We start from the raw sequence: 72089 nt of genomic DNA, 5'->3' as shown, positions 1-72089 counted from the left end.
GTTCTGATTGTCAGTGCCGTGGTACAGTGGTGTGGATAAAGTCCTTATGTAGGAGTCTCCACTGTTTAACCCCAACGCGTTTCCCCCGGTGCTCGCCGGGCTTTTTCAAGGGGATACTTTCAAAACAAAACAAATGTTCTGTCGGATTGTCCGGACTGCAGACTTTTATACCCGTATGTACAAAAACAACTCCGCCCTTTTGTGTGGTTTCTCCAGGGGCCCGGTGACGCTGTCCCCCATGGGAGGGTATGTGGGCACCCACCACGACTCCTCAGGCAGCCTGAACGAGAACTCTGATGGGACTGGAGTTAGGATTATACTAAAAATGTTTAAAAACTAATAGAGGAGTTTTTGAAAAGATTGTTATATTGTGTCAGAAGACTTGTCGTGGCTGAATAACAGACATCCAATCAATGAGAGCTTAAGAACTGGGACCCTGGAGAAACCACCCAAAAGGGCGGAGTTGTTTTGTACATACGGGTATAAAAGTCTGCAGTCCGGACAATCTGACAGCACATTTGTTTTGTTTTGAAAGTATTCCCTTGATAAAGCACAGCGAGAACCGGGGGCAACGCGTTGGGGTCAAACAGTAAAGACTCCTACATAAGGACTTTATCCACACCACTGTACCACGGCACTGACAATTAGAACTGAACAGCTGAGGGCGGGGAGTCCGGAATACCCGCCGCAGGTTGCATCCTGTCATTGTTTGAACTCCAGCTGCCAGTTTTATGTGATTTGGCATTTGTGGACACAGATTTGCTTTTAAAATTTTGAGTGTATAATAAAGGCTTAATTTACTTATAAATCTGGTGAGTACATATTTATATAGCGCATTATACTGTTTTGAAAAAACTACACTTGAATCCTTTCTTTTGCGCTTCATTTTTTTCTGTATGCCAAACTTTGCTTGCCTGACTATGCTTCTGGTTAACCCTTACCTGCCTTAAATCACGTTGCCTAACTCTGCTTGCCAAACTAAGCTACTGGTTTACCCTTTTATTGCCTGAACTCTAGTTGCCAAATATTGCCTGTCTGACTACGCTTCTTCCTGACTCCACTTTCTCTGCTGTCAAGCTTCCTTGTACCCAAAACCTTGAAACCTGTGCGTAAACCTTCACTTCTGTTGATGTACTATATTTCCTCTGAAGCTGTCGTGGGGTCAGGTCCTGGTTTATACTCAGTGTGCTAGCGTGTTGTTTAAATTCATTCTAGCATTTGGGTCTGATTCTGGACTTAGCCTAACCTGACACACCAGTTATGAAGCAGCGGTCTAAAAGACCGCTGCTCCATGCCGCAATTCAACCCGATCGAGTACGATGGGGTTGATTGACACCCCCTGCTGGCGGACGATTGGCCGCGAATCTGCAGGGGGCGGCGTTGCACCAGCAGTTCACAAGAGCTGCTGGTACAATGCTGAATACGAACAGCGTATTGCTCTCTGCATTCAGCAAGGTCTGTCGGACCTGATCCGCACAAACGGATCGTGTCCGACAAACCTTTGTTAAAATAGGCCCCTATATCTCTTGAAGGACAAAGAGAATCAGTCCAGATATTTTCTGGATGATCCTAAAATGTAGAAAAAGTTTATACAAAGCTTATTATATTTGTACATGACAAACATATGATTTAGTACACATGTGCCTACTTAAGCATATGCACACATTTAGTCTGTTATGTGGTCTTATTGACAAGAGAAGCAGCACATAGACCAAAAGGCACACAGTAAATACTTGTAAATCCAGGTCCAGAATAAGCAGAGATTGCATATACTTACAAAGTCAATACAAAACTGACATTGTAAATGAAAATATTCACGATTAATGATCAGTGTCTGTAAGATACACATATGTGCATACACATAAATCAATCATACAATGGTATAAGAGATACCAATAGATCTCATCTCTAAAGGATCTCTACTGAAAGTGAAAAGAAATCATGATTGTTTAGTATTTGCATAAAAAGAACCTTTGTGCATAGATATAAATTGCACATAACATAGGTATGAAAGATACCAATAGATTTTCTCTCTTAAGGATCTCCACTGCTGTACTAAAATACAGATAAATCCTGCAGGACAGCATTTGGAATGAAACGTGCAGAGTACAATGTCTGAAGGTATATCCCTAGAGGGGCATATACTATAGAAAGGTGTACACTAATTGCATAGAACATATGTCTCACATATCTACAGAAAAAGAAGTTCTGCCTATGTAAAAATTATTTTGTGTGCTGCTGAAAATGCAATAAAACAGCTATTAGCAATTTGTATATCATAATAGAGTACAGAACCTGCAAATAATATTCCAAACAGCATACGTTGTACAACAGTATTTAAAATGCAGACTAACTAATCTATTGCCAGTGACATAAGTACCATGCTTCATTGACTTATAAATAAGTAATAAAAGCGCAGAAAATTATAAGAAATGATAATGGTTTCATATGTCATTATGTTCAGTATAATATATAATTACACATTATAGTAAATTGGGTAACATATGAATGTGCTGTGGTGTACAGTTGACTTGCAAAAAAACACCTGCCTAGAGGTGGTTATCAAATCTGAACTTTAGGTTATCAGCACAAGAATTATTTTGCACATTTACCTCGAGACTGAGTTTAATCCCCAGATTTACACTTACTTTGTTTGGGGACAGCCGCTAAACCAAATATTACTATGTTGTACTTGTTATTTTTAGCTTCAGGGCTAAAAACAGTTATTTCCCCTTGAGTGAAAAGTACAGGGCAAATTTCCCTCTGGAAAGTGGACGGCTGCAGCCAATATGTATGCAAAATCTACATACTGGCACATACTTGCAAAATATTATAAATATGTAGACAGAGGGATATCAGAGACTGACTCCTCTATAGAGATCTCGGTGGGGACATTTTGTTCCAGTTTTTACTTATAATAAAGTATGCAATGACAATGTATAGAAGGATTGGTAATAACTGGTAATTTGCCCTCTACACTATGAATACACTCCCTAAGACACCTAAATTAGCTCTCAGTGTAGAAACCACTAATTATATGTATATATATATATATATATATATATATATATATATATATATATATATATATATATATATATATATATATATATATATATATATACACACAAGCACACACACATACATATACTCCTGTATGGGTACTCATTCCCTTCCTGGGACTGGTAAGCACTGGAAATAAGTTCAGAATTCGTCTCAAAACGTTGTAAGAATCTAGTTGGTGAGGTTCTGGATTGAGATAGAAAAAGTTCATAATCACTGAGGGGGCGGAGCTGCCACCAGGAGAAAAGACAGTGTTCTCATAATGAAGTAAAAACACACTTCTGGTTCTCTTTCATTAAATAGTGTACAAACATAAAACCCCCTCAGAAATTTTAAAACATCGGTCCCCAGCCTAACCGGAGCCTTCTTTACAAAACCACATATTGCACTAAGCTAATGGAGGTTTTCTTAAAGAGCCATACACCTAAATACTCAAAGTGCCCCTAAAGTTGCCAGAGGGCTGCAAATGGTCAGAGGTTTCCCTGATAATGTTCCCAATGATGACAGAACCTTTAGGGACCTGATAGGTAGGGGGGAAAAAAAGTGTCATGAGGCAAGCAGGTTGTCACCTGGCTATGCACCTGTGTCAGGGTACCTACAAAAAAAAACATAATTTATGTAAGAACTTACCTGATAAATTCATTTCTTTCATATTAGCAAGAGTCCATGAGCTAGTGACGTATGGGATATACATTCCTACCAGGAGGGGCAAAGTTTCCCAAACCTTAAAATGCCTATAAATACACCCCTCACCACACCCACAATTCAGTTTAACGAATAGCCAAGAAGTGGGGTGATAAGAAAAAAGTGCGAAAGCATATAAAATAAGGAATTGGAATAATTGTGCTTTATACAAAAAAATCATAACCACCACAAAAAAGGGCGGGCCTCATGGACTCTTGCTAATATGAAAGAAATGAATTTATCAGGTAAGTTCTTACATAAATTATGTTTTCTTTCATGTAATTAGCAAGAGTCCATGAGCTAGTGACGTATGGGATAATGACTACCCAAGATGTGGATCTTTCCACACAAGAGTCACTAGAGAGGGAGGGATAAAATAAAGACAGCCAATTCCTGCTGAAAATAATCCACACCCAAAATAAAGTTTAATGAAAAACATAAGCAGAAGATTCAAACTGAAACCACTGCCTGAAGTACTTTTCTACCAAAAACTGCTTCAGAAGAAGAAAACACATCAAAATGGTAGAATTTAGAAAAAGTATGCAAAGAGGACCAAGTTGCTGCTTTGCAAATCTGATCAATCGAAGCTTCATTCCTAAACGCCCAGGAAGTAGAAACTGACCTAGTAGAATGAACTGTAATCCTTAGAGGCGGAGTTTTACCCGACTCGACATAAGCATGATGAAATAAAGATTTCAACCAAGATGCCAAAGAAATGGCAGAAGCTTTCTGGCCTTTTCTAGAACCAGAAAAGATGACAAATAATACAAAGCTCTAACAGCATCCAAAGAATGCAATGATTTCTCCTTAGAATTCATAGGATTAGGGCATAATGAAGGAACCACAATTTCTCTACTAAGGTTGTTAGAATTCACAACCTTAGGTAAAAAATTCAAAAGAAGTTCGCAGCACCGCCTCATCCTGATGAAAAATCAGAAAAGGAGACTCACAAGAAAGAGCAGATAATTCAGAGACTCTTCTGGCAGAAGAGATGACCAAAAGAAACAAAACTTTCCAAGAAAGTAATATAACGACCAAAGAATGCATGGGTTCAAAAGGAGGAGTTTGAAAAGCCCCAGAACCAAATTCAAACTCCAAGGAGGAGAAATTGACTTAATGACAGGTTTTATACGAACCAAAGCTTGTACAAAACAATGAAATATCAGGAAGATTAGCAATCCTTCTGTGAAAAAAGAACAGAAAGAGCAGAGATTTGTCCTTTCAAGGAACTTGCGGACAAACCTTTATCTAAACCATCCTGAAGAAACTGAAAAATTCTCGGTATTCAAAAAGAATGCCAAGAAAAAATGATGAGAAAGACACTAAGAAATATAAGTCTTCCAGACTCTATAATATATCTCACTAGATACAGATTTACGAGCCTGTCACATAGTATTAATCACAGAGTCAGAGAAACCTTCTTTAACCAAGAATCAAGCGTTCAAACTCCATACCTTAAAATTTAAGGATTTGAGATCCTGATGGAAAAAAGGACCTTGCGACAGAAAGTCTGGTCTTAACGGAAGAGTCCACAGCTGGCAAGAGGCCATCCGGACAAGATCCGCATACCAAAACCTGTGAGGCCATGCTGGAGCTACCAGCAGGACAAACAAGCATTCCTTAGAATCTTGGAGAATACTCTTGGAAGAAGAACTAGAGGCGGAAAGATATAGGCAGGATGATACTTCCAAGGAAGTGATAATGTATCCACTGCTTCCGCCCGAGGATCCCGGGATCTGGACAGATACCAGGGAAATTTCTTGTTTAGATGAGAAGCCATCAGATCTATTTCTGGGAGTTCCCACATTTGAACAATCTGAAGAAATACCTCTGGGTGAAGAGACCATTCGCCCGGATGCAACGTTTGGCGACTGAGATAATCCGCTTCCCAATTGTCTATACCTGGGATATGAACCGCAGAGATTAGACAGGAGCTGGATTCCGCCCAAACCAAAATTCGAGATACTTCTTTCATAGCCAGAGGACTGTGAGTCCCTCCTTGATGATTGATGTATGCCACAGCTGTGACATTGTCTATCTGAAAACAAATGAACAACTCTCTCTTCAGAAGAGGCCAAGACTGAAGAGCTCTGAAAATTGCACGGAGTTCAAAAATATTGATCAGTAATCTCACCTCCTGAGATTCCCAAACCCCTTGTGCCGTCAGAGACCCCCACACAGCTCCCCAACCTGTAAGACTTGCATCTGTTGAGATTATAGTCCAGGTCGGAAGAACAAAGAAGCTCCCTGAACTAAACGATGGTGAACTGTCCACCATGTCAGAGAGTGTCGTATAATCGGTTTAAAGATATTAATTGAGATATCTTTGTGTAATCCCTGCACCACTGGTTCAGCATACAGAGCTGAAGAGGTCGCATGTGAAAACGAGCAAAGGAGATCGCATCCGATGCGGCAGTCCTAAGACCTAAAATTTCCATGCATAAGGCTACCAAAGGGAATGATTGTGACTGAAGGTTTTGACAAGCTGATATCAATGTTAAACTTCTCTTATCTGACAAGGACAGAGTCATAGACACTGAATCTATCTGGAAACCTAAAAAGGTTACCATTGTCTGAGGAAACAATGAACTGATTAGTAAATTGATCCTCCAACCATGATCTTGAAGAAACAACACAAGTCGATTCGTATGAGATTCTGCGAAAAAGTAAAGACTGAGCAAGTACCAAGATATCGTTCAAAAAAAGGAAATACCAAAACCCTGTTCTCTGATTACAGACAGAAGGGCACCGAGAACCTTTGAAAAAAAATTCTTGGAGCTGACGCTAGGCCAAACGATAGAGCCACAAAACTGGTAATGCTTGTCTAAAAAGAGAATCTCAGAAACTAAAAGTGATCTGGATGAATCGGAATATGCAGATATGCATCCTGTAAATCTATTGTAGACATATAATGCCCTTGCTAAACAAAAGGCAGGATAGTCCTACAGTTACCATCTTGAATGTTGGTATCCTTACATAACGATTCAATATAGATAGATCCGGAACTGGTCTGAAGGAATTGACCTTCTTTGGTACAATGAAGAGATAGAATAAAACCCCAGCCCCTGTTCCAGGACTGGAACTGGCATAATTACTCCAGCCAACTCTAGATCTGAAACACATTTCAGAAATGCTGAGCCTTTGCTGTGTTTACTGGGACACGGGAAAGAAAAAAATCTCTTTGCAGGAGGCCTTAACTTGAAGCCAATTCTGTACCTTTCTGAAACAATGTTCTGAAACCAGAGATTGTGATCGGAATTGATCCAAATTTCCTTGAAGAAAACGTAAACTGCCCCATACCAGCTGAGCTGAAATGAGGGCCGCACCTTCATGAGTATTTAGGAGCTGGCTATAGGTTTCTATAAGGCTTGGATATATTCCAAACTGGAAATGGTTTCCAAACTGATACCGCTCCTGAGGATGAAAGATCAGGCTTTTGTTCCTTGTTGTGAGGAAAGGAACGAAAATGATTATTAGACCTAAATTTACCTTAGATTTTTTTATCCTTTGGTAAAAAAGTTCCCTTCCCTCCAGTAACAGTTGAGATAATAGAATCCAACTGAAAATCGAATAATTTATTACCCTGGAAAGAAAGGGAAAGCAAAGTTGACTTAGAAGACATATCAGCATTCCAAGTTTTAAGCCATAAAGCTTTTCTAGCTAAAATAGCTAGAGACATATACCTGACATCAACTCTAATGATATCAAAAGATGGTATCACAAATAAAATTATTAGCATGTTATAGAATAATAATACTGCTATAAAATTATGATCTGTTACTTGTTGCGCTAAAGCTTCTAACCAAAAAGTTGAAGCTGCAGCAACATCCGCTAAAAATATAGCAGGTCTAAGAAGATTACCTGAACATAAGTAAGCTTTTCTTAGAAAGGATTCAATTTTCCTATCTAAAGGATCCTTAAATGAAGTACTATCTGCCATAGGAATAGTAGTACGTTTAGCAGGAGTAGAGACAGCCCCATTAACCTTAGAGATTTTGTCCCAAAACTCTAATCTGTCAGATGGCACAGGATATAATTGCTTAAACGTTTAGAAGGAGTAAATGAATTACCCAAATTATTCCATTCCCTAGAAATTACTTCAGAAATAGCATCAGGGAGAGAAAACACTTCTGGAATAACTACAGGAGATTTAAAAACCTTATTTAAACGTTTAGATTTAGTATCAAGAGGACCAGAATCCTCTATTTCTAATGCAATTAATACTTCTTTAAGTAAAGAACGAATAAATTCCATCTTGAACAAATACAAAGATTTATCAGCATCAACCTCTGAGACAGAAACCTCTGAACCAGAAGAACCATTATCAGTATCAGAATGATGATGTTCATTTAAAAATTCATCTGAAAAAAGAGAAGTTTTAAAAGACTTTTATGTATACTAGAAGGAGAAATAACAGACATAGCCTTCTTAATGGATTTAAAAAATAAAATCTCTTATGTTATCAGGAACACTCTGAAAATTAGATGTTGACGGAACAGCAACAGGTAATGTAACAGTACTAAAGGAAATTTTATCTGCATTAATAAGTTTGTCATGACATGCAATACAAACAACAGCTGGAGAAACAGATACCAAAAGTTTATAGCAGATACACTTAGCTTGGTAGCTCCAGCACTGGGCAGCGATTTTCCTGAAGTATCTTCTGACTCAGTTGCAACGTGGAACATCTTGCAATATGTAAAAGAAAAAACAACATATAAAGCAAAATTGATCAAATTCCTTAAATGACAGTTTCAGGAATGGGAAAAAAATGCAAGTGAACAAGCTTCTAGCAACCAGAAGCAATAAATAATGAGACTTAAATAATGTGGAGACAAAAATGACGCCCACATTATTTGGCGCCTAAATGCTTTTGGCGCCAAAAATGACGCCACATCCGGAACGCCGACACTTTTGACGCAAAAAGACGTCAAAAAATGACGCAACTTCCGGCGACACGTATGACGCGGGAAACAGAAAAAAAATTTTGCGCCAAAAAGGTCCGCGCCAAGAATGACGCAATAAAATGAAGCATTTTCAGCCCCCGCGAGCCTAACAGCCCACAGGGAAAAAGTCAAATTTTTTAAGGTAAGAAAAAATGATTGAAACAAATGCATTTATCCCAAGTATGAAACTGACTGTCTGAAAATAAGGAATGTTGAACATCCTGAGTCAAGGCAAATAAATGTTTGAATACATATATTTAGAACTTTATAAAAAAGTGCCTAACCATAGCTTAGAGTGTCACAGAAAATAAGCTTACTTACTTACCCCAGGACACTCATCTACATGTTGTAGAAAGCCAAACCAGTACTGAAACGAAAATCAGCAGAGGTAATGGTATATATATATATATAAGAGTATATCGTCGATCTGAAAAGGGAGGTAAGAGATGAATCTCTACGACCGATAACAGAGAACCTATGAAATAGACCCCGTAGAAGGAGATCATTGCATTCAAATAGGCAATACTCTCCTCACATCCCTCTGACATCACTGCACGCTGAGAGGAAAACCGGGCTCCAACCTGCTGCGGAGCGCATATCAACGTAGAATCTAGCACAAACTTACTTCACCACCTCCATAGGAGGCAAAGTTTGTAAAACTGAATTGTGGGTGTGGTGAGGGGTGTATTTATAGGCATTTTAAGGTTTGGGAAACTTTGCCCCTCCTGGTAGGAATGTATATCCCATACGTCACTAGCTCATGGACTCTTGCTAATTACATGTCAAGTCACTTACTATACGCAGCACCCCTCCTTTGGCTTAACCAGGAATGTCAATCTATGTCAATGCAGTTGCAGCAGTATCCAATAGAGAGCCCATTCAGTGCAGGTATCAAGTACATCAGGTTATTGCAGTAGGAAATAATCAGGGGGAGAAACATAATTTATGCTTACCTGATAAATTTATTTCTCTTGTGGTGTATCCAATCCACGGATCATCCATTACTTGTGGGATATTCTCCTTCCCAACAGGAAGTTGCAAGAGGATCACCCACAGCAGAGCTGCTATATAGCTCCTCCCCTAACTGCCACATCCAGTCATTCGACCAAAACTAGCAGAGAAAGGAGAAACCATAGGGTGCAGTGGTGACTGTAGTTTAAAATTTAGACCTGCCTTAAAAGGACAGGGCGGGCCGTGGACTGGATACACCACAAGAGAAATAAATTTATCTGGTAAGCATAAATTATGTTTTCTCTTGTTAAGTGTATCCAGTCCACGGATCATCCATTACTTGTGGGATACCAATACCAAAGCTAAAGTACACGGATGAAGGGAGGGACAAGGCAGGTACTTAAACGGAAGGGACCACTGCCTGTAGAACCTTTCTCCCAAAAATAGCCTCCGAAGAAGCAAAAGTATCAAATTTGTAAAATTTTGAAAAGGTATGAAGCGAAGACCAGCAAATCTGTTCAACAGAAGCCTCATTTTTAAAGGCCCAGGTGGAAGCCACAGCTCTAGTAGAATGAGCTGTAATCCTTTCAGGGGGCTGCTGTCCAGCAGTCTCATAGGCTAAGCGTATTACGCTCCGAAGCCAAAAAGAAAGAGAGGTTGCCGAAGCCTTTTGACCTCTCCTCTGTCCAGAGTAAACAACAAACAGGGAAGATGTTTGACGAAAATCTTTAGTCGCTTGTAAGTAAAACTTTAAAGCACGGACTACGTCCAAAAGCTGATAACTCAGAGACTCTACGAGCCGAGGAAATAGCCATCAAAAACAGAACTTTCCAAGATAAAAGTTTGATATCAATGGAATGAAGGGGTTCAAACGGAACTCCTTGAAGAACCTTAAGAACCAAGTTTAAGCTCCATGGAGGAGCAACAGGTTTAAACACAGGCTTAATTCTAACCAAAGCCTGACAAAATGCCTGGACGTCTGGAACCTCTGCCAGACGCTTGTGCAAAAGGATATACAGAGCAGAAATCTGTCCCTTTAAAGAACTAGCTGATAATCCTTTATCCAAACCCTCTTGGAGAAAGGACAATATCCTAGGAATCCTAACATTACTCCATGAGTAATTCTTGGATTCACACTAATGAAGAGATTTGCGCCATATCTTATGGTAGATTTTCCTGGTTACAGGCTTTCGTGCCTGTATTAAGGTATCAATGACTGACTCGGAGAAGCCACGCCTTGATAAAATCAAGCGTTCAATCTCCAGGCAGTCAGTCTCAGAGAAATTAGATTTGGATGATTGAAAGGACCTTGTAGTAGAAGGTCTTGTCTCAGAGGCAGAGGCCAAGGTGGAAAGGATGACATGTCCACCAGGTCTGCATACCAGGTCCTGCGTGGCCACGCAGGCGCGATCAAGATCACTGATGCTCTCTCCTGTTTGATTTTGGCAATCAGTCGAGGGAGCAGAGGAAACGGTCGAAACACATAAGCCAGGTTGAAGAACCACGGTGCTGCTAGAGCATCTATCAGCGTCGCTTCTGGGTCCCTGGACCTGGATCTGTAATAAGGAAGCTTGGCGTTCTGGCGAGACGCCATGAGATCCAATTCTGGTGTGTCCCAACGATGAACCAATTGAGCAAAACACCTCCGGATGGAGTTCCCACTCCCCCGGATGAAAAGTCTGACGACTTAGAAAATCCGCCTCCCAGTTCTCTACACCTGGGATATGGATCGCTGATAGATGGCAAGAGTGAGTCTCTGCCCAGCGAATTATCTTGGAGACTTCTAACATCGCTAGGGAGCTCCTGGTCCCCCCTTGATGGTTGATGTAAGCCACAGTCGTGATGTTATCCGACTGAAATCTGATGAACCTCAGGGTTGCTAACTGAGGCCAAGCTAGAAGAGCATTGAATATTGCTCTTAATTCCAGAATATTTACTGGGAGGAGTTTCTCCTCCTGAGTCCACGATCCCTGAGCCTTCAGGGAATTCCAGACTGCACCCCAACCTAGAAGGCTGGCATCTGTTACAATTGTCCAATCTGGCCTGCGAAAGGTCATACCTTTGGACAGATGGAACCGAGATAGCCACCAGAGAAGAGAATCTCTGGTCTCTTGATCCAGATTTAGCAGAGGGGACAAATCTGGGTATTCCACATTCCACTGACTGAGCATGCATAATTGCAGTGGTCTGAGATGTAGGCGCGCAAATGGCACTATGTCCATCGCTGCTACCATTAAGCCGATCACTTCCATGCACTGAGCCACCGAAGGGCGCGGAATGTAGTGAAGAACACAGCAGGAATTTAGAAGCTTTGATAACCTGGACTCCGTCAGTTAAATTTTCAATTCTACAGAATCTATCAGAGTTCCTAGGAAGGAAACCCTTGTGAGGGGTGATAGAGAACTCTTTCCCTCGTTCACTTTCCTCCCATGCGACCTCAGAAATGCCAACACTATGTCCGTATGAGATTTGGCAATTTGGAAGTTTGACGCCTGTATCAGGATGTCGTCTAGATAAGGGGCCACTGCTATGTCCCGTGGTCTTAGGACCGCCAGAAGAGACCCCAGAACCTTTGTAAAAATTCTTGGGGCTGTAGCTAACCCGAAGGAAGAGCCACAAACTGGTAATGCCTGTCTAGAAAGGCAAACCTTAGGAACCGATGATGATCTTTGTGAATCGGTATGTGAAGGTAAGCATCCTTCAAATCCACTGTGGTCATGTACTGACCCTCCTGGATCATAGGTAGGATTGTCCAAATAGTTTCCATTTTGAACGATGGAACTCTGAGGAATTTGTTTAAGATCTTTAGATCCAAAATTGGTCTGAAGGTTCCCTCTTTTTTGGGAACCACAAACAGATTTGAATAAAATCCCTGTCCTTGTTCCATCTGTGGAACTGGATGGATCACTCCCATTATTAGGAGGTCTTGCACACAGTGTAAGAATGCCTCTTTCTTTATCTGGTTTACAGATATCTCGAAAGGTGAAATCTCCCTTGTGGGGGGGAAGGTTTGAAGTCCAGAAGATATCCCTGAGATATGATCTCCAACGCCCAGGGATCTTGAACATCTCTTGCCCACGCCTGGGCGAAGAGAGAAAGTCTGCCCCCTACTAGATCCGTTGCCGGATAGGGGGCCGTTCCTTCATGCTGTCTTAGAGGCAGCAGCAGGCTTTCTGGCCTGCTTGCCTTTGCTCCAGGCCTGGTTAATTTCCAGGCCGGCTTGGATTGCGCAAAAGTTCCCTCTTGTTTTGTAGCAGAGGAAGTTGATGCTGCACCTGCCTTGAAGTTTCGAAAGGCACAAAAATTAGACTGTTTGGCCCTTGATTTGGCCCTGTCCTGAGGAAGGGTATGACCCTTACCTCCAGTAATGTCAGCAATAATTTCCTTCAAACCAGGCCCGAATAGGGTCTGCCCCTTAAAGGGAATGTTAAGTAATTTAGACTTTGAAGTCACGTCAGCTGACCATGATTTAAGCCTGGATAGCGAATCCAGAATTCCTAGCCGTTAGTTTAGTCAAATGAACAATGGCATCAGAAACGAAAGAATTAGCTAGCTTAAGTGTTCTAAGCTTATCAAGTATTTCAGTCAATGGAGTAGCTGTCTGAAAGGCCTCTTCCAGAGACTCAAACCAGAACGCCGCAGCAGCAGTGACAGGAGCAATGCATGCAAGGGGCTGCAGGATAAAACCTTGTTGAATAAACATTTTCTTAAGGTAACCTAATTTTTTATCCATTGGATCTGAAAAAGCACAACTGTCCTCGACAGGGATAGTGGTACGCTTTGCTAAAGTAGAAACTGCTCCCTCCACCTTAAGGACCGTCTGCCATAAGTCCTGTGTGGTGGCGTCTATTGGAAACATTTTTCTAAAAATAGGAGGGGGGGGGGGGGGAAGGCACACCGGGTCTGTCCCACTCCTTAGTAATAATTTCTGTAAACCTTTTAGGTATTGGAAAAACGTCAGTACACACCGGCACCGAGTAGTATTTATCCAGTCTACACAATTTCTCTAGTACTGCAATTGTGTCATTCAGAGCAGCTAAAACCTCTCCAAGCAACACCCGGAGGTTCTCAAGCTTAACTTTAAAAGTAGACATATCAGGTTTCCCCGAGTTAGAGACGTCACCCACAGACTGAAGCTCTTCCTCAGCTTCTGCATATTGTGACGCAGTATCAGACATGGGCCTTAAAACATCTGCGCGCTCTGTATTACGTCTAACCCTAGAGCTATCGCGCTTTCCTCTGAATTCAGGCAGTCTGGCTAATACCGCTGACAGGGTATTATCCATGATTGCCGCCATGTCCTGCAAAGTAATTGCTATGGGAGTCTTTGATGTACTTGGCGCCATTTTAGCGTGAGTCCCTTGAGCGGGAGTCAAAGGGTCCGACACGTGGGGAGAGTTAGTCAGCATAACTTCCCCCTCGTCAGAATCCTCTGGTGATAATTCTTTTAAAAATAACAGCTGATCTTTATTGTTTTAAGTGAAATCAATACATTTAGTACACATTCTCCTATGGGGTTCCACCATGGCTTTTAAACATAATGAACAAGGAGTTTCCTCTATGTCAGACATGTTTATACAGACTAGCAATGAGACTAGCAAGCTTGGAAAACACTTTAAATCAAGTTAACAAGCAATATATAAAAAAAAAAACCGTTACTGTGCCTTTAAGAGAAACAAATTTTGCCAAAATTTGAAATAACAGTGAAAAAAGGCAGTTAAACTAACGAAATTTTTACAGTGTATCCAACAAGTTAGCAGAGCATTGCACCCACTTGCAAATGGATGATTAACCCCATAATACAAAAAACAGATTAACAAAACGAAAAATATGTTTTTTAAACAGTCATAACAACTGAGCTCCTACTTTTGAAACCTTTTGAGCCCTTCAGAGATGTCCTATAGCATGCAGGGGACTGCTGAGGGAAACTGAATGTCAGTTTGTAATTTTAACTGCACCAATTGTAACTTTTATACTATAACAGTGGAAAGCCTCAGGAAACTGTTTCTAGGCAAAAATAAAGCCAGCCATGTGGAAAAAACTAGGCCCCAATAAGTTTTATCACCAAAGCATATATAAAAACGATTAAACATACCAGTAAACGTTTTATATTGCACATTAATCAGAGTATATACCTCTGATAGCAAGCCTGATACTAGTCGCTATTAAATCACTGTATTTAGGCTTTAACTTACATTAATCCGGTATCAGCAGCATTTTCTAGCAAATTCCATCCCTAGAAAAACAAACTGCACATACCTTATTGCAGGATACCCTGCACGCCATTCTCCCTCTGAAGTTACCTCACTCCTCAGACATATGTGAGAACGGCAGTGGATCTTAGTTACTTCTGCTAAGATCATAGAAAAACGCAGGCAGATTCTTCTTCTAAATGCTGCCTGAGATAAAACAGTACACTCCGGTACCATTTAAAAACAAACTTTTGATTGAAGAAAAAACTAACTATATTTTACCACTTTCCTCTAACTACCTCCAGCTATGTTGAGAGCTTGCAAGAGAATGACTGGATGTGGCAGTTAGGGGAGGAGCTATATAGCAGCTCTGCTGTGGGTGATCCTCTTGCAACTTCCTGTTGGGAAGGAGAATATCCCACAAGTAATGGATGATCCGTGGACTGGATACACCTAACAAGAGAAATAGGGACGAGTCCCCATATCACCTGAGGGTAGTTATGGCAAAGTCCCATTAGGGAAATGCTGTGCACATAACAGGGTATTCATATGTGCCTGCTTCATTCAGTTGCTGTTAAGTCTTTTCCGTCTTTGTAAATATGTCCCAGGGACCCTGGGTATCACATAGGTCTGTGCTCCCAATGTGCTATCCATAAGCAAGTAGCTGGACCTCTATTCTTAACCAACTTCTACAAGGACAAGAACAAAACCGAGAGATGGGAGGTATTTTAAGCTCCGATTTGGGTTCTTGACTTCCTCCTAGTGCCCCGGAAAATATCTCATGTGTTATGGAGGAATGTAGACCATCATTTTACAAAAGAAATTAGGACTAGTGTGGGAAGGGTAACAGACATATTAGGATAATCAGGTGCTGGTGTGTTGTAAATGTGGCTGATAGAAGAGGCAACACAAAAGGCAAGAATGTGTGTGAAGGAAATGAGGAGATCCTTAAGTGTGCAAATAAGGATATGGTCCAGGGTGAGGAAAATAGCATTAAAAAAGGGAAAATTATTTCTCAGATCTGAAAAATGATGTCATGGGTTATGCCACTACCAGAGCCATTGACTATTTAGAAAAACATCATTTATGTAAGAATTTACCTGATAAATTAATTTTTCATATTGGCATGAGTCCATGAGCTAGTGACATATGGGATATACAATCCTACCAGAAAGGGCAGAGGTTTCCCAGACCTCAAAATGCCAATAAATACACCCCTCACCACACCCACAATTCAGTTTAACGAATAGCCAAGAAGTGGAGTGATAAAGAAAGGCGTAAAAAGCATCAAAGGAATTTGGAAATAATTGTGCTTTATACAAAAAAATCATAACCACCATAAAAAGGGCGGGCCTCATGGACTCTTGCCAATATGAAAGAAATGAATTTATCAGGTAAATTCTTACATAAATTATGTTTTCTTTCATGTAATTGGCAAGTGTCCATGAGCTAGTGACGTATGGGATATCAATACCCAAGATTTGGAACTCCACGCAAGAGTCACTAGAGAGAGGGAGGGATAAAAAAAAACAGCCATTTCTCGCTGAAAAAATAATCCACAACTCAAAATATAAGTTATTCTCATAATGAAAAACTTAAAACATCAGCAGAAGAATCAAACTTTAACAGCTGCCTGAAGAACGTTTCTACCAAAAGCTGCTTCTGAATAAGCAAATACATCAAAATGGTAGAATTTAGTAAATGTATGCAGAGGACCAAGTTGCTGATTTGCAAATCTGATCAACTGAAGCTTCATTCTTAAAAGCCCACAAAGTGGAGACTGATCTAGTAGAATGAGCTGTAATTCTGAGGCGGAGCCTGACCCGAGTCCAAATAAGAATCAAAAGCTTTAACCAACAAGCCAAGGAAATAGCAGAGGCCTTCTGACCTTTCCTAGGACTAGAAAATATAACAGACTAGAAGTCTTCCTGAAATCTTTAGTAGCTTCAACATAATATTTCAAAGCTCTCACCACATCCAAAGAATGTAAGGATCTTTCCAAAGAATTCTTAGGATTAGGACACAAGGAAGGGACAACAATTTCTCTAATGTTGTTAGAATTCACAACTTTAGGCAAAACCGCCTTACCCTGATGAAAAATCAGAAAAGGAGGAGATTCACAATCATTATCAGTAGAGGTAATGGTATATGAGAGTATATCGTCGATCTAAAAAGGGAGGTAGGAGATGAATCTCTACGACCGATAACAGAGAACCTATGAAATAGACCCTTTTTAGGAAAATCATTGTATTCAATAGGTGATACTCTCATCAGAACCCTCTGACATTCGCTGTACTCAGAGGAATCGGGCTTCAAAAAAAGCTGAGAAGCGCATGTCAATGTAGAAATCTTAGCACTAACTTACTTCACCACCTCCATAGGAGGCAAAGTTTGTAAAACTGAATTGTGGGGTGTATTTATAGGCATTTTGAGGTTTGGGAAACTTTGCCCTTCCTGGTAGGATTGTATATCCCATACGTCACTAGCTCATGGACTCTTGCCAATTACATGAAAGAAATATAATTTATCTGCGTAGAAAGATGTCATGGGGGTCAATGATTTAAAACACTGGTTTTCAAACCTGTCCCTCAGGCCTTCTCAACAGTCCAGGTTTTCAGGATTACCTTTGATGAGCAGGTAAAATAATTTGGTTTCCTAATCAGCTGATTATTTCACCTGTGCTCCAGTTCAGATATCCACAAAATGTGGCCTGAGGACAGGTTTGAAAACCAGTGATTTTAGAGAATATTTTTCTTATCTGTATGAGGTCATGGGCTGTGTCACTAGTAATTTCATCAGTCATGTGCAATTCAAACAGTGATGTCACCTAGGGAAGGGTTAGTTTAAGTTCATAATTTCCTTCCTTTTTAACGTTTGAGAACTTTAACTTTAGACTTTTTTTTTGCCAATTAACAGTAATCGAGATAGTTATTTACAGTGACAAATCTTGACATACAACCCAAATAGTTAATGTTAAATTAGTTGCAAGCTTTTTGAAAGGGTACATTTTGAATTTATCTTTTAAAATGGGGATGTGTGTTAATTGTATGAAAAGGACCTGATATAGGAGGTATGCAGTGTGATGGGATGGGGGGGGGGAGGGTGCATGAGGCATTGAATAGTTTTATATACACATACAAAACAAAAACACACAACTTCTGTTTATTTTAGTACAGTTTATTCCATTTGTACATATTAATATTTTTATATAATCAAAATTCTCCCAGTCTTCACAGTTGGAGTTATATATGTAATCAGTTAATCACTGCACTATAAAATAAAGTGATTATGAAAACTTGTTAGACATTTTTTTCACATAGATTTTATTTCCTTCAGGGTAATTCTTGGCACTGTTTCTAAAGCAGCTTGCGGGATCCCTAAAAGCATGCAAAAAGTTAAGGGAGAAGGAACAGCGGGGACAAATAACACTTTATAATCCAAACTCCTGCACACAGCCTCAGACCTTAACCTCTTCCCATCTATGGCTTCATGGGTAAAATGCTGGAAACGATGGATCCTTGTGTTAGTAAAATCCAAACAATAGAAATTGGCTGTCTGAGTGCAATTTGCTACATTACAACCCTTTCTGGCAGCCAAGGGGTTAAAGAAAGTGTTTTTTTTCCTCAAAAATGTCTTAAAGAGGTTGTTGCAGGGTCTTTTCTCTGTTGCAGGAGCATACGCAATGAGATGCTGCTCCTATGTAAAATAAACTTACCTAATTATCCATATAATACAGGTCTATAAAACATCTACAAATAGCTGCGGCCTGTAAACACTTTTTTTTTGCAAGGGGGGGGATTTAACTCGCACTTTTGTTATACGAGATATGCTTCTTGTTGCAATCCTGATCTTAACAGATGACCTTAAAATACAGAGGGTGCCAAAAGAGGGAGAAAAGATGGCGAGTAGGGAACATTAGCGGATATTTATCTAGTGCTTTTAACACAGGTTTACTTCCTTCATGAAACAGCAACTTAATAATTGGGTTAATATTGATCTCAAATGAAGACTTAGCAGAAACAGAAGGTCCTACAAGCAGCGCCTGGCTACTAATCTTGATCTAGCTCATATGCAGCAAGCAGACTGGGCCTCCTGTTTTCCATTTATCTTGATCAGTTAAAGAGATGTGCTCTAAATCTAATAACCCCAGTAAAAGTGGTAGAATAACAGGTGATCGCAGAAGAAGTAATCCCTGAGGAACACCACATTGCACTAAGCATTTTCAGTCCAAGAGTAATCCTTCAATATTAGGGTCTTTCAGAAAAATATTTGTGGTGCTGGTGAGCAAACTGTTTATCTGCCAAAATGGGCTAGGTTCCAAGAATCAAAGTGCTGCAGATATGGAAAGGGTTTCAAAGTCAAGGAACCAATGTGTACTGCCAGAGAAAGAAAGGGTTTATGCCACAGAGGGAATGTTACATTAGGTAGAGGTTATTATATGATCAGGAAAAACTCTATAGCAAGTTCAAAGTAGTGAGATCCTTAAGCACCACAAACCGGCCATATAGTTTTTTTTTTTTTTATTTAAAAATAAAATATCACACTAATTTAGAAACTTGGAATCATCGGCAAGTATATGTGGTTCTTGAGGACTGAACTTGTGAGTCACTGCAACAAGGTGTACTTTTCAGATGGTGGGAAAAGAGAAAAATGAAGCCCCTTGAAAAATCAGCAAAACACCAGAGATCAAGGGAAGAGAGAAAGCTCATATAACAAAATGTACAAAGTTTAAAGCGATTCCCAAGCTTTCCATTATACCATAGCACACAAAGCCACCAGAAGAAAAGGATGAAAACCCAAAAGAATATCAGGAGGAAAATTGGGCAGTCATGTTCACTTCCTTTCTTTCTTCTTTTCCTATAAATATATAAAATTATAATACAGTGAGATCATATTGTTCTCCAATACAATTTTAATTAAAACAGAATATATATTTTAAGTAAGAATCATCCTATACAAATAGAATACTTAAAAGGTTAATTATAGTGAAAAAAAAAAACATGCTCTATCACGGTCGACCCAGCAAACCTGTGTTTAACCCTTGCAAAGTACCACTTGGGAGCAACAGAGAACTGTTGTCCCCCAGAGCAGAAACCAAAACGGCCTCAATCAGCATAGTCATGTAACGGCGTCAGTTTCTGCTCTGGACCAACAGTTCTCTGCAGCTCCTAAATGGTACTTTAAACTTTGCAGGAGTTAAACGCATAGATTTGCAGGGTTGATAGTGATAAAATTGTGTGCACTAACAAATCCTATTTTTTTACTATAACATCCCTTTAATATTTTCTAGCACAAACAATTATTGAAAATAAAATACAAACCTTCTCATTCATAGCCAGGATTATCATTAGCTTCCTGAAGATGGTGATAAAATCCAAAAACAAATCCACACAGTGCCTATAAAATCGAATTAGACTTGGTTTAGTATAAAAGACAGTGGTGGGCAATTGCTGGATATGATTCATAAATCATGCATAAGCAGGCATTGGCACATTTATATGAACTTTATAAAGCCAGATATGACATTTAGAGCCATCCACACAATTTGTAGAAAAATCCAAGAATAGCCACAAAGTCTAGGAAGCATAGCTTCCAAATTCCTGAGATATTCAAATCCTCTGTCAAAGACTTTCCTTGGTGCTTTATACTCTTCTCTGGATTAAAAAACATGGTCTGATTTTCATCCCCCCCTTAAACACACATTTTGACTCTAATCTCTTTCACACATTTAACTGGGGTACCAAATATGCATTAAAAATACAGATAGCCCATTAAAGTGCATGTAAACTTTCAGGAATTAGTGCCCGGTTTTTAAATATACTATTAAAAACAGGGGCACTTTCATTCATGAAAGTTTACATTGCAGTGTTTTTGTTTCTTTTAACAAATACTTACCTTTTCCTGCAGCCAAGCTGGACCAGCGATCTCCCCCACACGGATCCTCTGTACCGACGTCAGCAATTACGAATCCGGCTTCCTCCAATCATGGCTCCTCACCCCAGAGCATCCATCTTGCGAGGTCACGCCGTGATTGGAGGAAGCTGGTGTAGTCATTGGTGACTTAAGTACAGAGGAGCTGCGGGTGGGGGATTGCTGATCCAGCTTTGCAGAAGAGAAAAGGTATTTGTAAAAAAATAAGCTGCAATGTAAACTTTCATGAATGAAAGTGCCCCTGTTTTTAATAGTATTTTTTAAAAACCGGGCACTAATTCATGAAAGGTTACACTCACTTTAAGTCCTTAGATCCTACATGAGCCCACATGAATACTCCTCCTTGCCAACTAAAGATTTAAGCAGTTACCGGTTAAAACCTGGCTGGTAAACCACTAATAAATGACTGGTAATTCTTCCTTTAATTGTAATCCAATTTGGTTTTAGTATCCACTCCCATTACTCTTTATTTCAAGGATATGCTTAAAGGGAAGGTCAAATCCAAAATAAACTTTCACAATTAAAATAGGGGATGACATTTTAAACAACTTTCCAATTTACTTTTTATCACCAATTTTGCTTTGTTCTCTTGGTATTCTTAGTTGAAAGCTAAACCTAGGAGGTTCATATGCTAATTTCTTAGACCTTGAAGGCCGCCTCTAATCTGAATGCATTTAGACAGTTTTTCACCACTAGAGAGCGTTAGTTCATGTCTTTCATATAGAGAACTTCAAGCTCACGCACATTAAGTTACCTAGGAGTGATCACTGAATGGCTAAAATGTAAGTGTCAAAAGAACTAAAATAAGGGGGCAGTTTGCAGGGCATAAATACAAGGTAATCACAGAGGTAAAATGTGTATTATTATAGCTGTTTATTATGCAAAACCGGGAAATGGGTAATAAAAAGGGATTATCTTTTTAAAGAACAAAAAATGCTTGTGTTAACCGTCCCTTTAAAAATAAGTCATCTCAGCCTCGTATTCCTTGCTATGAAAGCTTACCAAACACACACCATTTATGTGAAACGGTGTCATCATTTCTACATTATTCCATTGAAATGTTAGTCACAAATTGACTATCAATGAAACCTTCATATGGAGGATAAAAAAAGTATAAATAAAACCAACAAAATCAGTACTTACCAGACATAATCCTTGTCCCCATGTTCAGCTTTCTCAATAATAAGCTGAGTGTCAAACAAGACAAAACCACACATGACTAGGAGACCAATGTACATGTGCATCTAGAGCAAACAAGAAAATCAATGCATTAATATGATGGTACAAATCATAGGGATAAAAAGGTTTTATTTAGAGGAACACTAAAAACAAAACATTTATATTTCATGATTCAGAAAGAGCATGCAATTTTAAATAACTTTCCAATTCAGTTCCATTATCAAAACATGTACAATCTTTTTATATGCACATGGAGGGAAAATGTAATAAACTTGTCCAAAAAGGGAAAAAAAAAAATCAAAAAAAAAAAATCTAGTCATTTGAAATTCAGATTAAGAACTTTTGCATTGCCTTTTATTATGCATTTGTTGATTACGGTCCTTTAACCCCTTTCCCACCGTTAGGACAATCCAGACCCCATAATTGAAATAAAGCGTGATTTCAATTTTTTTTTATTTTTTTTTTAACTTATTTGTTTACATCGGAACTTTGTTCCAATTGTAACAAGTACAGGCAGGAAGGGGTTAATTTGACAGATACCTCAAGACTACATGGTTGTATTTTGAAATTAACCTAGTTCATTTAAGCCTTGATGAACATAGCCTCTGGGAACATTGTATTAGCTCTGCAGAATCTGTTGGCACACAACAAATGATAAAAATAAGCAAAATATTAACTGATCATGAAGCAGCACAAACAGATCAAGCAGTAGTACTATTACTGCTCAAGATGGAGCCAGTTTGAAACTTAAATAATTTACCTTCAAGCTCAAATATATTTGCTTAATAAATTAACTAGTTTTGATGAACCACTTACCCCTTTTCCTTCTCATTTAAAGTAATTTGAGTCCTCCTAGTTACCATGCAATACTGACAAGTTTTTCACAACAAAGAGACAGGTGCATTACTTACAAAAGTGAAACTTACGTGGGATTATTCTTCCAATCAAACTGATTAAATAGAAGGCCTTATAGTACTTGGAAGTTTGTAATCATTTATATATTAAATATTATGAAATATCTACTCTTCCAGGGTAATCTGGCATTCTTGTCATGTTTGATATCTGCCCTTTTTAAATTGCAGGCAGAGGGAGGAGTCACTGAGGGACGTTTAGTCAACATGCAGAGGAAAACGATATACACACTTCCACTTGCTTATTTACAGGTTAGATAATATGTAAATGCCTTGGTTCAAAACATCTATGGAAATCTACTAATATTGACACTATAGGAAACTTGTTTAAGCAAAGACAATTCTCCATCTCACCCATATATAAAATACTTACACAAAGCAAAAATTATTATACGGTTCAAACAATACAAAAGAGATGGAAAAAAATGAAAGTTAAGAGCCACTTTAGTCTTGGACTTATGAAAAACTCAAACTATTGCACAAAGCTTATTAATGTCCCAAAAACATAAAAACAAATGGGTCCCTATAGTTCAAAATCAAACTATTTGTATTTAACCCCTGCAAATGTTTAATTGTTAAAACATCACTCAAGAGTCACAGAAAATCAAGTCTGAAAGAAAAAAAAAAAAAAAAACTGTTGGTGAGCTGCAGCGGCAGTCACAAGCTGCACCGATTGCTGCACTGAGTGGGACTTTTATCTCTTTGCGGGAGTTAAAACAAAGAGCCAGATAAAAAGCTTGCCAGCACTGAGCAAAATTATTTTTTTAAGCATTATATTTAGTGTATCCTAAACATCAGAACCGTATATAGTGAAATAAAATGTCTATCAAGCATAAAATATGCCTCTCTATAATTGTTTGAGAGCTCATGCAGTACCGAGAAGACTTCTAAAGCTATCCACACTGTCAAGATTTTTTTAGATCAGGTCCATATAGTTAAAGCCTGAATAGTGCAAAAAACAGAATTTATGTTTACCTGATAAATTTCTTTCTCCAACGGTGTGTCCGGTCCACGGCTTCATCCTTACTTGTGGGATATTCTCTTCCCCTACAGGAAATGGCAAAGAGAGCACCCAGCAAGAGCTGTCCATATAGCCCCCCCTCTGGCTCCGCCCCCCAGTCATTCGACCGACGGTTAGGAGAAAAAGGAGAAACTATAGGGTGCCGTGGTGACTGTAGTGTATAAAGAAAGACATTTTTCAAACCTGATTAAAAACCAGGACGGGCCGTGGACCGGACACACCGTTGGAGAAAGAAATTTATCAGGTAAACATAAATTCTGTTTTCTCCAACATTGGTGTGTCCGGTCCACGGCTTCATCCTTACTTGTGGGAACCAATACCAAAGCTTTAGGACACGGATGAAGGGAGGGAGCAAACCAGGTTACCTAAACGGAAGGCACCACAGCTTGCAAAACCTTTCTCCCAAAAATAGTCTCCGAAGAAGCATAAGTATCGAATTTGTAAAATTTGGCAAAAGTATGCAGAGAAGACCAAGTCGCTGCCTTACAGATCTGATCAACAGAAGCCTCGTTCTTGAAAACCCATGTGGAAGCCACAGCTCTAGTAGAATGAGCTGTAATTTGTTCAGGAGGCTGCCGTCCGGCAGTCTCATAAGCCAATCGGATGATGCTTTTCAGTCAAAAAGAAAGAGAGGTAGCAGTAGCTTTCTGCCCTCTCCTCTTACCAGAATACACAACAAACAAGGATGATGTCTGCCTGAAATCCTTTGTTGCTTCTAAATAGAACTTTAAAGCATGGACCACATCTAGATTGTGTAACAAACGTTCCTTCTTTGAAACTGGATTCGGACACAGAGAAGGAACAACAATTTCCTGGTTAATATTCCTGTTGGAAACGACCTTTGGAAGAAAACCAGGCTTGGTACGTAAAAGTACCTTATCTGTATGGAATACCAGATAGGGAGAAGTACACTGCAAAGCAGATAATTCAGAAACTCTTCTAGCAGAAGAAATAGCAACCAAAAACAGAACTTTCCAAGATAGCAACTTAATATCTATGGAATGCATGGGTTCAAACGGAACCCCCTGAAGAACTGAAAGAACTAAATTTAGACTCCAAGGAGGAGTCATGCGTCTGTAGACAGGCTTGATTCTAACTAACGCCTGTACAAACGCCTGTACATCTGGCACTGCTGCCAGACGTTTGTGTAACAAAACAGACAGAGCAGATATCTGTCCTTTTAAGGAACTAGCTGACAAACCTTTATCCAGACCTTCTTGGAGAAAGGAAAGTATCCTAGGAATTTTAATTGGATTCACACCAACGGATATATTTTTGCCATATCTTATGGTAAATCTTCCTAGTTACAGGTTTTCTGGCTTGAACCAGAGTATCTATGACTGAATCTGAAAACCCACGCTTAGATAGAATCAAGCGTTCAATTTCCAAGCAGTCAGTTGGAGAGAGACTAGATTTGGATGTTCGAACGGACCTTGTACTAGAAGATCCTGCCTCAAAGGTAGCTTCCATGGTGGAGCCGATGACATATTCACCAAATCTGCATACCAAGTCCTGCGTGGCCACGCAGGGGCTATTAGAATCACAGAGGCCTGCTCCTGTTTGATCCTGGCTACAAGCCTGGGAAGGAGAGGGAACGGTGGAAACACATAAGCTAGGTTGAACGACCAAGGCGCCACTAATGCATCCACCAGTGTCGCCTTGGGATCCCTGGATCTGGACCCGTATCGAGGAACCTTGGCGTTCTGATGAGACGCCATCAGATCCATATCTGGAATGCCCCATAGTTGAGTTAACTGGGCAAAAACCTCCGGGTGGAGTTCCCACTCCCCCGGATGAAAAGTCTGACGACTCAAATAATCCGCCTCCCAGTTGTCCACTCCTGGGATGTGAATTGCAGATAGGTGGAAGGAGTGATCCTCCGCCCATTTGATGATCTTGGATACCTCTCTCATCGCTAAGGAACTCTTTGTTCCCCCCTGATGATTGATGTACGCTACAGTCGTCATTGACCCACTCTGGTCTGCGGAAACTCATGCCCTGAGACAGGTGATCGTGAGACAACCACCAGCGGATATAATCCCTGGTTACCTGGTCTACTTGAATCTGGGGAGACAAGTCTGCATAGTCCCCATTCCACTGATTGAGCATGCACAGTTGTAATGGTCTTCGATGAATTCGAGCAAAAGGAACTATGTCCATTGCTGCAACCATTAATCCTACTACTTCCATGCACTGAGCTATGGAAGGCTGAAGAATAGAGTGAAGAACTTGACAAGCGTTTAGAAGCTTTAACTTTCTGTCCTCTGTCAGGAAGATCTTCATTTCTACAGAATCTATTATTGTTCCCAAAAAGGGAACTCTTGTTGACGGGGACAGGGAACTCTTTTCTACGTTCACCTTCCACCCGTGAGATCTGAGAAAGGCTAGAACAATGTCTGTATGAGCCTTTGCTTTGGAAAGAGACGACGCTTGGATTAGAATGTCGTCTAGATAAGGTGCTACAGCAATGCCCCTCGGTCTTAAAACCGCTAAAAGGGACCCTAGCACCTTTGTGAAGATTCTGGGAGCAGTGGCTAAACCGAACGGAAGAACCACGAACTGGTAATGTTTGTCCATAAAGGCGAACCTCAGGAACTGATGATGATCTTTGTGGATTGGAATATGCAGGTATGCATCCTTTAAAGGGACACTGTTCCCAAAAATTTTCTTTCGTGATTCAGATTGAGCATGAAATTTTAAGCAACTTTCTAATTTACTCCTATTATCAAATTGTCTTAATTCTCTTGGTATCTTTATTTGAAATGCAAGAATGTAAGTTTAGATGCCGGCCCATTTTTGGTGAACAACCTGGGTTGTCCTTGCTGATTGGTGGATAAATTCATCCACCAATAAAAAAGTGCTGTCCAGAGTACTGAAACCAAATAAAAGCTTAGATGCCTTCTTTTTCAAATAATGATAGCAAGAGAACGAAAAAAAATTGATAATAGGAATAAATGAGAAAGTTGCTTAAAATGTCATGCTCAATCTGAATCACGAAAGAAATATTTTGGGTACAGTGTCCCTTTAAGTCCACGGTAGTCATATATTGACCCTCCTGGATTGTTGGTAAAATTGTCCGAATGGTTTCCATTTTGAATGATGGAACTCTGAGGAATTTGTTTAGAATTTTTAGATCCAGAATTGGCCTGAAAGTTCCCTCTTTTTTGGGAACTACAAACAGGTTTGAGTAAAAACCCAGACCTTGTTCCACTGTTGGAACTGGGTTTATCACTCCCATTTTTAATAGGTCTCCTACGCAATGTAAGAATGCCTGTCTCTTTATCTGGTCTGAAGATAAGCGAGACATGTGGAGCCTTCCCCTTGGAAGTTCCTTGAACTCTAGAAGATACCCCTGAGAGACTATTTCTAGTGCCCAGGGATCCGGAACGTCTCTTGCCCAAGCCTGAGCGAAGAGAGAAAGTCTGCCCCCAACTAGATCCGGTCCCGGATCGGGGGCTACCCCTTCATGCTGTCTTGGTAGCAGCAGCAGGCTTCTTGGCCTGTTTACCCTTGTTCCAGCCTTGAAATGGTTTCCATGCTGGTTTAGGCTGGGAAGAGTTGCCTTCTTGTCTGGAGGCCGCAGAGTTAGGATTCGGTCCGTTCCTGAAATTGCGAAAGGAACGAAAATTAGATTTGTTCTTAGCCTTGAAAGGCCTATCCTGTGTGAGGGCATGTCCCTTTCCACCAGTAATGTCTGAAATAATCTCTTTCAATACCGGCCCGAAAAGGGTCTTACCCTTGAAAGGAATATTAAGCAATTTATTCTTGGACGACACATCCGCCGACCAGGATTTTAGCCAAAGCGCTCTGCGCGCCACTATTGCAAAACCTGAATTTTTCGCCGCTAACTTAGCCAATCGGAAAGCGGCATCCAAAATAAAGGAATTAGCCAACTTTCGTGCGTGAATTCCGTCCATGTCTTCATCATATGGAGTCTCTTTTTGGAGCAAATTTTCTAGTTCCTCGAACCAAAAATACGCTGCCGTGGTGACAGGAATAATGCACGAGATTGGTTGAAGAAGGAAACCTTGTTGAACAAATATCTTTTTTAGCAATCCTTCCAATTTTTTATCCATAGGATCTTTAAAAGCGCAACTGTCCTCAATAGGAATAGTTGTGCGCTTAGCCAACGTTGACACTGCCCCCTCAACCTTAGGAACCGTTTGCCATGCGTCCCTTCTGGGGTCAACAATGGGGAACATTTTCTTGAATATAGGAGGTGGAACAAAAAGGTATACCTGGCTTTTCCCACTCCTTAGTCACTATGTCCGCCACCCGCTTGGGTATCGGAAAAGCATCAGCGTGCACTGGGACCTCTAAGAATTTGTCCATCTTGCACAATTTCTCTGGAATTGCCAAAGAATCACAGTCATCAAGAGTAGTTAGGACCTCCTTAAGCAGGGCGCGGAGATGTTCTAAATTAAATTTAAATGTTACGACATCAGTGTCTGCCTGCTGAGAAACTTTTCCTGAATCAGAAATTTCCTCCTCAGACAGACCCTCCCTCACTGCCAATTCAGATTGATGTGAGGGTATAACTGATAAATTGTCCTCAGCGCCAACCTGCTCATCTTCTGTATTTAAAACTGAGCTATCACGCTTTCTAGGGTAGGATGGCAGTTTGGATAACAGATTTGCTATATAATTATCCATTACTGCTGTTAATTGCTGCATAGTAACCAGCATTGGCGCGCTAGATGTACTAGGTATCGCCTGCGCAGGCAAAACTGGTGTTGACACAGAAGGAGAGGATGAAGAACCACTAACTTCATTAGAAGAATCATCTTGGGCAATCTTATTCAATGTGACAGTACTGTCCATACTTTGTTTGGACGCTATGACACAATTTGCGCATACATTAATAGGGGGAACCACCTTGGCTTTCATACACACAGAACATAAGTCATCTGAAGGTATAGACATGTTAGACAGAATTTGGCAGGCTAATAATGCAATAAAAGCGTTTTTAAAGAAAAGCGTTACTGTCCCTTTAAATAATAAACAGGCACACTTTATTTCTGATATTTTGAAAAACAATGAAGGCAATGTCCGATTTTTACAAAAATTTTTACCCCAGAGTCCTAATGCCTTGAAAGTATTGCACACCAAGTTTCAAGACTTTAACCCTTAAAATGAGCAAACTGGAGCTATTTGTTCAATTCAACAATTTTAGTACACAACAATCACTGCCACAGCCTTGCTGCGGCTCTTTACCTTCCCTGAGAGTTATTCAGCACTGAAATAAACCTTCCTGAGTCCGTTTATGTAGCCACAGGACCCCTCACATGAAGCTGCATGCAATGCCATGGAAGTAAACTGCTCAATTGAGGCGCGAAAACGGGGCCTCCTTCCTCTGCATACCAGAGTGAAGGGGCCTTTCTGACTAAAATAGTAGTCTAACTAAATGCCAGGCGAATAAAAACGTTCCCAAAAGTGCTTTTAAGTACACAAAACACTCTAAAAGCCATCTAAATATGAAATAAATCAATCGATTTAGCCCACAATAGTGTCAACCAGTATAGAGCCCATTAATAAGCCTTAATCTGTTATGAGTCTAAGAAAATGGCTTACTTACCCCCTAAGGAAAAACTGACAGTCTTCTAGCATTAACATGTCTTGTTAGAAATATGACTGATCATACCTGCAGCAGATAAGCCTGCAAACTGTTCCCCCCAACTGAAGTTCTCTGGTTTCAACAGCCCTGCGTGGGAACAGCAATAGATTTTAGTTACTACTGCTAAAATCATATTCCTCTTTAACAGAAATCTTCTTCATTTTCTGTTGTAGAGTAAATAGTACAAACCGGCACTATTTTAAAATAACAAACTCTTGATAGAAGAAATAAAAAACTACAACTAACACCACATACTCTTTACCATCCCCGTGGAGATGCTACTTGTTCAGAGCGGCAAAGAGAATGACTGGGGGCGGAGTCAGAGGGGCAGGGCCGCCATCAGGGGGTGACAGGGGTGACTCCTGTCAGGGGCCCAATGGGCTAGGGGGGCCCCATGAGGCAAGAACTAAAAAAAAAAAAAAAAAAAAAAAAAAAAAAAAAAAATTTTTTTTTTTTTTAATTTTGGCAGCCACCAGTGGGTACTACAGCAGAGTGCTAATTGAGCATGAGAAATGTTATTACAATGAGTAAAGTATTAGCATTTGAGAGGATTTCTGAGTGTGCACTAAACCACTATGCACAGTGTGAGACAGACTTGGCACTTTGTTTGTAGAGTGTGTGACTGAGTTAGACGGCTGATCACTTTCATTTGCAGAGGAGGTAGGAATTACTTAGCAAATGTTTTTTATTTCTTTGTGCAATTTAAAATTGTAACTTCAGTGTGGTAGTAGTTGTATGGTGGGGACAGGGGTCCATAAAAACACATTTTTTTAGCAGCAGTGTATTTATGATTATTTGACAATGCTGTAGAAATTCTATATTTAAAACCATGCAGAAATGTTTCCTCCTCAATACACAAATGATATATATTACATTCCAGTTTACTGCCCCTTTATGCAAGGACATTCCAGATACAAGGAGGCATTTTATCTAAGTTTTTTACATCTGCATAACATGTTATACTCTCAGACTAAGATTGCTCAGTGTTGGAAATGAGACAGGTTAACTTAAAACTGTTCAGTTTACTCTACAGCTGACTTAATTTTGAAATGCATACCAACAATCTTAAATCCTGCATTTAACCAGATCTAATGGCATGAGTACCACAGCTTATGGTTCCACCAAGACCATATAGAGTACAGCATTTTCTAAATCCACAAGTACAGCTGACAGATGGGAACATTTGTACACTATATTTGAAGTGGTGCTCTTGGTTGGGGAAAATGGAGAAAATATCAAACAAACATATGTCAACCTTTTAAAAATACTTTTCTTCATCTAGCCATCTACCCAGATCATTAATGTACAATTTTGAATTCACAGAATTATTTTTGTTTGCACATTTACAAATACGATTCTTTAAAAAGTGATCTCTTAATTTCTGCATTTTTTTATCATGCATGTCACACACTTTTGATTTAGGGGATGCAAGGTGCATAAATGTTTCCTACTGTGAGTGTTTCTGTGGGTGTCTGTGTTTATGTCTTTGTGCTTTTGTTTGTGTCTCTATGAGTGTGTATGTATTTTTTTCTGTTGGTATCTCTGTGAGGGTGGGTGTGTATGTCTTTGTGCATTTTCTGTGGATGTCTGTGAGGGTGTGTGCATATGTCTTTGAGCTTTTTCTATGGGTGTCTCTGTGAGGGTGGGCGTGTGTTTGTCTGTGTATTTTATATGGATGCCTCTGTGAGGGTGGGTGTGGATGTCTCTGTGAGGGTGTGTGTGTGTGTGTGTGTATGTCTGTCTGTGTTTTCTGTGGATGTCTCTGTGAGGGTGTGTATTTTCTGTGGGTGTCTCTGTGAGGGTGTGTGTATGTCTTTATGTGTTTTCTGTGGATGTCTCAGTGAGGGTGTGTATGTATGTCTTTCTGTGTTTTTTGTGGGTGTGTGTGTGTGTGTGTGTGTGTGTGTGTATGTCTTTGTGTGTTTTCTGAGGCTGTCTCTGTTGGTGTTTCCTTGGGTGTATGTGCAAGTTTGAGTTTGTGTGTGTGTGTGTCCATTGTCTGTTCATTTTTAGGACATTTTGATCTTACTACTGATTATTCACATCTTTCTACAGACTTTGAGACTAATGAGACCTTTCCGGAAGTCACCAATCTACCATTTAACCTTTAAATTATTGTTTAGGCAGTTCAGGGCCCTTCCTTTCAGCCACTGCATGCTGTTGTCATCATTTACTTGGTATCTTCCTTTACAAAAAGATAATCAGAACTCCATATTTTGTTTTCTAAATCTCCTTTTTTTTTTACAAAACTGTAGTTTACCTCATTACTTGTCAGGTCAATGTAAACCAGTGCTAAGTGTCTGTTTGGGTGTCTGTGTCTGAGTTTCTTTGCGTGTTTGCTAGAGTGTCTATATGTGAATTGTTATGTGTGAGTGTGTGTGTGTTTCAGTGTATGTTACTACCTTTACAACATTTCCAAGTTTAAATAGACACTTAAGAATAAAGTGCATATACGTTTTAGTCACTTGGTCAAAAATTGCACATGTCAAAGGAGGGGGGGGGGCCCTGATCAATGGTTCAGTCAGGGGCCCAAAAATTTCTAGTGGCGGCCCTGCAGAGGGGGGCTATATGGACAGCTCTTGCTGGGTGCTCTCTTTGCCATTTCCTGTAGGGGAAGAGAATATCCCACAAGTAAGGATGAAGCCGTGGACCGGACACACCAATGTTGGAGAAATGACATGAACAAATTAGTGTGTAATTTTTTAACTTGAATGTCCCTACAAACGTGTTTGTGTGTGTACAACAAATACGTACTGCGATAACCTATTAGTTGTACTATTTTAAAACAAATATCTTTTTCTCTTGTAAAAATATATATGGTCCAATAATGTAAGAGTAAGAATCCATCCCCTGATGTTTTGTGTGTGTTTTCTCCCTACTCTATTACCAGGTATGATGACTACGTTAAGGACTTCCTAAGGCTAGTAAAAAACGAAATTTATGCTTACCCGATAAATGTATTTATTTCTTGCCACGGGGAGTCCACGGATCATCTCTAATTACTATTGGGAATATCACTCCTGGCCAGCAGGAGGAGGCAAAGAGCACCACAGCAAATCTGTTTAAGTATCACCTCCCTTCCCTCCAATCACAGTCATTCGACCGAAGGAAAGAGAGAAAAAGGAAGTAACACAAGGTGCAGAGGTTTATATAACAAAGAAACTGCCTGTAAAAATATAGGGCGGGCCATGGACTCACTGTGTCAAGAAATAAATTTATCAGGTAAGCATAAATTTTGTTTTCTTTCTAATGACACGGTGAGTCCACGGATCATCTCTAATTACTATTGGGAATCAATACCCAAGCTAGAGGACACAGATAAGGGAGGGACAAGACAGGGAACCTAAACAGAAGGCACCACTGCTTGAACAACCTCTCTCCCCAAATAAGCCTCAGCTGAGGCAAAAGTATAAAATTTATAGAATTTTGAAAAAGTGTGTCCCTTTTTAGAAAATTTAATTCAGCACTTACCTTAATGTAAATCTGACTGGCAGCAGGGCAGCTCACTAGGTTTGAGAGGCATTCTCCCTCACATGGACCTGTGGGGAAAAAAAAGAGACTGAGTAATCTTACTCAGGCTTTCCTGTTAGGGCAGCAAAACTATTTGGGAGGCACAGTGAGGATTATACCCCACAAGTTCCCAAGTGCTTAAAAGCCACCACTGCTCTACTGAAGAGACTGATGTGGGCTACGGCTACACCCCAGGGAAGGAGCAGAACAAACTTGCTCTGCTGTAAAATAAAAGAATCTTGATTGAAGAATCTTCTTTCAGACACCTAAACTTTATCACCTCCATGCTTTTAACGTAGGCAAAGAGAATGACTGGGGTTGGAGGGAAGGGAGGTGATATTTAACAGCTTTGCTGTGGTGCTCTTTGCCTCTTCCTGCTGGCCAGGAATGATATTACCAATAGTAATTAGAGATGATCCGTGGACTCACTGTGTCATTAGAAAGAAATATTAATTTACTGAATTAGACAGGGAAAGGAAAACACAACAGAAATTGACTCTTTCTAGCCAACAACTCTTAGCTTTTTCTGCTGTAGAATACAGTAAGTGATTTTATCCAGGTTTACAAAGTCTTGCTTTACAGGAGTATCCCCCTCCAAAATAAAAACAACTTACTTTGAAAAGCAAAACAGATCCAAAAAACATATTCGCCAAGGAAGAAAGAAGAAGTATGCTCAAAGCAGACATCAGGGCACCTGAGAACAAATGGATAATATTAGCAAGAAGAAAGCATTACTCTGATAACCTGCAGAAGTATGAATTATCCATGGTTAGGCGAGGAGGGGGATATAAAACGTACCTCCCAGGAACAGAAAACTACGTCTCCGAGCATACAGGGCACTGAGAGAGAAGCAGGTGAAGATGGCAGCGGTGCCAAGGAAGGCAGTAGGGATGATGCTGAAAAAAAAATAAAAAAATACTGCATTAGATAACGACATAAAGAGACACACAAAAAAAACATTATACAAAGAAATACATACCTAGGATTAACAGCTATGCAGAGATTTAATGCAGGACCCAAACCAACACCTATTTAAAAAAAAAAAAATTTAAAAAAAAATTAAAAATAAAACAAAACCATTAAGCATATCTGGCTCATTCAGCAACATACATCAGGTTTGTAGCAGGACTTTTTTTTTTTATAAACACAGGAATGAAGTTTCAATGTAAACACTTGCTTGAAAATAAATAAAAATCATGCAATAGTCAATGAAATCACGTGATTTCAAGGCCAGGATAAGATCATGGAGGACTGTGTACCCTGATAGGCATGCCCCCCCCCCCCCCAGTCCGATTCTTGCTTGCGTCAAAGGGGAAGGCTGCAGGACACCATATAAGGTAGGATGTTGCATGCCATCCTAACAGCATTAAAGCCCAGTGCTGATAGGATGGCATGGAACATCCTAATGGTGTGAAGGGGTTTATTTGCAGAAATAAAAGTATAAAACACATTAGCACCACTAGGGGGTGTGTGTGTGTAAGACCTTGCTTCTATCTTTTGTTAAAAAGGGTCTTTTAATAAAAAAAAATAAAAAAAAAAAATGATATATATATATATATATATATATATAGATATATATATATATATATATATATATATATATATATATATATATATATATATATATATATATATATATATATATATATATATATATATATATATATATATATTTTATTTTATTTTTTATAATTTTTTTTTTATTTAAGTGTCATCTTTATTACATTTTTAAATAAAGTAACTAAAACAAAAAGAAAATAAATATACATAATATAGCGCAATCTATACAATGGAGAGAGAAGTTTACACTGAGCAAACAAATTAGCATTTGGAAAATTTCGGAACATTAAGCCACAGCTTATGAAAGTTTAGATACATGATATAAAGAATACTGAGAAAAGGAAAATTATATATTAAAAATAAAATAAAAAATATTATATTATATGATAAGAAAGGGAAGGGGATATTAGAGAATACATTAAATAGCCAAACACAGGAACCGTGTTTCCAAATCTTGGAATAGTCCTGATATAGATTTATTGCCACAGACCAATAGCTGATTAAGTTAAGGATCATGAACAACAACAAGGCGGGGGGGGGGGGGGGGGGTTGGGGGAAGAGAAGCATCATCAGTGGCAGTGATCTTAGTATAACTCGTCGGGCCACATACCTCAGCAATTTAATTTTTAAAATTAAAGCTTTGTTTTAGAATTTAGCGATCAGGTCCATGTAAAAAAAAAAAAAAAAGCAAAAAATAAAAAAAGAATCTTGTTTCCCTTTCAAATTGTAATGGGCTCTAAGAAGAGAGTGTAAGAAACCTGATTTTAAACACTTAGCACAATTTGACATTAGTTTAACGAGCGTTAAGTTCTATCTGCAATGTATCTGGATATTACCACACATCATGTTGGAGTGAGTACCATTTGCATAGCATTAATCCCAGAGGACCAGTAAGTTTTAATGATTTTACATTCCCACCAGATATTTAGGAGGGAGCTGTCCTTGCCATAACCTCTCAAGGTTTATACATACCACAAACCTCACTTTTATATAAATCTTTGCATACGCCGTTCAAAAAATTAAATAAAAAAACCCCAAAAAAACAGCTTAGGGTTATTTCTATACGGAACAAGCCAACTTCTTATTTATAGGACAAACATTTTTAAGATCCCACAGCCATTTCTTTTGCACTTAGATGATTAACATACTTGGGGTGTGAGATAGTGATTAATTTATTCTAAACAACTAAATCTACATAACTACTTTAAAAAATGTCTGGAAGGGAATACATTGACTGCATTTGAGGAGTGTAAATGTTACTAGGCAAATAAGTGACAAGTTATTATACTATGGCTATAAAATGGAGTATACGCTTCTATATAATGTTGAAGCACAAGCCCAATCCGGATTCTTCTTTTTTTTAAAAAAAAAAAAGAATTAATTGTCCCTAATAAGAAACACTAATTCTATTAAGAACATAGATTTTTCAGCAGAGTACAAATGTGGCCACTCAGTTTAAATATACAAATAACTGGAAATCGCCAATACCTCATCATAAGGTAATTAAATGCAAGTATCTTGAGGACTATAAAAGTCAATTTAAATCTAGGGCTATAGATAAATGTAGTCCTAGATATATAATTTATCGAAATAGGAAAACTGCACTCTTAAAGCAAGGCTTTCCAGATGCCGGTTTCTAATAAAACATAAAAATTTTTGTAAATTAAAAACACAGGATCCAAGTAAAATTATAAACAAACATCACAAGTGGACACTTGTAGCAAGCTATACGTGTTTCCGGCTCCTCCCAGCTGACAAATGTGGCCGCTCAGTGTGTGTGAGTGTGTGAAAAAAAAAACAAACAAAAAAAAAAAAAACAGAACAACTTTGGAAACCGCCAATACCTCATCATTAGGTAATTAAATGTAAGATTTATGTACCTTGAGGACCATAAAAGGTCAGTTTAAATATAGGGCTATAGATGAATATAGACCTAGATATAGAATTTATATCTAGTACTACATAGTTCGCACAACACTCACATCAAACCAGAAAAAAAAAAAAAAAAAAAAAAAAAACCACTACAAGAAAAAAGTATTTGGTACTTACCAGAAAAGAAAGCAAATCCAGCCAAGATAGCCAAGCGTTTCTTCTCATTCTCAGGGCTGTGGGGAGTGAACATGAGCCACATCATCATGCCCAGTGAGCCTATGACAGACAGAAAACTGCCCTACAGAAAGAAGCAGAAATCAGGATGGAATTGTGACTAAATGAAAATGGCAGCCCTAACCATGCTCTTTTCTTACATACAGTATAATACAGAATGGAACAAGTAGCATATGGCAGACTAAAAATAGGCCATTTTAATTAAAAATCCATTTTGCATGTTAAATGAGCTTTTGTTTCTACTTAATGTAAGCAGAGTTTTACCTTATATCAGCAAAATGGTTTACTTGGGGTGCCCTGCTGCAATTTGAGGACCTTAACACCCCCCCCCCAGAATGGTGGTTTAATGCGAGCAAGTGTATAGAAGTAGAATGCAAAAAAAGATTAGGAAATAAATGGAGGGGGGGGGGGGGAAAGCTAACACAATTATGATTAAGTAAAAAAACAATTTTAAATTTGCTCACCTGCATGAATCTGAGGACCACATTCACATAGGCGCCTGCAGAAGCAATCAACATACAGATTGCAAAACTGGAATATACCCGCTTCAGGTGCTGCTGTGTTGATTGAGAACTGAAAAATAAAAAAGGTGCTATGAAACAGATCACCTTATATGGAAAGGACATATGGGGGACCAGAAAGAAAAGAAAAAAACACCTCTTGTAAGCTGTTCTAAAACCTTTAATTTAAAAAAAAAAAAAAAAGTGCTACGTTGTGAAACAAGTTTTTTTCCCCTATCAAAGTTGGTAAGAGTCCACGAGACATTACTCTTTTTCCCAAAACTCCAAGAGCCCTTAAAAACCATCCCACCTCACTGGTAAACCAGTCTTCTCTTTGTCTGCACAGGAGGCAGGTGAAGAATGGGGGTGCTCCAGATAATTCTTCTGTGAAAGGGCTCTTCAGACTCTGTTTGGACAGAGGGAAGCTTATGGAGAATGGGGTAGACACACAATTACACACCGTGTAAGTTAGTCATAGGCCTATTACTAACTCATGGTTAGAGTGTCTGTTAATTTGCGTGCATGTGCATATAGAGTAGGACTTTTTATTGTACTGGAAGTGTGCATGCCAGCTTTTTAGTGTGCTTTGGTTTTACACGCGCCTCGACTGTTGTGCTGTATATGCTAATTAGTCTTTCCCCTCTGCGTTATCGTGTTGTATCAGGTTAGCATTCATCACTTCTTCCCCAAGCACTCCTTTGTTTGCTTTGGCCTTGTCTGGTGGAGGGGGTAAGGTTTTATATACTGTCAAAAGCTGCTTATTTGGGTGTAAGGTTCTGTGCCTATGTGTTTTTCTGCCTATATTCCTTAACTGATTTTTATGTTTTATAGCCTTGTTAATTTGTGAAACAATATTAAATTGCATTTTTAGAGGGTTCTCAAGTTTAGGCCTATTTTTTCCATAAATCGAGCATACTAGTTTTGTCTCCACTACTACCACTAGTTTGAATTTTAGTTACTTTATAAGCCAGATCCTCAACTTTTTACTACGGACATGAAGTGTTTTTTTTTTTTGCAAGCTTGTTGATGTAAAACCCCCTGCTCAGCTTTGCATTTCTTGTATGGATCATTTAATGCATTCTATATCAGACCAATGCTGCACTTGCTTTAAAAAAAAGTATCTGTCCTCCCTGACAGTTGTCAGCTTTTTCAGTTTCCTTTCTCAAGAAATTTGCTATGCTTCCTGACAGTTTTGTTCCAGCTTTTGTCAGGATCAAGCCAGTGTAAAATCAATGTCCCTTCCTTGGAATCTTAAATTAGGTTTCAAGAATTTTGCAGGTTGCTTTTTTTTAGCCTATGCACTATTTGGATATTCAGCTGTTACCTTGGGTTTTGTTTCTTTTAGAACTTGCTGCCGTTAGAACTTTTTTTTTGCCTGTTCTTTCCTGTGGTCCCCCTTGTCTGGTTTGCCATCAGAATAAGGCAAATTTTGGAGTTAATTTGATTTCCTGCCTTAAGGGGGTCTCTAAACATTTTTTTTTACAAGTAGTTTGTTGCTCTTTTTGGTCTAATCCAAAATATTCTATGGAGAGGCTTCTTCATATTTTGGATGTTACGGCTTTGAAATTCTAATTTGCAGGCTTCTAGGAATTTGTGTGTTCTTTTTTTACTGGTTTTAGAAGGGGTCAGATGTCAGTGGTTTTGTTGGCTTCCTGTTTAAGCTTTTGATTCATAAAGGTTTTTTGTTGGTTTTTTTTTAGGTGGGTTAGCCTCCTCATAAATATCTTACTGCCCAATATACTAGGTCAGTTGCTCTTTCCTTGTTTTCTTTTTTTTTTGTTTTTTTTTAGAATGGAGGCTTCTGTTCAAATTTGCAAGGTAGCTACTTGGGTATAGACCAGTGTTCCCTCAAAGGCCATTTTTATGAGCATCCCAGCAACGTTGCCTATCAGATAGCTTATGTGCTTTCCAAACTGAAGACTGCGTATTTGAGAAGTTATGTGTTCTGGCTCTTTTCAAGATTCTTCCTTTTTGATCTTTCTTTTTCTAAAGTGGCTTTTGGTAGTAAAGTCCTTAAAGCAGTAGTTTGAGGATTTTGTTTTGATAAAAATAAAAAAATTTAAAAAAAAAAACCACACACACACTTGACGGTTTTGAGAGATTATATATATATATATATATATATATATATATATATATATATATTACACATTATGCATACACAACGTGTAAAGTGAAAAGTCCAGTTTATCCTGGGGTTAACTGGGTAAACCTGACATTACCCATATGGCTGTGGGTAAAGCCCGATATAATGTAATTCTCCCATCTACAGTTTTTTTGGCCTCTGCCTCACCGATCCTCTGGCATCAACCCCCTTGAATCCCCAGGTGGAGGGAAAAAAAAAAAAAAAAGATAGTGAAGATGTGTGAACTTCAGTACATCTTATATATGTTTGATGCGGTGACTTGATGTACTATGAGAAGACTTATGTTACATTGGGCTTTACCCACAGCAGCTTTGGGTAATGTCTCCAGCTCACATTTCTCATGGGCTACACAGTTTGGGTATTCGTGTCTCAGGAGTAATGGCTCATGGACTCTCGTCACTTATGAAAGAAAATATAAATGTATGCTTACCTGATAAATTAATTTAATTCATGGTGGTGAGAGTTGACTAGACCCACCCATTTTTTTGCAAGATTTGAACTATATATTTTCTGGTGGCTAAGTGTGCACTGCTTTTTTACTGGATCTTGTCCTTTCCTAACTTTTTCTTTACCAGTGAGGTAGGAGGCGTTTTAAGGTCTCAGAGGTTTGGGAATCTTTGCCTTCTCCTAGTGGCCAGGAGTGGAATTCCCAGGAGTAATGGCTCGTGGACTCTCACCACCATGAAAGAAATGAATTGGGTATGCATACATTTTTTTTGGTTGACTCATTTCACATAAAAAACATAATTTATGCTTACCTGATAAATTCCTTTCTTCTGTTGTGTGATCAGTCCACGGGTCATCATTACTTCTGGGATATTATCTGCTCCCCTACAGGAAGTGCAAGAGGATTCACCCAGCAGAGTTGCTATATAGCTCCTCCCCTCTACGTCACCTCCAGTCATTCGACCAAAGACCAACGAGAAAGGAGAAGCCAAGGGTGTAGTGGTGACTGAATTATAATTTAAAAAATATGTACCTGCCTTAAAAAACAGGGCGGGCCGTGGACTGATCACACAACAGAAGAAAGGAATTTATCAGGTAAGCATAAATTATGTTTTCTTCTGTTATGTGTGATCAGTCCACGGGTCATCATTACTTCTGGGATACCAATACCAAAGCAAAAGTACACGGATGACGGGAGGGATAGGCAGGCTCATTATACAGAAGGAACCACTGCCTGAAGAACCTTTCTCCCAAAAATAGCCTCCGAAGAAGCAAAAGTGTCAAATTTGTAAAATTTGGAAAAAGTATGAAGCGAAGACCAAGTTGCAGCCTTGCAAATCTGTTCAACAGAGGCCTCATTCTTAAAGGCCCAAGTGGAAGCCACAGCTCTAGTGGAGTGAGCTGTAATTCTTTCAGGAGGCTGCTGTCCAGCAGTCTCATAGGCTAAACGTATTATGCTACGAAGCCAAAAAGAGAGAGAGGTAGCAGAAGCTTTTTGACCTCTCCTCTGTCCAGAATAAACGACAAACAGGGAAGAAGTTTGGCGAAAATCTTTAGTTGCCTGCAAGTAGAACTTGAGGGCACGAACTACATCCAGATTGTGTAGAAGACGTTCCTTCTTTGAAGAAGGATTTGGACACAAGGAGGGAACAACAATCTCTTGATTGATATTCCTGTTAGAGACAACCTTAGGTAAGAACCCAGGTTTAGTACGCAGAACTACCTTGTCTGAGTGAAAGATCAGATAAGGAGAATCACAATGTAGGGCTGATAACTCAGAGACTCTTCGAGCCGAGGAAATAGCCATTAAAAATAGAACTTTCCAAGATAACAATCTTATATCAATGGAATGAAGGGGTTCAAACGGAACACCCTGTAAAACGTTAAGAACTAAGTTTAAACTCCATGGCGGAGCAACAGTTTTAAACACAGGCTTGATCCTAGCTAAAGCCTGACAAAAGGCCTGGATGTCTGAATTTTCTGACAGACGCCTGTGTAACAAGATGGACAGAGCTGAGATCTGTCCCTTTAATGAGCTAGCCGATAAACCCTTTTCTAAACCTTCTTGTAGAAAAGACAATATCCTAGGAATCCTAACCTTACTCCAGGAGTAATCTTTGGATTCACACCAGTATAGGTATTTACGCCATATTTTATGGTAAATCTTTCTGGTAACAGGCTTCCTAGCCTGTATCAGGGTATCAATAACCGACTCAGAAAAACCACGTTTTGATAAAATCAAGCGTTCAATTTCCAAGCAGTCAGCTTCAGAGAAGTTAGACTTTGATGTTTGAATGGACCCTGAATCAGAAGGTCCTGTCTTAGAGGTAGAGACCACGGCGGACAGGATGACATGTCCACTAGATCTGCATACCAAGTCCTGCGCGGCCATGCAGGCGCTATTAGAATCACTGATGCTCTCTCCTGTTTGATTTTGGCAATCAATCGAGGAAGCAGCGGGAAGGGTGGAAACACATAAGCCATCCTGAAGTTCCAAGGTGCTGTCAAAGCATCTATCAGAACCGCTCCCGGATCCCTGGATCTGGATCCGTAGCGAGGAAGTTTGGCGTTCTGGCGAGACGCCATGAGATCTATCTCTGGTTTGCCCCAACGTCGAAGTATTTGGGCAAAGACCTCCGGATGAAGTTCCCACTCCCCCGGATGAAGAGTCTGGCGACTCAAGAAATCCGCCTCCCAGTTCTCCACTCCCGGGATGTGGATTGCTGACAGGTGGCAAGAGTGAGACTCTGCCCAGCGAATTATCTTTGATACTTCTATCATTGCTAGGGAGCTTCTTGTCCCTCCCTGATGGTTGATGTAAGCTACAGTCGTGATGTTGTCCGACTGAAACCTGATGAACCCCCGAATCTTTAACTGGGGCCAAGCTAGAAGGGCATTGAGAACTGCTCTCAATTCCAGAATGTTTATTGGCAGGAGACTTTCCTCCTGACTCCATTGTCCCTGAGCCTTCAGAGAATTCCAGACAGCGCCCCAACCTAGAAGGCTGGCGTCTGTTGTTACAATTGTCCAGTCCGGCCTGCTGAAAGGCATCCCCCTGGACAGATGTGGCCGAGAAAGCCACCATAGAAGAGAGTTTCTGGTCTCTTGATCCAGATTCAGAGTGGGGGACAAATCTGAGTAATCCCCATTCCACTGACTCAGCATGCACAATTGCAGCGGTCTGAGATGTAGGCGTGCAAAGGGAACTATGTCCATTGCTGCTACCATTAAGCCGATCACCTCCATGCATTGAGCTACTGACGGGAGTTGAATGGAATGAAGGACACGGCATGCATTTAGAAGCTTTGTTAATCTGTCTTCTGTCAGATAAATCTTCATTTCTACGGAATCTATAAGAGTCCCCAAGAATGGAACCCTTGTGAGAGGCAAGAGAGAACTCTTCTTTTCGTTCACTTTCCATCCATGCGACCTTAGAAATGCCAGAACTAACTCTGTATGAGACTTGGCAGTTTGAAAGCTTGAAGCTTGTATCAGAATGTCGTCTAGGTACGGAGCTACCGAAATTCCTCGCGGTCTCAGAACCGCCAGAAGGGCACCCAGAACCTTTGTGAAGATTCTTGGAGCCGTAGCCAATCCGAATGGAAGAGCTACAAACTGGTAATGCCTGTCTAAGAAGGCAAACCTTAGATACCGGTAATGATCTTTGTGAATCGGTATGTGAAGGTAAGCATCCTTTAAATCCACTGTGGTCATGTACTGACCCTTTTGGATCATGGGTAAGATTGTCCGAATAGTTTCCATTTTGAACGATGGAACTCTTAGGAATTTGTTTAGGATCTTTAAATCCAAGATTGGCCTGAAAGTTCCCTCTTTTTTGGGAACCACAAACAGGTTTGAGTAAAACCCTTGTCCTTGTTCCGACCGCGGAACCGGATGGATCACTCCCATTAATAATAGATCTTGTACACAGCGTAGAAACGCGTCTTTCTTTATTTGGTTTGTTGACAACCTTGACAGATGAAATCTCCCTCGTGGGGGAGATAATTTGAAGTCTAGAAGGTATCCCTGAGATATGATCTCTAGCGCCCAGGGATCCTGGACATCTCTTGCCCAAGCCTGGGCGAAGAGAGAGAGTCTGCCCCCCACTAGATCCGGTCCCGGATCGGGGGCCCTCGGTTCATGCTGTCTTAGGGGCAGCAGCAGGTTTTCTGGCCTGCTTGCCCTTATTCCAGGACTGGTTAGGTTTCCAGCCTTGTCTGTAACGAGCAACAGCTCCTTCCTGTTTTGGTGCAGTGGAAGTTGATGCTGCACCTGCTTTGAAATTCCGAAAGGGACGAAAATTAGACTGTCTAGCCTTAGCTTTGGCTTTGTCTTGAGGTAGAGCGTGGCCCTTACCTCCTGTAATGTCAGCGATAATTTCTTTCAAACCGGGCCCAAATAAAGTTTGCCCCTTGAAAGGTATATTAAGTAATTTGGACTTAGAAGTTACATCAGCCGACCAGGATTTTAGCCACAGCGCCCTACGTGCCTGAATGGCGAATCCTGAATTCTTAGCCGTAAGTTTGGTTAAATGTACTACGGCCTCCGAAACGAATGAATTAGCTAGTTTAAGGACTCTAAGCCTGTCCGTAATGTCGTCCAGCGTAGCGGAACTAAGGTTCTCTTCCAGAGACTCAATCCAAAATGCTGCCGCAGCCGTATGCCTGAAGAACCTTTCTTATTTAACAAAAACGTACTGTGCCTCAAAGAAGCACTAAACGATTAAATGACAGTTGAAATAATGAACTGAAAAACAGTTATAGCATCACTCTTTAAAAACAACATAACTTGTTAGCAAAGGTTTGTTCCCATTAGTAAAGCAACACTAATTAAATTTTAAACATAAAAATCACAGAGCAACGTTTTAAAACACAGTCACTATATAAATCTCACAGCTCTGCTGAGAGAATCTACTTCCCTTCAAAGAAGTTTGAAGACCCCTGAGTTCTGTTAGAGATGAACCGGATCATGCAGAAAATATAAGTGTAACTGACTGGAAATTTTTGATGCGTAGCAAAGAGCGCCAAAAACGGCCCCTCCCCCTCACACACAGCAGTGAGAGAGAAACGAAACTGTCATAATCAAAACAAGCAAACTGCCAAGTGGAAAAATAATGCCCAAATATTTATTCACTCAGTACCTCAGAAATGCAAACGATTCTACATTCCAGCAAAAACGTTTAACATGAATTAAATACCTATTAAAAGGTTTAATGTATTTTTACAGAGTAATTCCGGTGAAATACCATCCCCAGAACACTGAAGTGTAGAGTATACATACATGTCATTATAACGGTATAGCAGGATTTTCTCATCAATTCCATTCAGAAAATAAAAACTGCTACATACCTCAATGCAGATTCAACTGCCCGCTGTCCCCTGATCTGAAGCTTTTACCTCCCTCAGATGGCCGAGAAACAGCAATATGATCTTAACTACTCCGGTTAAAATCATAAGAAAAACTCTGGTAGATTCTTCTTCAAACTCTGCCAGAGAAGTAATAACACGCTCCGGTGCTATTGTAAAATAACAAACTTTTGATTGAAGTTATAAAAACTAAGTATAATCACCATAGTCCTCTCACACCTCCTATCTAGTCTTTGGGTGCAAGAGAATGACTGGAGGTGACGTAGAGGGGAGGAGCTATATAGCAACTCTGCTGGGTGAATCCTCTTGCACTTCCTGTAGGGGAGCAGATAATATCCCAGAAGTAATGATGACCCGTGGACTGATCACACATAACAGAAGAAACTAAGATTTTCAAAGCAAGTGAGAACCACAGGTCTTAAGGGACACTTAACCCAATTTTTTTTTTTCTTTCATCATTCAGATAGAGCATGCAATGTTAAGCAACTTTCTCATTTACTCCTAATATCAATTTTTCTTCATTCTCTTGCTCTCTTTGAGAATCATGAATGCAAATCTTAGCAGCCAGCCCATTTTAGGTTCAGCACCACAGATAGTGCTTGCGTATTGGAGGATTACATTTACCCACCAATAAGAAAGCATAACCCAGGTTCTCAACCAAAAATGGTCCGGCTCCTATGCATCACATTCCTGCTTTTTAAATAAAGATAGCAAGAGAACAAAGAAAAATAGGATTAAATTAGAAAGTTGCATGCTCTATCTGAATAGCGAAAGAAAAAGTTTGGGTTTAGTCTCCCTTTAAAACTTTCCATATATCATATAAAGTGTAAGTTTCACTTGTTTGTAGAATGACCATATGTTTATCCCAGGCATTCTTAAAAGTCCCCACAGTTTTTGTCTTTACCACCTCTAAAGGAGGTTTATTCCGTAAATTCAACCACCCTTTCTGCAAATTACACCTGAAATTAATTATGAAGATCACTTATCAGCATAGTTCTAGTTTAGTTTTTTCAACACAGTGTTTTGTGGTACCCTAGTATTTCATTACACAATTCTGGGTGCCACCAAGAAATTGCTGCAAAGCATTTCCCCTCTTATGATCAGAGATCAGCAACAGTGTTTGGTTTACAGTATGGCGTAGCCGGTTCAGGGTATTGAAGAAAGTCTTTGTGGATTTAGCAAGAAGTTGCATATTCATTTGTAACACAAGGAACTTAAAATGCAAATGTTTTGAGTTGTGGTTTTCACAATACTTTTAAAATGCCAACATGGGTTTGTGCTAGTACCAATTTAGTAAACATAAGCATAAAGGGAAATGAAACCCCAATTTATGTTCTACTTCTATTATGTAATTTCCTTCATTATCTTCGTATCTTTGTTGAAGAAGCAGCAATGCACTAATGGGAGGTAGCTGAATGCATTGGGTCAGCCAATAAAATGAGGAATATATGTGCAGCCACCAATCAGCAGCGCCTGATATTACCCATGTATGCTTTTAAACAAATGATACCAAAAGAACAAGGCAAATGAGATAATAGAAGTAAATTTTAAAGTTGTTCAAAATCAAATGCTCAATCATTGGAAAAAAAAAAAAAAAAAAAAAAAAAAAAAGAGAAGTTGGCTTCATATCCCTTTACCAGCAAAAAACATACAGATTAACTTCCAGACAAGTTACAAAAACTGCAATAGGTATGCATACATATACAGAGAATGCATATAATAAAAACTATTCAAACATTAACTGGCAGGAAGTATAAAGATTTCATACCAATTCAAACAGAAAAAGAAACAATAATGGGACCAATCAAATATTACTACTAAAATAATTTTGGTTACATTTACCCCTGCAAAGGGATCAAACATAGTTAAAATCAGCTCCAGAGCAGCAATGACTACTGGGAGCTAGCTGAAAACATAGTGAGCCAATGATAAGAGAAATGTGTGTAGCCACCAATCACCAGCTAACATCCAGTAGTATAGGAGATGTACATATTTTCAAGAAACAATACTAAGAGAACAAAAATAAAAAAGTACTTAAGTATGTAGTAATACCTTCATGTTGGCCTCATATTTTAAAAATGACAAAACACATTTTGTTTCTTCTGCAAGTCTCGAATAATAACGCTTGAAAGCTTGTTTTAGAGCATGAAATAGTCCAAACGTTTTTTACAAATTACCACCACACTCTAAATACCAATTTTTGCAACAGAATTGCTTACAAATTTTATTTTACTTTAGGTAATAAATAGATTAAACAACAACTTTAGTAAAAAATGTAAATCATACAAATTACATATAAACAAAAATAATTTGCAGGACAGATCAACAACTGCAGCTTTTCCCCATACCAATATACGGAGTGTATGAGAGTTCTGGGTCAAGAACACAGACAGCCAATGATCTAAAGCTCTCCGCTGTGGTAAGATCATCAGTGTTGTGAGGTCCCTCAAAAAATATCAGAGATGCAAATTTTAGCTTGAGAGAAAGACATCTATAGATTTGTATTTAATACTCAAGCTGATTTCTACATGCTGGTATGTTTTTGCTCATCAGGTCCAGAGTATTCAATTTAAATGCTACAAACACAATTTAATAGTGACAGTAAATCATTGCTATTTTAAATGTAGATCTATTCATGTTGGAAAGCGTGGTACACAAAGGGTAAAATAAGTTTAGTAAAACTAAACCTAAGCGGAAGCAGCCAGGGAGTATAGACAAAAGGAGGATATACTTAATATAACACTGCCACATTTATATCATAGCGCCTCCATACAAGACTACGGGCCTGCTTCATGTCCTTTTTAGTATTCTGACGGCAGAAATAGAAAACCAGTCAAACAGATACTACTCAGAGTGTTTCTTAAATCTCTGACAAATTACAATCAACAGTTAATGTGGATGTTAGTTGTAAATGTGGAGAAAAAAATAAAACATAGTAATTCCCCTGCTCTGTATTTAGAAGGAATTTGCATTTAATATACATAAATAATATTAATGCCAACTGATATTTATGTTTAGCTTTGCTTTGAATTTTAGATGAAATAACCATAAATTGTTTAAAATCATAAAAGATTGCTGACAAATAAGATGTGCAATATGACTAAAAAGTATAATCATATTGCACAACACATCAGCTGATGCAACACACAGCAACCTAAGTAATGTGAGGAATGACCAAATTGTGACATCATGCAAGTAAATTCTCAGGTGCTTTGTATGGTTTTGGCAGCAAGAATAATTTTCAAAAAAATTCTATTTGTAGCAATAATCATAATATTTTATAGCAATGTTATCCTTAAAGGCAGATAAAACTTGAGATTTAGAAGGAAAAAAAAAAAAAAAAAAAAAAAAAAAACACAGAAAACCTTTTTTTTTTTTTACCAGGGTAGAAGACTAAAGATAGTGTATTATCAATAGCTTGGTTAAATAAAAACATTAAAATAATGCATATTTGGATATCAAAAACAGCTAAATGCTACAAAGACTTACATGTGTGAAAACTTGACAAGAGCATTAAAGTTGATATTCCGATCAAGAAAGTCCATTGTGCTTGCTGTCAATGAGTCGTACAGTTACCTGTCAAAACAGAAAAAAGGCGGCGATTTAACAGATTTCATACATGCTGTTATGAAAGTTGCAGTCTATTTTACACTGCTACTTACTAAACAGAAGAACCCTAATGCAGCAGTAGGATTGGGAGAATTGCCATCCCAATGAAACACTTTAAACCCATTAACAGTAAAGATGTCATACAAACAAATACTCAATTTGTTACAAGACATACGCACCCAAATCAACTCAACAATTTCAGTTCATGCTCAACCTGGAAAAATAATACTTGGATATAGCAGCATAAAAAGGTCTCAGCATAGCAACTGAGGTGGGGAGACAACTTAATACAAACCTCTCTGTTTCAGCTGCCTCAAGACAATGCTCACTCCTAAGCTTCTCTGGGGCTACTCACGGATTCATTGTGGCCCATGGGACATCTTGATCTAGATGGTGCAATTATTGCAGCCTGTTGCAAGCAAATCACAGGCTTTGAGCTCATCCACAGAGATCACACACCGTGTTCTCAGCATACAGAGTCCCGCCCCACGACAGTCATTATTACCCTTAATGATCTCCCCTGGCAACACAAGTGATTGCATACACAACAGAGGAATGATAAATTAATATACACAAATGCTTATCTTGCCTGCCATAAAATGTAGGGATGCCAAAACTCAGAACAGAGAGAATATGCCGTTTATTTCTTTTAAACACAAATCAGAAGGCTACATATAAGTAGTAGTAAAACGGTGCTACAGCATTTTCCAAAATAAAAAGAAGAAAGTATACCAGAAAGCAGACAGTATGATAAAACAAACTAAACTATGAGAAATGAACAATTGACCAGAGCAAAAATAGAACATGTGGGTTTGGTGCTAAAGTAAAAACCCCCCAAAAAAACCTTTCCAATCATAAAATGTACTTCCTTATCTTGATATCCTTTGCTGGAGAGTTAGGCTCAGGAGTGTGCAAATGGTATGTTCCATCTGAATTATGAAGAAAAAACAAAAAAAGGGGGGGGGGGGTGCATAAAATGTTATGCTGTGGAAGGTTTCTTTTATTTGATAAAAGTTTAGGGTCTTCTTTCACCCTCATCTTCTATAGATTACATAATTATGTGTGGCAGCTGGTTATGCAGTACTGAAGAAAAATAATCGAAATCAGCACTATATGCATGTTTCAGGTTCCTGATCTTGGAATTTGCCTGGAAGCAGATTGGTGAGTGTGCCAGTTAAAGTGAAAGTTATAGTCATCGTTCATTTGCAATGTAAAGTATATAAAAAATAAAGTGTACTTTAATTCATGATTACTTATAAATCAATTTATAACTCTTTATTTACTTTGTTCGTTTGCTGAAGATTATTGGCGTTCCTCCACCTGCATAAAAAAAAATATTCTAATACCAGAGTAACGATTTCATCCGTATCTAACGGATTGGTTCCCCTATTGGCGTCTAACTCGCCATGATAACCTCCCACTTGTTCTAATGCGAATGTGTGAAACTCAACTGTATGTCACTCAACTAGCACGTTCACGAAAGCCGCATGCGCATTTGGAAAGTGAATTCCCATATCGATCCTTATCATTGTTACACGGACATTGCTAGTATGTATCTAAGCGAAGAACTTAGCGCATGCACATAGATCGACTCGAGAACGCGCGGGAGGGACAGCCAAAATAGAAGATAGATTAGATATAGTATAATATATTTTATGAAAAATTAAGTTAGCAACTACAATGTTTGTCACTATATTATACTACTATTCACAAATCTATAACTTTACTTTCACTTTAAAAGGGACATGAAACCCAATTTGTTTTTCATGCTCCAGATAGAGCATGCAATTTTAAACTACTTTTTAATTTACTTCTATTATCATCCCCCCCCCCCGTTATCTTGGTATCCTTTGTTGAAAAAAAATCTCAGGAGCACTATTTCCTGCCATTTAGTGCTCCAGAAACCTACCTTGATATCTCTTTGTCAAAGAATATTATGAGAATGAAGCAAATGTGATGATAGAAGTAAACTTTTTTTTTTTTTTTTTATTGTAAGCTTTGCCTGAATCACAAAAGAAAATGTTTCGGTTTCATATACCTTTAAAGGGATGGTGTACTGTAAAATGTTAGCAACTTTAATGTCTTCCCAATGACCCATTTTACACGCTGAAGTATATTAAATTATTTATAAAATTAGTTCCTTTATCTTTATTTTTTCATTCAAAATAGACATGTTTGCCTGTTGCATCCCCAAATATACTAAAATGTCAGTACTAAAGTATTAGCTACATTAAGGGGTCGATTTATCAACCCCTTTGGTAGGCTTAGGCCTGCCTACGACTGCGGGTTCTCACAAGAGAACCTGCAGTTAGTATTCATCAAGCAGCGGTCATCAGACCGCTGCTTCCCTAACCTTTCGCCACCTCTAAGGTGGTGAATTTCAATCTCCCCGGTCTCGTCCGACCAGGGAGATTGACAGTTCCTGCCCGCGCACAGCCAATCATGCGCAGGCAGAAACTGTCAATCAAAATAGCGCTCGTATGCAACGCTGAATTCCGGCATGTGCGCCCCTGTCCGATGCAGCTTGATAAATAGAGCCCTAAAGATTTATTTGTAAACAAAAATTTGCAGAAGAATTTACACTTCGAGGTGGGGTAGGAGATATTTGTAATAAAATATTAATTTTGCATCATAAAATATATAATAAAATCTTCAGTTGGTGTAACAAATCATCAGAAACAAATTTTACCTTACACTCCGAGATCAGCACATGGCTCATGCATGAAGTGCCAATCTTGGCGCTAAAGTTGCCTTTTATTCAGGGAACTTTGCAGTCTAAAGTGTCTTGAAACAATATGCTGGAGCTGTATAGACCCAGTATACTTTGAACTTTCAAAAATATCTTTGCGTAAAAAGCGTAACATCTTTTATATTCATAATAGTAATGCGTTTCATTTAAAGCACCATTAATTTGTAATGGTCAGCAGATCATTCAGAGAGAAAGAATGTAGGCACTACAACTAGGTGTTTGGCAAAAAATCCAAAAATGTATTTCTTAAAAAAATAAAATAAAAAAAATAAAAAAAGTACAAAAGTTCATGGACGAAAAAAAGGGAAAAAAAACAAACACAAAAAAACAGACATGCAGGTGTGACAAAAGAAGTTGGGCGACGCGTTTTGCGCCCCCTATAGGCGCTAGCGCCTGTAGGGGGCGCAGAACGCATCAGCCAACTGCCTTTGTCACACCTGCATGTCTAAGTTTTTTTCGACCATGAACTTTTGTACTTGGATTTTTTTTTTTTTTTTTTTTTTTTAAGAAATACATTTTTGGATTTTTTTGCCAAACACCTGGTTGTAGTGCCTACATCCTTTCTCTCCGATATAACTTATTGCTGAGTAGTTCATCCAGTATTTTGTTATGGCACTCCAGGAAGCGCCAACTGTTTTGGGCGCCTTTTCACGTACTTCCAGGTTACCGGCCAGGGGCTGATAGAGTGCTGGAGTTCTTGGGACCGATAACTCTGTCAGCAGATAATTGTTGTTTTAATACCAGAACCCTTTTCTGGAAGGACTACCACAAAGATGCCAAATAAACAATGGTTAATCACGTCAGTAAAATCTCAGTTTACACAAAGCAAAAAGGCCAAAGAACTTGGCCAAACAATTGATAAAGAAAAAGACTGAATTAAAAGTTAGTATATTTATTTTAAACGTTACAAAAAAACTGGAATGCGTGTTATCTTCAAATAAATCACAAAACATGTCCATAAGACACAGATACTGGGCAAAGTGCAAAGTATATATAAACTGAGAGAATGAGACACTGATCCAAGAGTTGAATGATCTTTGGACTAAAACGGATTTAAAAGGACAGTAAACCTAAAAAATGTTATATAATTCTGTACTATGTGCAAAATTATATAACATTACTTTAGTGCTATAGTTATTAAACCTTTTTTTCCCCTTTGAATTTTTTTTAAAATATACCCATTTTACAGACCCGCTCTCTGCTGAGCGAGTCTTTTTTTTTTTTTTACACAGCGCATCGGGCCAGCTGTATAGTCACAGCCCGGCCCGACCGCGCCATAACATTAAGTGCAGCTTGCTCCTGCTGTCAGACAGAGCAGGAGTGAGCTGCACTGTGTATAATGGCGAGGTCGGGCCGGGCTGTGACTATACAGCTGGCCCGATGCGCTGTGTAAAAAAAACCAGACCCGCTCAGCAGAGAGCGGGTCTGTAAAACGGGTATATTTTAAAAAAATTCAAAGGGAAAAAAGGTTTAATAACTATAGCACTAAAGTAATGTTATATAATTCTGCACTATGTGCAGAATTATATAACATTTTTTAGGTTTACTGACACTTTAAGAAGCAACAAATCAAAGTCATAAACTTACAAACAAGTGAAAGCAAACAGCGAATAACATTCTTAACACGTAAAGTGACATGAAACCCAACATTTGTCTTTCACGATTCAGATAGAGCATACATTTGTAAACAACTTTCCAATGTACTTCTATGATCAAATGTGCTTCATTCTCATGGTATCTTTTCTTGAAGGAGCAGCAATGCACCTACTGGGAGATAGCTGGACACATTGGTAAACCAACCAAGCAATCACAAGAGGCATATACGTGCAGCCACCCATCAGCAGCTAGCTCCCAGCTCATGGGCCTACCTAGGTATACTTTTCAACAAAGGTCATGAAAAGGAACAAAGCAAATAAGATCAAATAAGTTAATTGGAAAAGTATTCAAAACTGTATGCTCTATCTAAATCACAAGAAAAAATTTGGTTACATGTCCCATCAAGGGTACAAACGGACTGTTATATACACACACATATACATACACACACACTTTCTAATAAAGAAACCTGTGCAATAATACAAAAATATTAGGTTATATCAACTCTACCCCACAAAAAAAAAAAAAAACTGAAGAAAAAAAAAAAATTGTACCAGAGCAAAACCTATGTGTTAGACTTCAGAGGATCATCAAGTAATCTTGCAAGATAACAAATTGTATTAGTATTTTTGTGAAGAGAAAGGAAAGTGTATAAGTACTGTGGTCCCAGACTGACAGCTGTTTTACCAAGCACAGGAGAGTGCAACATGTAGTCGAATGGCACGATCGAGCACGCTGTTATTTGACAGTGAGCCTATTACATGCTAGTTAAAAACCTGCTGCTCCAAAGACAATGGCTTTGCTTACTAGGCAAGTATAGTTTTAGACCTCAAATTTGTTATTTTTACATTTCATACGTAAAGGCTATCCCTGCGTTACATAATTTTGCATATAGTGCAGAATTATGCAACATTGTGCACAACATTTACTGTCCCTATATGGGAACAGAGAAAAGTCAAAATGTAATTAAAGTTTTAAATGCAAATAATTTGCAATGCAGATTCATTTCTGATGCAGAAAAGAAAATATTTTTTTACCTGAACAAAAAAGCAAGCAAAATATGTGAGTACTGTATTGATGTTTAAATTTAATGCATTTATAGAGAATTATATTTAATAAAAAATGCATTACTTTGAAAAGCCTTCAATGTTGTTAAATCTTACTTCCTTTGTAGTGCCCAATTTCGTAGAAATATAAATGAGCGTCTGCACATATCAACTAATCTCTATGTAAATCACAGGAAAAGCAGGCAAAATAAATAACGAAAGAGTATTGTGAATGTTAAATTTTGCACAATTAAGCAATTTATGGGGAATTAATTTGATTTTAAATGTCCCTTTAAGTACAGAATCTGAGTTCTGAATTCTGTAGGGAGTCTAGGAGATGCATGATTTTTTTTTTACACTAAAAGCAAGAAAAATAAATAAATGTTAAATGCAATGTTTCATCTACTATTACATTTCTGGGGAATTAATATACGAATTTGATGGCCTGCCATAATAGCCTAACTAAGGTAACTAGTATATTGGATGGTGTGGGTATTTTTTGTTTTCAAGGTCCAGTGAGCAATTTAAAATTGTGGCTTGAGTAGCATTTATTTTTTCTTTTACAACAAGATCTGGGGGCTATTTGATTTCACAGGTGGGTTGAGTTTATTGTAAAAATACATATATCAGATATGCAATGTGTATATGAATCAGAAAAATTGTCATTCAATTGGGAGGCAACAAAAAAAAAAATTGGGAGGCAACAAAAAAAATTGCACAAATAGATGTTTCTTTTACCGGTCTCTCTTGGGGCAGAAAACTGTACACACTGACTATTTTTGTTCATAATAAATATAAAGTTATGTTTGGCTTTGTGTTTTTGAACATCTAAACTATAATACCTATGTCGCTTTCAGTTCTTCTGTTTGTCTTAGTGCCCTCTCTATAAACCAAGACCCTGCGCATTAAACTGGACAGCTGTGAACAGAATAACTTGCCTTTGCCCCAGAACCACGGGATAGAAGCTCATACTGCAAACATAATAAACTACCCACTCACGACCTGCATGCTAAGTTAGCCATTTTGTAACTAGGGCCCAGTTATTCAGTCAGTACGTACCTAATTGCTAACAAATCTTACTGTGTATAGCAGCGCCCTCATTATGCAAATATATGATCATAACCAGGAAACAGAAAGCTAAAGAACAACGCGCACTATGAGTGTGACGCACGTTTGTATCTATGGTATCTACATGCTCTGACAGTCACTGCTGACCGCGTATGGCACAAACAGGGCATCAGTATAGCCGCTGCCGTGAATAGTTATGGTGATATTGTATAGGGCTTTGGTAGATCGGACCGCTTCAATGTACCTCAATAAAGAAAACGTTGAATATCACTTGCCGTACGCGCTGCTCTGATTCCTTGATATAACGTCAAACCCAAGTATCTCACCTGGAGCTGCTCCACCAATACTCACCAGTACAACACTTCCTCTCGGTTTGTCCCTCCGCTTCCGCCGTACGTGTCACACCACCAGATCTTACACAGAGACCCGCCTCCCGAAACCCGTCCTACTATTGGCTATGAGGGAGGAAGTGATTATTATTAGTGTGTGAAACTGTAAACACTGCTTCAGCTCACAGAGGTAGGTTGCACCGCTAGCCAATCACAATCCTCAAAACAACTAAACTGTGGCGAAGGGTTGTGGTTGATACTTTTGCTCTCAAGCGCTATCTAGCGGGCAATTAGAGCATTACATATTGGTGTCGTGATTGGATTTGCATATTGCTATCTGGCAAAATGTCCGATCGTGTTTCCTTGACCTTTGTATTTATTATATATATTCAGACCTATTCTATGATAAGGTTAGCAAAATAAATTAAACTATTAAAGCTAAATTAAGTTTTAATTGTATTAGTAACCGATTTTATTATACTTGAGTTGGCATAGGGAAGGGAAAGTGTACTGTAAAATTGTTTTCTCCTTACGATGACTTGTTAAACCAGCTGCATAGTTGTAAAATGTATGTGGAATGTTTGAGTTTATTTTTATATATGAAATAGCTATATATTCCCCATTAAAACCACAACCTATTCAAATGGTCTGAGCTTACATGTCTAGCAGACCTCATTATTTGTCTGATTACAAAAAGTCCTTATTTCTCACTGTTTACTGAATAACAAAACTTAGAGGAAACAATGAAATATGCACATTTTAGTACATAGCGGTCACATCTCCACTGGGAGCATGTTTTTATCTAAAACATCTTGTTTACACCACTTTGCAACAGCCAATACATAAGTACAGACCTTTTCAGTATAGGCGGGGAAGCAACAAGCAAAAGCAGCTATTTAAATTACAAAATAAAGGTATATGAGCTATTTGTAAACACTCCAGCAGGTAGAATAGATATTTGGGAACACATTAAAGGGGATAAAAAAATTACAGTACACTGTCCCTTTAACTTCCTTTACTAAAGCCAGGATGTATACCTCTCCCCTAACTCTATGTAATGAGGGCAGCTGGTGGTGGCTTATCTGGGGCGTGATCAAGCATACCCCCCAACTGTCCCGATTTTCGCGGGACAGTCCCGATTTTAGAGATCTATCCCCCTGTCCCGGGTTGCTAGTCATCTGTCCCGATTTGCCCCAGGCATAAAAAAAAAAAAAAAAAAAAATTTTTTTTTAAATTCTATTGGGCCCATACTCAGAAGCAGCTGGCTTTGCTCTCACAGGGTTAGATACCTGTTAGATTGCCTGTGGAAAAGGAATTGTGTGTGGGTTAAGCAGGAGTAAGAAGGCTGTATACACTCTGACCACGGGTAATGGTGACCTCTCTAACCTACCTCTGGTAGTGATGATGTCTAACCCCTGATGATAATAGTAGCATGCCTTCAGTTTTATACAAGAGCAGTGCTAATACCAGGGTAACGAACAGTGTCAGCCGCAGACTGCCAGCTAATGTGCTTGCCAACCCCAGGACCCCATACAATGAATTACAGATACCCATATATGATGTAGTGTGTGTGTGTCTATCTGTATCCATAACTGTGTGTGTGTATCTGTATGTATAAGTGTGTATCTGCATGTATAAGTGTATACTATGTAGTGTGTGTGTGTCTGCATGTACAAGTGTATACTATGTAGTGTCTGTGTATCTGCATGTGTAAGTGTATGCTGCATGTATAAGTTTATGCTATGTAATGTGTGTGTCTGTGTATCTGCCTGTATAAGTGTATGCTATGTAGTGTGTGTGTATCTGCATGTATAAGTGTATACTATGTAGTGTGTGTGTATCTGCATGTATAAGTGTATACTATGTAGTGTGTGTGTATCTGCATGTATAAGTGTATGCTATGTATTGTGTGTGTATCTGCCTGTATAAGTGTATGCTATGTAGTGTGTGTGTATCTGCATGTGTAAGTGTATGCTATGTAGTGTGTGTGTGTGTCTGCATGTATAAGTGTATGCTATGTAGTGTGTGTGTATTTGCATGTGTATGCTATGTAGTGTGTGTGTATCTGCATGTGTATGCTATGTAGTGTGTGTGTATCTGCATGTATAAGTGTATATTATGTAGTGTGTGTGTGTGTATCTGCATGTATAAGTGTATGCTATGTAGTGTGTGTGTATCTGCATGTGTAAGTGTATGCTATGTAGTGTGTGTGTATCTGCATGTATAAGTGTATGCTATGTAGTGTGTGTGTGTCTGCATGTATAAGTGTATGCTATGTAGTGTGTGTGTATTTGCATGTGTATTCTATGTAGTGTGTGTATCTGCATGTGTATGCTATGTAGTGTGTGTGTATCTGCATGTATAAGTGTATATTATGTAGTGTGTGTGTGTATCTGCATGTATAAGTGTATGCTATGTAGTGTGTGTGTATCTGCATGTGTAAGTGTATGCTATGTAGTGTGTGTGTATCTGCATGTGTAAGTGTATGCTATGTAGTGTGTGTGTATCTGCATGTATAAGTGTATATTATGTAGTGTGTGTGTGTATCTGCATGTATAAGTGTATGCTATGTAGTGTGTGTGTATCTGCATGTGTATGCTATGTAGTGTGTGTGTATCTGCATGTGTAAGTGTATGCTATGTAGTGTGTGTGTGTGTGTGTGTATCTGTATGTATAAGTGTATGCTATGTAGTGTGTGTGTATCTGCATGTGTAAGTGTATGCTATGTAGTGTGTGTCTGCATGTATAAGTGTATGCTATGTAGTGTGTGTGTATCTGCATGTATAAGTGTATGCTATGTAGTGTGTGTGTGTCTGCATGTATAAGTGTATGCTATGTAGTGTGTGTGTATTTTCATGTGTATGCTATGTAGTGTGTGTGTATCTGCATGTATAAGTGTATATTATGTAGTGTGTGTGTGTATCTGCATAAATAAGTGTAGGCTATGTAGTGTGTGTGTATCTGCATGTATAAGTGTATATTATGTAGTGTGTATGTGTATCTGCATGTATAAGTGTATGCTATGTAGTGTGTGTGTATCTGCATGTGTAAGTGTATGCTATGTAGTGTGTGTGTGTGTGTATCTGTATGTATAAGTGTATGCTATGTAGTGTGTGTGTATCTGCATGTGTAAGTGTATGCTATGTAGTGTGCTACTGTGCATTTTTGCTGACTTTAAAGGCCTGAATCTAGAATATTAATGGTGAAAGCAGAGAGCAGTTTTAAATAATTTATTATTAAATGTCCAATTAAGATAAAAATATTTAGCAATGTCTTTGCAAAGACTAATTAAATACACAGCTCACATAGCCATACCAGTGGTCTGAGCGGGTGCTTGATTTGCTGCCTAAGTGTATTAAAAGATATGACTTTATTTAGAATTTTATTTATATATTATATGTAGTGTGTGTGTATCTGCATGTGTATGCTATGTAGTGTGTGTGTATCTGCATGTATAAGTGTATATTATGTAGTGTGTGTGTGTATCTGCATGTATAAGTGTATGCTATGTAGTGTGTGTGTATCTGCATGTGTAAGTGTATGCTATGTAGTGTGTGTGTATCTGCATGTATAAGTGTATGCTATGTAGTGTGTGTGTGTCTGCATGTATAAGTGTATGCTATGTAGTGTGTGTGTATTTGCATGTGTATTCTATGTAGTGTGTGTATCTGCATGTGTATGCTATGTAGTGTGTGTGTATCTGCATGTATAAGTGTATATTATGTAGTGTGTGTGTGTGTATCTGCATGTATAAGTGTATGCTATGTAGTGTGTGTGTATCTGCATGTGTAAGTGTATGCTATGTAGTGTGTGTGTATCTGCATGTGTAAGTGTATGCTATGTAGTGTGTGTGTATCTGCATGTATAAGTGTATGCTATGTAGTGTGTGTGTATCTGCATGTATAAGTGTATGCTATGTAGTGTGTGTGTGTCTGCATGTATAAGTGTATGCTATGTAGTGTGTGTGTATTTGCATGTGTATGCTATGTAGTGTGTGTATCTGCATGTGTATGCTATGTAGTGTGTGTGTATCTGCATGTATAAGTGTATGCTATGTAGTGTGTGTGTATCTGCATGTATAAGTGTATGCTATGTAGTGTGTGTGTATCTGCATGTGTATGCTATGTAGTCTGTGTGTATCTGCATGTGTAAGTGTATGCTATGTAGTGTGTGTATCTGTATGTATAAGTGTATGCTATGTAGTGTGTGTGTATCTGCATGTGTAAGTTTATGCTATGTAGTGTGTGTGTGTGTATCTGCATGTATAAGTGTATGCTATGTAGTGTGTGTGTATCTGCATGTATAAGTGTATGCTATGTAGTGTGTGTGTGTCTGCATGTATAAGTGTATATTATGTAGTGTGTATGTGTATCTGCATGTATAAGTGTATGCTATGTAGTGTGTGTGTATTTTCATGTGTATGCTATGTAGTGTGTGTGTATCTGCATGTATAAGTGTATATTATGTAGTGTGTGTGTGTATCTGCATAAATAAGTGTATGATATGTAGTGTGTGTGTATCTGCATGTATAAGTGTATATTATGTAGTGTGTATGTGTATCTGCATGTATAAGTGTATGCTATGTAGTGTGTGTGTATCTGCATGTGTAAGTGTATGCTATGTAGTGTATGTGTGTGTATCTGTATGTATAAGTGTATGCTATGTAGTGTGTGTGTATCTGCATGTGTAAGTGTATGCTATGTAGTGTGCTACTGTGCATTTTTGCTGACTTTAAAGGCCTGAATTTAGAATATTAATGGTGAAAGCAGAGAGCAGTTTTAAATAATTTATTATTAAATGTCCAATTAAGATAAAAATATTTAGCAATGTCTTTGCAAAGACTAATTAAATACACAGCTCACATAGCCATACCAGTGGTTTGAGCGGGTGATTGATTTGCTGCCTAAGTGTATTAAAAGATATGACTTTATTTAGAATTTTATTTATATATTACATGTCCATGAATAAGGCAGGGGGCTGCCGAAACGCGTAGGACCAGTATTTTTCACATATGCTTGGGATTTAAGGCATTATCTTATCGTTTTTTTTATATATGTGTTTCTCCACTGATTAAAGTAAATTTTATGCATCACCTTGAGGCTCGCTGGCATTTGTTTCAATGTCTTTGCAAAGGCTAATTAAATACACAGCTCACATAGCCATACCAGTGGTTTGAGCGGGTGCTTGATTTGCTGCCTAAGTGTATTAAAAGATATGACTTTATTTAGAATTTTATTTATATTACTTTGGTCTTATGATTTTTTAAGCCCCGCCCACCACATTTCAAATTTTTTGCCACGGGGGGGGGGGGGGTGTGTCCCTTTTTTGAATTTTGAAATGTTGGGAGGTATGCGTGATCAAGCTATCATTGGGTGTTGCTTGGTTGTTTGTGGACAGTCTGGGCATTCCCAGGTTATTCTTTTGAAAAAGAAGAGTAGACGTTGTGCCATGGCCGTCTTTAATATTGACTGGGCAAAAATTTTCTTGGCTCCCCCCCCCATTCAATTTCGCTCTCCACCCCAACATCCCAAAAAACAACTAAACCTATTTTTTTTTAATTATTAGCCCAGCAGTGGATCATCCACTGCTGGACTAATCATTTAAAAAAAAAATGAAATAAATTGCAATATGTGAAACTGGACCTAAGCAGTACTAAGTAAATAAATATATAAATTCCTCCACTGTGGATTCATTTAATATTCTTTTGAATGTGATTCTGGTGTGAGGTTAGCTGGTTAAAGAGATTTAGGGCAGCCAACAGGAGCAAAGCAAGGTAAAGACTGAGGAGGAAGCATGGAGGTGCAGACAAATATAAGTTTACTGACTGGAACAGCAGAAGTACTATGGGAAGCTGTAAAATCTGAGACAGAGAGAAAACAAAAACTATAAAAATAAACCTTACATTAATGTGTGAAGTATCAGCATGACACTATACATCAGCTACAGCAGCACATGTCACTTCTTTGCTAGGAACAAGTTCCCTCTCACCCTGCACTAGACAATGCTGCATGGTGAGGGGGGGGGTGCACTCACTTATTCTTCCCACTGACACCTTTCTTTAAAGCACTGTTCCCCTAACAAACTTCAGTTAGTTGATCTTAGGGCCACAGCAAAAAGAGCAGGGCTAAGGGGACCAGCAGACTGGATGCTGTCTGTCCAAGACTGCATGGATACAGTGTGAGATGAGTCACACAGCCTCAAGACTGAAGAGAGCAGTGTATGCAGCTGCACAGATGCTCAAAACCTCACGTCCTTGCCGCTCCAGCTTTCTGCTGCATGCGCCTACAGTCAGCCCTACCCAGAAACAATCCCCACCACCAGAGCAGTGACCTGGTAACAGTGGTAACCCCAGTAGGACCTTTTCTGATGCAGTGGGAATGGCTGGATAACGAGTTAGGGCTTTGCATTCAGTGCTGCACAGTGCACATCTAAAACAGCACATGGCAATAGATTGGCATGTCACATGACACCGGCACGGTCTGGCTCAGTTTAAAATATATATATAAAAACAGAGTACTTTTGACTGTGACAGTATTAGGACTGAATGTGTGTGTTCCCCATGTCACATGGTATGAACCATAAACATTTTTTTTTTTTTTTTTTTTTTTTAAGGACTCTTGGGCCCCTCAACAGAAACTGGGCCCTGGGCAGCTGCCCCTTTTGCCCTGTGTTAAAGACGGCCCTCCATTGTGCAGCAGAACAGAACTTCAAAATCAGGGCAATTCCAAAGATTGTAAAATATCTGTAAATTAAGCAAACATAGTTCCACTGAGATGTTACTTGTCACTATTCTGCCAGGCAGCCATGGAGTGTGGCCAATCCTTACACTACCCAGTTCCTCTATACCTAACAGGGCAATCATGCAGTGCTTGAGAGGAGGAGCCATAACACATTGGGGGAAAAGCAGTTTAAATGAGCAATCAGATAGACGTAGGGTTGACACATTTTCTGGAAAAAATACTTGCCACCTCATTAGCACACATTTACATAAATAATTGTGAGCATAAATCAGGAACTAAAGATGCTAGTAAATGAAAAGTATAAACCCCCAAACAAGGCAAGGTCAGAAGTAGACAAAGTAATACCTTGCACAGCCTTAGTTACTTAGTAGATACTAGGTGAGGGCCTCGATGTGCTGAGTGCCAATGCTAAAACAAACAGTGGATGTTTCAATAGGTCATAGGGCCAGCCTTGATGGGGTTTCCATCCACTACGTATAGTAGAAGGTGTGTCATCTTGGGTTGCTGTAGTATCTGTATAAAGTCAGCCAGGAACTGAAGAAACACTCTGGCTGTAATCCAGGGGAAGTTTGTTGGCCCACTGAAGAGACACAGAAATGGAGAGGTAAGAGGCTGGAGGAGTAGGTGAAGTGAGGTAACTCCCTTACCAGGTGAAGGTGCAGGGCAGGACAGGTCATCAGCATATGACCAGCTTCTCTACAATAAAGAAAAAGTCCTTAGGTCTTTCTGCATCTGCGCTCCTCTGAAGAAATGGACGGTGGACCAGTCCAATATTTAATATATTCCTCTGAATTAGTAGAAGGACCTGGAGTGGTAGCCACCCCAGCAGGTACAAGATGTCAAGGTGGTGGAGCATTAGAAGTCATCCTTTCTTGCCTTATCTCTCAGAATCGCCAAATCAAGGTGACTTGCAAGATCAACTCTTTCAGGGAGTCTATGATTACTATCCGCACAAGCTTGTCTAAAAGCTTCAGATAACTTAAAGGAACAGTTCACCCAAATAATGTTTTATTTTTAATTGAAAGTAATTTATAATTAGCATATGACAGACTGAAACAATAAAAAAGAAAGTTTGCCTGAAAAATTATATTAGTTTTTTTTACTATGATGAATTTAACAGGCTTGTCTATACCCTTGCTTGCCAAATTAATACGTACGTTTAGCCCTTTCATAGCTGTTGTGACCCGCCCTCAACATGCTGTCACCCAGAAGTGTGAACACAGACGAGCACTGCATAAAAGCTCGTCTGTGTTCTTCATTGCAGGTCTAAGAAGTCATCATCTTTAAGCTGAAGGTAAGTATGGTAGGGAAAACCGTACAAAGGGTCAGAATAAAGGACTGCACTGGTCTCTCTAGGAATAGCTAAACATTTCTACTCGAGATGTATTCTGTAGAGTATTTGCTTTAAAAATAATAATAATTTGAAGAGTAACAGTTTCAGTGGATTTATAATGAATCTGTCAGTTACTGTGAGAGCTGTTTATTACATGCATTAGCGGCTAAGACTTTCTGGTGTTAGACAACAAACAGGGGTTATAGAAAACAATTATGAATTGTTTTCTATACCCCCTGCTTGTTGCTTGGAGATTGTGGCTGAATACAGAATGAACATTTCTATGGGAAATGATTTGCATATCATTAGATAAGTGGTTTGGATAGGCTGTGGGGCGTGGTAAAGTAGCATGGAAGTACAGCCCTTTTGCTCGGTGTTCCACAATTGTCAAGCTGCAACTACAAGCAGTGTTACAAAAGGTAAAATTTATACAGAATTTTACAAAATGTACTCATCAGTATACATTTTTATAGTCATGACAACTGCGCAACTGTAGATACTGGAGTTTATTTCAATGAGTGTACTGGTCCTTTAATGCAGACCTGGTCAATAAGTCCAATTTCATAGAGCTCTGTGTCAAATGCTATTTCACATAATTTAACAATGTACTCTTCCACAGGGCGACAGTTTTGCTTCAGGGAACGGAGAGTGATATGTGCAGCAGAGGAGTGCAGCGGGTCATCATAAATATTTTTCATAGCCTGGACGAAGGACTTCTAGGAGTCCAGGACAGGACTGTTGGTATGAAGCAATTGTTGGGTGCAGGTTTTTGTGTTGACCGGATAACAGGGAAATGTATGTTGTTTAAAAGAAAACATCAGTTCACAGTCTGTAATAAACATTTGATATGCAGATTTGAGGCCAGAACATTTTTCAGTCAAGGCAATGGTGGGTTGGAGGCCGGCAGTGGAGAAACGATGGGTCTTGTAGCTGGTACGGGAGGTGGAGATGACAGAGGAACTGCGTCTGCATGTTGTCTTTCACTCTGTAGTATAGCAGATTGACTGGCTTAAAGTTCCTGCATGGATTGTGCCAAGGCTGCCACTTGCTTGGTAAGCAATTAGGCTGTCCCTGTGGGCTTCATTCTGGCTTGATTATTATGCCACTGACCTGTTAGGCTGATCAGGAACTGGAACCCAATAGAAGTGAAAGAGCACATCCTTACAAGCACAACCTCTAGGGAACCTGGAGGTGAGGACAGGATCCTAGGAGGTCTGTGGTTGCATGGGGATTTATGAAATAAACAAAGTCCAAGCAGTGTGTACAAGAGGAGCAGACAAAAGCAAGGCCAGGGCAGGCAGTGAAGATTCATAAATTGATAAATAAAGCCAAGTCCAAAAGTCCAAGTAGGGCAGAAGATCCAATGACACTGGGGCAGCAAAGGACTAGGGAGCAGGTATGCAGAGCAGGAACAGGTGCAGGAACAGCAGCAAGAGCAGGGTCTGAGTTAGGAACAGGATCCGAATTCCAGATGACCTTAGCCAAAGTTTTTTTATAGGGATAAAAGGGCTTTTCTAGGGATTTCCTGTTCACAAAGATGGCCTCTTCCTGGAGGTGGAGTGTCAACTAACTCCATAAATGCAGCCAGGTGCAACAATGCCATCTTAGATCTCTCATACGTGAGCATTTGTCATATGTTATTAACAACTATTCCTATTCAGCTTTGTCTAAGCTTTTTATTTATGCACATAAACAAAATGTGAATTATTTATGTTGGTCAGCTATTGAGCAGATCAAAAACCCACCAAAAGGGGGCGATACATTTCGGACTTTGTGCAGACAAGAAGTATATTGGATTACATTATGTTAAAACTCAAATTCCACAAGGTTATAATTTAGATCTGGACATTATGATCTATTGGGAATGACAATATACTACACTGTTGAATATTCAGTACTTTAACCAAATACCAATATTTAAAGCTAATGCTTGTATTATTTATACTTTGAATAGAAACAACTTAAAATATTAATAGTTACATACTGTATATAAAGTGCATATGTGCACATGGGTTAAAACTATCTATTTGTACAATATGTTTATATTTATAAAATTAAATTCTATGAGTGTTCTTAATGAATTAGTGGAAAATTTTAAAAAACTTGGAAGTTTTATTTAAGAGATGAGACGCAGATTATTTTTCTTTATCTATTCTGGAGCAGCTGGTGTCAAAGTCACGCCACATCTATCAGTAACACCGAAATGGTGCCCGGCAATGCAACAGAGAAGGAGGCCAAAACTTCAACTCTGGAAGTATGGACTGCTGCAGCATAGTGTGGATGACATTAAGTGCAAAGCTGATGACGAGGAGCAGGTAAGGGACTTCCCCCCAGGCCCCCTGGGACAATATATATATATATACATAAATATATAGATATATAAATTTAAAATTAAAAATAACATTTTCTTCTAAGTGAAGAACAAAGGTATTTCAAGGATTTTTTTTTAATATATAACCAACAGATGGTACAATAAAATTGAATTAAAATACATGGGTACCATTATGTTGCAATTTTTCAATGTATTTTTGAAAAAGAAGAAAAGGAAGGAAAAAGGGGGGAGAAAAGCAGTACATATTTATATATCTGATCTTGGAACTAATCATCTACTACTTAGAGCTTAGAATTAATTCTGGAGTAGACTGTTTCTTTAAAAAAGCTCTTTGAATAATCTTAATTTGTTCTGGGGTTCTGGGTAGGTTGATCCCTAGTTTGGACAAAATGGTGAAATAAGTATTCCAAAGTGGTTTGAACTTGGGGCAGCTCCACCAAATGTGTGTCATATCACCTATGTGGTCGCAATTCCTCCAACATTTAGGAGTGGTCGAGGGGAACAGCTTGGCCAACCTGGTTGGGACATAATACCAATGTGTAAGGAGTTTAAAATATGTTTTGTATACGGTAACACAATGGAGAGCCTTTTTTGTTAATAGAAGCGTGCATTGCCTGAGTATAGATATATCCAGTTTTTGGTCCCATTTCATGATGTGGGTGGCTTTGTCTACAGGTGTTGCTCCGTCTATCAAGTTAGAATGGATTGACATGGGTTTCCCTAGCCTTAGTCCCTTTTGCCATCTAGCCTCCCACAAAGTGAGTTGACGCGAGGAAGAAGGCTTTAAAACCCCAACTAGATAACAGACTTATTACTCGGGTATACTCAAATACTAGAAAGGGTAGTATTGGTGCTGAGTCCCTAATTTGGTCGAGTGTATAAAAAGGTGCCCTGAGGGCTCTTGGCCCATATATCTGCTACCCTCTCCAAACCTAGTCAGGCCCAAGTGGTAGCATGCAAGTCTGGTAAGCCCGTGAGGAGACCTGAGATGGTAGTGATAGGGGAGGGATGGGGGGCTATTTGTTTATAGTGTCTAATCTGCTCCCAGAGGGCAAGGCATTCTTTTATGATTGGATTGTCAAACGCTAAATTCCTCCTACAATGTGGCGGGGTCCAAATAAGGTCCCTCAAAGGTATGTGAAAGGGTAATGAGGCCTGCTCTAAAGCCCTCCACTTACTATTGGATTCCTTGACGCCCCTCTGTGAAGTATGCGTTAGCATAGCCGCCTCAAAGTATCGGTGATAGATGGGGAGGCCACCCCCCCATGTAATCTAGGGTATTGTAAAATTTGTGTGCTATCCAAGGGGCTTTGCCCTGCCAAATATACCTTGTACATTCGCTTTGGAACTGTAGGAGCATGTGCTTGGGTATTCTGATCGGTAGGCACCTAAACAGGTAGGTTAGCTTAGGGAGAAAGCTCATTTTAAGGGCTGCAACTCTCCCCAACCAAGAGAGAGATTTGAAGTGCCATTTCTGTCTCAGGGTTCGAAGTTCAGCCAATAAGGGCCGGTAGTTAGAGTTAATAATTTTGGGGAGATCGCTTGATTGTTTAACCCCCAGTTGTGTAATATGGTTATCTTTGACTACAAAATTGTACTTATCGTGTAAGTGCTTTGAAAGGTCAGGTGGGAATGCTCTCAAATAAATTTCAGTTTTATTATGGTTCAGTTTATAGTAGGAGAGACTACTGAATTTCTCTAATATCTTTAACAACCTAGGTATGGTTTGCAATGGTTTGGAGGAAAAAATCGTGGTATCATCGGCGAACAGTGCTACCTTATGTGTCGTACCATGTAGAGTTATGCCCTCCACCTTACTATCCTTCCTGATTTGAGCCGCTAAGGTTCTATTACCAACGCAAAGAGCAAGGGGGATAGGGGACAACCCTACCGCATGCCATTAGAGATAGGGAAGGTTGGTGAACTGAATCCCAGACCTCGGACTGAGGCCGTGGGGTTAGAGTAAAGTGCCTTGATGGCCTGTATCATCTGTTCAGGAAACTGGAAGGTTTCTAAGACCCTCAATAGATACTCCCATCTAACCCGATCAAAGGCCTTCTCAGCCTCGAGGGAAATTACCACCAGAGTCTTATTCAACCTATTGGATTCCAAAAGGATGTTCAATAGCCTTCTAGTGTTGTTGGGGCCTTCCCTCCCTGGGATAAAACCCACCTGATCGGGATCTATGAGATTAGGGAGCAATTTTGAATTTCTATTGGCTATAAGTTTGGTGTATATCTTAACGTCAATGTTAATTAAAGAAATGGGTCTATAGTTGGTGCAGTACGAGGGGTCCTTATCCGGTTTTGGGATGACGATGATAGAGACTTTGAGAAACTCTCTGAAATTTACCTTCATCATTCACCAGATTAAAAAATCTAAGGAGTAAAGGTGAAATTTTGTGTAGATATGTCTTATAAAATACTGCCGTATATCCGTCAGGGCCAGGGGCTTTAAAGGATTTCAGATTTTTAATGACTCATTTAATCTCTTGAAGCGAGAAGGGACCGGCGAGGGACTCTTTTTGGTCAGCACTGAGGGTAGGTACCTTCAGAGAGTTTAAGAAAGAACTAATAACCTCGGTGGGGGGGCTGGTTTAATGGGCTCCTTGCCTTGTATGTTATAGAGTGCAGAGTAAAATTCACTAAACTGTCTGCCTATGAGGGAAGGAAGCCTAAAGGTCTGATTCCCACTTTTAAGAGCGTGGATCCGAGATTCCGAGAAGTCCCCAAGCGCTGTCTCAATCTATTAGCAAGGATGTTATCTGCTATATTGCCTTTTGAGAATAGGATTTGTTTTAATTTGAAAATATTGATTTGGGTCTTCTTAAATTCTATCTGGCTAATGTGGTGTCTCATTTCTTTGATTTTATCTCTTATGTCTAAGGTATCGGACATGCGCTGCTGATATTCTAACTCCCTTAGTTTACAGTGTGCTTGCGATAATGCAGAAAAGCTTGTTTCCTTATGATAAGGCCACATATGGTGTCTTTAAACGCCACCCAGATCATATCATCCCTAATCTGTGGGTCTTAATTAACACGTAAAGTGAATTGAATTTCCTTCCTCAGTTCCTTCCTAAAAGGGACGTCGGAGAGGATATGGTGGGGCAGCCTCCAGGAGGATTTAGTCCTAACTGTATTACTAGAGTGTAGGTCTATAAAGACCTAATCGTGGTCAAACCAAGGACATATGGAGATGCTGGTAGAGTGTACTAGATCAAGTGTTTCAGAGTGGCAGAAGAGGTAATCTAATCTAGATTAGGTGGCATGTGAGTGAGAGAAATGGGTGTAGTCTTTCTCTGTCGGGTGAACAGACCTCCAAATGTCGTAGTAGCCATACTGCGCCATTAAGGTTCTAAATCTACCACTCGTCTGGTCCGGATTTCTTTTACTGGGGGGTTTGGCTTTCCTATCTAACTTACTGTCCCACACCATGTTAAAGTCACCTGCCAGCATTACTCTACCTTGCTTAACCTGCTCTACCTTACATAGGATCTTCTTTAGATATCTGGGCTGGAGGGTGTTTGACAAGTATGAGGATACCAGTGTGTATGGGACATGGTCCAAGGTACAGATCAATATAATTCACCTGGCCTGAGGATCTTTGATTACATGGATTGGCTCAAAGTTGACTCTCTTATGCACCATTATAGCTACACCTCTTGCTTTTTTAGAATAGGAAGCCGCTAAAAAAATGGGATAGTCTTTAGAAATAGCTGTGGGTGGGCCATCAACCAGAAGATGCGTTTCTTGGAGGAACGCAACATCGGCTCTATGGAATCTAAGGGACCTGGCTAAAAGGCTCAGATTTCCCACGGTATTCAGACCTCTAACATTATGGGATACAAACCTGAGAGAGGCCGTTGGCATTCTTGTTTCTCCAAGCTATTGGAAGAGGAAAAGTTATCTTGAGGTAAGGTTTAGGGGAGGGGTCCCTTAGTAGGGACAGGGATGGAAGGGTCTGGGGAGTATCTGGACAGGAAAATTGGTGGAAGTAGTCCACCTATTTGGAACCCTAGTGTGGGCTCCAAGTATGTGGGGGAGCGAGCGTGAACCAATGGAACTGGAGCTGATATAATCAGCCCCACTCTCATAAATAAACACTTAACTATAAACTAGCTAATCTAATAACAACATGTACAGTGCGAAACAATTACAACAAAAGTAACATATACTCAGAATTTCTCTACTAGAAGGGAGGATACCTTTCATGTCGGCAGGGCTTGAGGTCTTAGTGACTGATCTTGAAGGCTGGATTTTTGTTGCTTCGGTCTTTGTTCTTTCATTGTCCATTCTGGTGCTGAGACCCTTAGTTTGGAAGGAGGGGCTGCCCCCTGAGGCAGCTGATCTATCTGCATGCCCCAATTTGCCAGGAGAGTGCTACCCAGTGCCGGAGAAGATACCACATGCGTTTGATTGTCTTTAGTTATTATAAGCTTAGTAGGGAAACCCCACCCATTCTAGAGCAGAGACCCTTAGTTTGGAAGGAGGAGCTGCCCCCTGAGGCACCTGATCTATCTGCATGCCCCAATTTGCCAGGAGAGTGCTACCCAGTGCCGGAGAAGATACCACATTCGTTCAATTGTCTTTGGTTATTATAAACTTAGTAGGGAAACCCCACCTATACTTAATATTGGCCTTCCTAAGCTGCATGGTTAGAGGTGTAAACAGTCTGTGTTGTTGCAGAGTGTGGGCAGACAGGTCTGGCAATAGTTGGATATCTTTGAAAGTGTCCGATAGGGCTGGTTTGTTATAGGCGGCTTGCATTAGACGGTCTTTGAAGGTGAAGTTGTGAAAACATACTACCACATCTCTTGGCCTATCTGATGACATAGCCCTTGATCTCAGAGCCCTGTGGGCCTTCTCCATGGTATGCAAAGTACCCTCCAGAGGGCCTAAGAGTGCCGTAAAAAGAGACTTAAGGAATTCTTGTAAGTCACCTGCCGAAACACTTTCCGGGATCCCTCGGAAACGGACATTGTTTCTCCTAGCTCTGTCTTCCACATCAACAAGTTTTAGTTCCAATTGGGTTATTTGGTCAGCCAAGTTCTCAGCGTATGATAGCACGTTTGGGTGGTCTGTGGCAAGGTCGTCGTGTTGCCTCTATAACGTATCAACTCTGTCCCCTATCTCTGCTATATCTTTTCTGAGCTCAGCCGAGCTGCGTTGAATCTCAGCCATGATGGATTTTGTTTGTGCAGCTACCATTTTTTGCATAGTATTTTCTGTGATATAGTGCTGTAGGTGGGCTGTGGACTGTGTACTAGACTGGGATCCCTCATCCTGAGATTCCTGGTCACTGGTGGCTCTTCTAGTGGGATCCGGATCTTTGGACCGCTGGGAGAAGTGATCAAGTACAGTCTTGTACTTTATTTGAATATAATATAATATTCATATTGTTTAGCTGTCTTAAGTCAGCACACAAACGCCATTGTCCATTGGGCTTAAGAACACCTAGAATAGGATTGTTATATGAGGGAGAATTTATGCAGCTTGCTGATCAGGACCCTAAGTGCAGGCTGGTCCTGTTGGGTTCGTTCGGTCTTGCAGCTGTTAAGACACGTGGCGCTGTTCTGCTCGGCTGGTATGGTAGAAGGCCGAGCGCTCAGGTTATCATTGGTTTTCATGTTCAACTAAGCATTCAAGGATCTGTGGGTCCATAAAGTGGGAAGGGTTCTTTCAGTCCTTATAGCCTTCAGTCATAGATGACCGGGTCAGGGGAGTTTTTCCACTGTGTCACTCTATCTGATATCATCAGAACCTAGTGTTTTCCTCCCTCATGCAGTGGAGGATGGAAGGGCTTAGCACCCCGTTGCCGCAATTTGAGTGGTTTGGCCTTCGGTTTGAGGGTTTTGGATTGCCCTTGTGGGCTTGATCAGAATAGGCTGTCTAGCATGCGGAGGGTTTTCAGTGTGAAACCAGATGCAGCTCTTGGCACCTTGCAGGTGTGCGCATATGCTATTTATAGTGTATCTAGATACAGCTCTTACTCTTGACATGTACTGTCTGTTTGAGTGATGAAACCTTTGGGTCTCCTTCCATTGTTTCCGGGGTTGGATCTCCTTTTAGGGATCTCTATTTCCGGGTGATGGTTGATCCCTGTCGGGACTTTGCTTAGCTTGGGGTTTCCCGAAGCTGGGAAGGCTTAGCGCCTTTCTCTTCCCTGTGTCCTCTGCTGGTGTGGAGGTGATGGGGAGACTAGCCCTGCTAGAAGGGTTTTTTGACCTTGAGGTATCCCTTATGTTGTCCTGAGGCCTTGAGATGTCTCTTCATAAGACTTCTAGCCTTGCTCCTTGGAGCGTTGGACTTTAGCTGGGGGTGGTTCCTTCCTTTGGTCTGGGTTTTCAAGTTCTCCTCACTATCCGGATTCTCTGGATATGCATTCAAGCCCCTTGTGTCTGGCTTTTTGGCCGGTTGGGTGTTTAGTTCTAGGGTAAGGTTCCCTGAACTATTAGGTGCCCGGACCTGTTTTTCTTCCTGAGACTTCCAGTTGCTGAGGCTTCGCTTGGCTTGACCCATTCTTGGGTTGTTTTGGAATCTTGGATCTCAGGGCCGGTCGGGGTGTTCCACGGTAGTGGGAACTTGGGCTATGTCCTTGCTCCATCTATCTGACCTGGTCATGGTGGCCACGTTTTCGGAGTATTTATTACTCTTTGCAAC

General features: G+C 39.5%; 1 protein-coding gene across 3 annotated transcripts; it reads right to left on the bottom strand.

The window, feature by feature from the left end:
* Positions 1 to 17992: 17992 nt before the first annotated feature.
* Positions 17993 to 55113, bottom strand: TMBIM6 (transmembrane BAX inhibitor motif containing 6). Of its 3 annotated transcripts, none has more exons than XM_053708044.1 (10): positions 55046 to 55113; positions 48116 to 48202; positions 37133 to 37241; positions 36612 to 36732; positions 33982 to 34030; positions 33801 to 33898; positions 33617 to 33696; positions 21911 to 22011; positions 20158 to 20233; positions 17993 to 19693 (listed from the first exon to the last, which is right to left on the bottom strand). In XM_053708044.1, the coding sequence occupies exons 2-10, from the start codon at positions 48169 to 48171 to the stop codon at positions 19670 to 19672; spliced, it is 714 nt and encodes a 237-aa protein (XP_053564019.1). In that variant the 5' UTR covers positions 48172 to 48202; positions 55046 to 55113; the 3' UTR covers positions 17993 to 19669. The 3 variants fall into 3 exon arrangements, with proteins under 3 accessions (XP_053564019.1, XP_053564017.1, XP_053564020.1); XM_053708042.1 differs by having other exon boundaries at positions 54939 to 55054; XM_053708045.1 differs by lacking the exon at positions 55046 to 55113 and adding an exon at positions 48531 to 48589.
* Positions 55114 to 72089: the final 16976 nt, after the last annotated feature.

This window comes from Bombina bombina, chromosome 3 (assembly GCF_027579735.1).
Source record: "Bombina bombina isolate aBomBom1 chromosome 3, aBomBom1.pri, whole genome shotgun sequence".
NCBI classification, from domain to species: Eukaryota; Metazoa; Chordata; class Amphibia; order Anura; family Bombinatoridae; genus Bombina; species Bombina bombina.
Note: the sequence above shows the minus strand (reverse complement) of the source record. Positions and strands in the feature narration are given on the sequence as shown.

Bases quoted from the DNA above. Each gene is read 5' to 3' on its own strand.
- TMBIM6 (XM_053708044.1), bottom strand. From the start codon at position 48,171: ATGGACTTTCTTGATCGGAATATCAACTTTAATGCTCTTGTCAAGTTT. The intron at 37,242-48,115 runs GTAAGTCTTTGT...TTTATTTTTCAG, and splicing joins CTTGTCAAGTTTTCACACAT to TTCTCAATCAACACAGCAGC. The intron at 34,031-36,611 runs GTAAGTACCAAA...TTTTTTAAATAG, and splicing joins TGGATTTGCTTTCTTTTCTG to GTGTTGGTTTGGGTCCTGCA.